At 35.5% G+C, this 71,799-nt stretch overlaps 1 protein-coding gene across 1 annotated transcript; it reads right to left on the bottom strand.

Moving 5' to 3' along the window:
• Positions 1–27,746: 27,746 nt before the first annotated feature.
• Positions 27,747–41,920, bottom strand: LOC145692110 (odorant receptor coreceptor-like). Its single transcript, XM_081767404.1, has 5 exons — positions 41,797–41,920; positions 38,507–39,047; positions 33,821–33,920; positions 28,867–28,968; positions 27,747–27,890 (listed from the first exon to the last, which is right to left on the bottom strand). Exons 1-5 carry the CDS (start codon positions 41,918–41,920, stop codon positions 27,747–27,749), a joined length of 1,011 nt encoding a protein of 336 aa, XP_081623530.1.
• Between the last annotated feature and the right edge of the window lie 29,879 nt (positions 41,921–71,799).

The raw sequence follows: 71,799 nt of genomic DNA, 5'->3' as shown, positions 1-71,799 counted from the left end.
GCCTGACGCGAGGCGATAATCTCCGAGGGACTCTAAATATTTTTGAAAAACTAACAATTTTTCTTTTCCCCGTTTTTCGTAAGTGGAAAGACGTAATAAAATGTAACTAACCACAATAATAATATTCTGCACCCGAAAATGCGAATCGGAAGAATTTTCAGTGTTGCAATCCATAGAAATTACAGTGTGACCAGAATTTGAATTACTCAAAAATCTAGGTAAAGGCACCGACTAGAAAAATGAACTCACCGGTAATTGATGACTTATCATGCTGTATATGTTCCTTGTTTATTACGTTTTAAATAATGTTTCTATTTATTTTATAATGACTTATTTATATTGTAATAATTCATGTAAGGTTTATAAAATAAACCGAATGAAGAAGTTGGTCAAGTGCTATATATGGAGTATTGGACTGTGAGATTCAGAAACTTGGACATTAAGGAAGTTAGAAAATGAAAATGAAATTTTTGAGTTTTACGTCCCACGATTAAGCCGGCTAGGCTAAAGGAGACGGTGATGATGAGTAATGATGAAATGGTGGAATGAAGAAAGTGGGAGGAAACGGGTGAATCCCGAGAAAACCCACGCACACGGTGCTTGTCCACCACTAAGTTAACTTGGCGGGAGCAGGGTTTGAACGCTCTACACTGAGCCACCGCGGCCCCCTTAAGGAAGTTAGAGAAGAAATATTTAGAGAACTTCAAAATGTGATTTTGGAGGAAGATGGGGAAGATAAAGTGGACAAAGAGAATACCAAATTAAGATGTTTTAAACATAGATAGGAGAGAAGAGGAGAACACAATTGGTTGATGATTTGAAGAATAGAAAGAAATATTGGGAGTTAAAAGAGGAAGCTGAAGAGCAAGGGCGCCAATTTCTCTGTAAATTTGGGGGGCCCATTCAGATGCAGAAAGCATATATGAGGTTTTTAAGACAAATTGCATTCAAATTATGCCAAATATTGTAAATTTACCAAAAACAATGAGGGGGCCCACATGAGCTTTTGGGAGGCTCGAGCCCCCTCGGACTCCCGGATCGGCGACCTTGCTGTAGAGCAATAAACATTTCCGGGCCCAATCCTTACAAAAAATTCATTAGTCCCAGGACTTGTCAAAAGGAAGAATACTTTAATAATAATAATAATAATAATAATAATAATAATAATAATAATAATAATAATAATAATAATAATAATAATAATAATAATAATAATAATAATAATAGGACCATGTATTAGACGCAGACTTATGGTTTAATATGAAATTTAAACTACACGTATTTCCACCGGGAATCGAATTTAGGTCTCCTTCACCATTTAACCTTTATCTTCAGCACCATCTTGGGAAACATGATGTAAAATCTAATGTGGAAGGCAGACCACTACACTTACCCAGTTAATGCAAGAGAGCTAGATACTCAATGATTACGCTTGGTCTCTTAAACACTTATCGATTTTAGGTCCACCACTATTACCAGTGGCGTATTTACGATTTTGTTTCGGGGGTTGCTAACTTTCGGGGGGGGGGCTTTGCCTGAAAATGTGAAAATTCTGTAAGATATTTCATATACTTTACTATAGTAAGCAAGATTTTTGGGGGGATTAAGCCCGGAAGCCCTCCCCCCTAAATACGCCACTGACTATTAGATACTCATGTCTCTTAAACAGTCACCTCATAAATAACAATTTCATCCATATATTGATCTTAAAAACTTTTTTAACTAAATAATTTAAAATTCATAAGATTAAGATGACCGTTTATCTTGTTTGCGGCAACTAGAAAAGAAATCCATCAACTTCTCTAGCATCGGGACACTTACCAAACTTCGTGTACATTATTATAAAAACCTCACTTTTTTATGTACATTATCTTATTTAAATATTCCACAAATCCACTTGATTTACTCATAGTTTATACACAAAACTACAATTAAGTAGATTATCATTGCTGAAGCTTTGTAAACAGCGACCATAGATTGGTGAGATTGTAGACAGCCAGCAGTCATCCTGTAGTAAAATAATGGTAGTTGACAATTGCTCAACGAGACAATAAAATTATATACGAAATGTAGAAACCTTGAAAGAAACTTCGTGTCGATAAAAGAATCATTAATCATCATCATCATCATCATCATCATAGGTATTCTGCCTTTATTGGCAGGTCACTTGCCGCAGCTGAGAAGCTTCCATGTTCCACGGTCCTCCGCTAATCTCTTCGTCTTTGCGTATGATCTTTCCGTTTTAATATCATCCATCAATTGTAGTCTCCTTCGTCCCCTCCCTCTCTTTCCAGCCACCATACCTTCTAGGACGTCCCTCATGATACACTCTCTTCTTAGGCAATGTCCCACCCAGATTCTCTTCCTCTTCCTAATAATATCTAAAAGTGTTTTTTTCTCATCCACCATTTCTAACACTCTCATTCGTTTTCCGCTCGAACCAACTAATTCTTTCCATTCTTCTCCACACCCACATTTCGAAGGCTTCCAGTCGATTTTCATCACCTTTACGTAATGTCCAGGTTTCCGCCCCATACAGTACAACACTCCACACGAAGCATTTTATGAGTCTTTTCCTCAACTCTTTATTCAAGGTCCCACAAAACAGACTTTTCTTCCTCCTAAAGGCTTCTTTCGCCATTCCTATCCTTGCTTTTATTTCACGTACGCACTTCATGTCCTTACTAAGAATACTACCCAGGTATCGAAAACTATTCACTTGTTCTATTTTCTCCTCTCCTACTTTTATATTTGACACAGACTCCTTCGTTCCAATCAACATGGTTTTTGTCTTTCTAACATTTATTTTCATCCCATATTCTTCAAAGCCCTTTCTCATTTTTTCTAACACCGGGAAAACACCACTCTATTTTACCTAGTTTGCTGGCAACAAAAAAAAAGCCTACCTTTAAATTTAAATATCCCTTTTCACAAAGATTAGGCAAAATGGAAAAAATCAAGATTTATGGCGAATAAGCACAGCTACTTTTTATTATTCTTATGATAGTATTCAGTGTATTATTTTTCTATTTGGAGTTTATGCATGTTTACATTTTATTTCTCGAATTGAATTGCAAATTTTTCTTTATATTTAAAATTGAAACAGAGAGGACTCTTTGTTAAATTTGAAGTTCAAGTGAACAAGAAACAAGTTCGAATCATCCAAGTAGAGTATGCCGTTAAAAAAAATAAATTTTAAATTCCTAAAATGAAACAAACAAAACTAGTGTACATAACTAAAAATAGTAGCAGTATATTATTTGCGTAGTCCAGCAATTCCACAAACAAACGACATTTACTGGAAAATAAGTTGTCACACAAATTCCACCTATAGAAGAAATTGTTTTCATGGCGTCACTTACAAAGAAGTTAGTAATTTTGGCTTGCTTTGCTTAGATTGTTTTTTTTATAACAAAATCTTTAATTTCACATTGCGAAAAAAATTGAATTAATAACATTTTGTTGACGTTCAAGAAATTAGTGATGGGTCGAGGCAGTTCATTTGGTGGAGCTAGCTCATTCGCTCCGGCACCGATACGGGAGTCGTTCAAAGGTGCTAGTTCCTTTTTGCACGGTTGGAAGTTGTCGTTCAAAAAGGAGCCTGTTGTTTTTTGAATGGTTGGGTGTCGTCGTTCAAAGGTGCCAGTTCTTTGTTAACTGGTGTTGTGTCATTCAAAAGGTAACGACTACGTTCACTGAGTTCCCATGGTTCCTAACAGATGGAGCACGTCTGTTTTGTAGCCTTTTCGCAGCCAGAGTCCCTCTGTCGAAAAAGACTGATACTAACGACCAGCGAATCGTCACGTAACGCAGATCTGTCTTCAGATTATGAAGAACAAAAGTATTATACCTATCTACGTAGAGTTGCCATATTTCAAAAATGAAAATCCGGGGCGCTAATAAATTACGAGAATCTTTGAAATGCTTAAAATGAAAAGAAGTGTTATACACTAATTTAAGAAATTTATTGCTTAATAAACTCACGAATGAGAGAGAAAAACAAACTACTGTTGTGTATAGCTCGTGTCCTCGTGTCTCTGCAGTATTAGCAGACGACGCCTTGCGAGGAAAAAACCGACCCACCCGTACGCTTACTTTCAAAGATAAACATGCCCGGTGCCCGCGTAAAAGAGGATGTATTGTAACCATGTATGCATTCTTACTGGCTTCTGGCTATATCGGTGTCGGTAGGCGTGTGCGGTAGTTTGGTGCATTCTTATTGGCTGTTTCGGAGAGGAGTCGTCGTTACTTTGAACTGCTGGAATTGTGTACGGTGCTCTCATTACTCAACTGCTGGTGTCGTCTGCGGAGCTGTCGTTACTTTGAACGGACAGTTCCAAATATATGAACTAGTTCCATACTAGTTCACATGAAGGTGTCGTTCAAAAGAGTCAGTTCGTTCATGAACGACCCATCACTACAAGAAATCTTAAATTTTCAATAATTTCGGAAACTTTAGATGAGTTTGGTTCACACTTTTTCTTTTTACTTCATCGCTTACCTTCCCTATCATTGTCAGGTGATTTGTGGTTTTGTTCACTCTTACCTACATGTGTCTCTGGATATGACTGAAAACAAATTAAAGCAACATTCTTGTATTTGCAATCTGTCCAATACAAAGATTCTTGTAGTACAATTACTTCGAATTATGCAAACAGGAGGTTTGAGAATTCGATTTATCTACGATTTTTACAATTGAAGCCGTGACTTCCATAACCACACAAGTCCAGCTAAAGAGATATTGAGAAAATCAATAAAAACTGCATATTTCTTGGAAATGTGAATTTGCAAATAATTTTTTTTTCATAGTTACACTTTGCTTAACAACAAATGTCACTAAGTATTAAAATACAAATGTCACTCAGCATTTCCAAAACTGGTGACTGCGCTTTGTTTATATGTAACTCTTCTTGTTAGAGCTGCAACTGCTGAGCGATCATTCTCTAAGTTAAAATTAATCAAGACATATCTCAGAAACAGTATTGCCTAAGAATGCCTTTGGGATGTAGCCATGCTGAGTATTGAGCGAAAAAGAGCTCATGAATTGGACATATTTGATCTGATAAAAGAACTTGCAGAAGCAAAAGTGAGAAAGAAACATTTTTGATTTTGTATACAATTTGTCGATTAACACACGAACTACCAAAGGGGACATTTTGACCCCTCACCATCGTTCATCATCCTTTAATTTGAACTTTAATTAAAATATGCAAAACATATGGCACCACTTTTCTTCTCTCTAACCAGTGTGATTATATCCTAAATACAATATTTCAATTATTTTTGGTTTTCTTTAAAAATGGTGATTTACCTAGAGCTACCACGGGGGTCATTTTGACACCTACCTATTTACTTAGAAAATGGATGTGAAATCTTTGACTTTTACGTCCCACGGTTATGCCGGCTCGGCTAAAGGAGAATGTGGTGATGAGAAATGAATGGAATGGTGCAATGAACAAAGTGGGAGGAAAGGGGTGAACCTCGAGAAATCCGAAGCAGACTGTGTTTGTCCACCACAAATTTCACTTCCTATTTATTTTAACCTGGATAAAAAAATGGCTTTTTTGATTCTTGTTTATAATTTTTGTCATGGTGTATTATTGATGCACCCGAAACAATTGTGGACAACCGTTGATTTGTGTTGGTTATTTTGAAGAACGTGTTTCACTGTTTGCGAATGATGGAGACTTCAGGTAGTAAACGACATGTAGCAGTAGAGTTTCTAGCACAGTTACAGGATATTGACGATAGTGCTTCTGCTGATGACAGTGAGAGCTGGGTTGAAAAGAATGATGTTACACACCTTGAAAAATTAGATTTTTCCAGTAGTTATGACAAAGAAGTCAAATATACTGATTCTGATTCTAGTAATAATGATCAAGTGAAGAATCTGAGCAAGGGCACTCTACTGAAATTACTGGTAGGTCTAGCGAACTCCAGATCAGACTGTGTTGACGATAGTGGATGTAAACAACAAGACATGCGGAAGATTACAAAGGCATAATATAGTTCGTATCAAACCAGAACCCACATCACTCATTACGCGTGATATGGATGATGCTTGTGCAAGTGCATTTAGACTGATTGTAACCAATACTCTACTGTAAAGTATAAAGACGTTAAGGCCAGTCGAGTTTTAGATGATCCTAACTGGTCAGTTTCTCTCGATGAGTTTGATGCAATTATTGTCTTGCTGCATTTCAGTGGAGCAATGAGGATGAAGAGCGTTAAGTGTAAAGTGTCTCTTGTCTGGAAAGCTAGGGTTGCAGCTTCTTTCGGAATGTTATGATCAGAAACAGGTTTGAAGAAATAATGAGATTTATAAGATTTATCTCAAATCTAGGAGGAGCAAAAGACGAAAAACTAACAGGTTTTGCTTATTTTCTGATATTTGGTGTCAGTTGATTGAAAATTCTTGAAGGTGCTACAATCCCCATACTTATTGCGCTATTGGTGAGCAGTTCTTTCCAATGAAATATCGTGGTGTATTTATTCAGTTCATGTGTAGCAAGCCGGATAAATATGGCGATAAATTTTGGATGCCTCTTGAAGTGAAGAACAAATATATAGTAAGTAGTTTTCCATATCAACGAAAATATGAAAAGAGAGCGACGAACATCCTCTTGCTGAACATGTCGTTTTACATCTTTTGAAACTCAGGATTGTATGTAACTTGAAACAACATTTTTACGTCTCTACATCTTGCAAAGGAACTAAAAAAAAAATACGGAATAAATTTCCGAAGCAACAAGAGAATAGTTCCAGCTTCCGTACGTTTCTATAATAAAGATTTGTATACCACAGACTACTTAAAACCGTGGACGATATCACACTCACCACATATCAATGTAAGAAAAAGAAAAGAGTATTATTATTGAGCACCCTTCACAATAACGTACAGGTAATGAATGTTTACGAAAATAAGTGAACTTAAAGTTTTGTTTTACAATCAGCAGGAAATTGGTGTAGACATTATAGACCAGATGGATAGTAAATAGTAAATTCTGTGAAGGCTGTTAGAAGAAAATGGCCGGTATAGCTCTTTTATAACATACTTGGTTTGGCCGCGATAAACTCTCATATCTTATACAAGTGTATTACTAATAGGCATATTAGTAAGCAGGAAATTGGAGAGTTCTGTCTTTTCAAGTTGATAAAGGAACATTCTGAGAAAGTGAGATGAAAGCGTGTTTCGAAAAGTTTGCCAGCAGTATCAAACAACATCTCCCGGAAAAAGTAAGAAGTGCCAAATCGGAACATGTAGCGGAATCAGTGCATTGAAATTTATATCTATATGCCTCAATATAATACTATTACTAAAATTTTGATTTACTCTTGAAGCTTATACTCGCTTATATGCTCACAGCTTATATTTTTCAAAATACATGCGAAACCTATTGGTATAATGTTCCTGATTTTATCTTTAAAAAGATGTCAATTGCACATTTATTGAGATAATGAAAAAGAAAAGAGAGAAAAGTCTTTTTGGGCGGGGAAGACCATGGTTTGATACCTGGTTAAAGCTAGTGTGGATTCTAAAGCTCATTAATTTTTATATCAAGTTACATCAAGCATTGGTTGTATAGGGAACGTTAAATTTCAACCTAGAAAACCTCTAAAGCACAAGGAGTATAAGTGACCCCTTTGGTAGTTCTTGCATAATTAATTTCCTGGTAGTTCCAGTGTTAAAAAAAAAACTGAAAATAGAAACATGCTTATAAGCAATTTCACAAGGTTTATTATTTATTTTATAATTATGTAAAATCGTAACATACTGTATTTATTTGAAATCCTTTTGGTAACATTGTCTGATACATTATTGTTTATTTACACTACCACTGCAAGAAAAAGTCCGAATTTTACATGAGTATATTTTTAATGAACAAAACACTCTGTCCAGTTTACTTTGAAAAGACGTACCACAACGATATAAAAAGAAAAACGATCAATATCCTCCCACTGATAATTTTGGGTTTATGGCCGTTCTGCGCGTACACATAAGTTACATATGGTCATGCACTAGACCTATTCCATGGGTGAGGGGGCGCCACTAGAGATTTTGCGTAGGGGCGCCGAAGACCATTGTTACGCCACTGATACTACTTTCGAATTTGTGTGCTTTAGCAAAAACATATATTTGAAGGTCTTGAAAACATTTAATTACTTCCCTCTGGAAATCATCTTAGAATGATCAATTATATTCTTGCATTTAATTGAACTACCCAACTGAACTCTCAGGTTATCAGGAAATTTTGGTAAACAGCATTTTTTGTTCCTATATTATGACATTTTAATTGATTAAGTTAATGTATTTATTTCCTTTGGTTTGTTCCAAGCTTAAGGTATAAGTTAAAAGAAATGAAGAACAACAATGAAGAAACTAAGTTAACCTGTATGGATAAAAATAAGTAAATGGTATAAAATGTCATGATTCAATCAGTACGGAAGTGTATACCTATTTTGGGCCACCCTGTACCTAGGTATATGCAAGAGAGCTGACTTCAGTTGAAACGACTTTCATTGCATATTTCTACATAGAAACACGTGTAAGATGTTGAAATGCGTTCCTGGTGGCATAGTCTTGAAATTTGAAGGTGTTACAGTGGTTTAGATTCCACCTCAAACTGTAGTTCAGTGTACTATATAGCATCGTCACTTCAAGGGGACGTAAACCCCAACCTAACCAAATCAACCGACTTTGAAAGCAGCTGCATTCAGATGTGAATGTTACTTCTTATTTCCTGAGACGAAGGATACATATTGAATTATAGTACATGCTGAAATAAATTTTAGATATAATTGAAGACCTGAAGTAAATTTCGATTGAAGTGCCATTTTCTGAAGTTTCGAGTTATAACCGGAATGATGGTCTATGGGATAAGCCAGTTTAAGTATATTCGAATCTAAGCGACAAACCTGCGCGTAGTGGTCCAGATCATTGCCAATAGAATGCGAGACGTGTATGTGCACGGCATAAATTCTCGAGGAAAAACATCATTATCTCAAAACTGTTCAAATCGCACTTCGATCCGAATTTACTTCAGGTCTTCAATTATGTTTTTTTCCTTATAACTAGTTTATATTTTTATTATTAAAAGATATTCAATTTTTATTTTATATTTACAGATTTGCAAAACAAATTAACATTCTTTTCGGACCAATGGTGTTCATGCAATTTGGGATCAGTATCCTCACATTTTGCACTCTAGCATTCCAGGCAACGACGGTAAGTTAATGAAATTGTATAGAAGACATTTTTGGATTCCAAGATTCGATCTACTGATGATAAAAGTGACTTTTGCAAAGTTGTCTGAAAATACTCTCTTCTTGAGACAAGAAAAAAAAAGTGAAAATGTGGCCAAGTCGAAACCTTAGCTTAAGAACTTTTTTTCTGATATACTTTTTATCTAGTAAAGTTGTAAAATTGGTGTTTTTATGTTAGTGTTTACTGCTATTTATCTTTTTGAATTTGAATTTTCCTCTATTACATAAATCAAAAACTACTACACAAATAAGTTGAATGTCGTGTACTTTATTAACTCTGCCTACAGAATATTACAATTTATTTCAAATCTATAAGTGAAACGAAACCTTAAACACGATATTTATTATTCAGTGATACAAACTATGAACGTTACATTATCACAAACATCAACATTTTGAAGACTTCTACAACAACAATAATATCGTAACCAATACGGATGATTCAATGCACATCTAAAGTACGTATAATGACATAGCACCAAATACTGTTGTCATTATACGACGTTTTTCGATTAAGTAGCAAATATGAAACTCCGGCGGCAACTGTGAGAATGATGACTGTTTTTGATACTGACGATACTTGTAAAATGGCGACGTTTTCATTACAAGAACAGCTTCTAATCATTCGCTTTCTCCATTTGTGTGGTGTGACAGTGCCAGTTGTATGAGACATGTGATAATTGTGTCATGGATGTGTCTAATGTGCGTTCGTGTTTGCGACATTTCAAAGATGGCAGAACGTAATATGACAACGAACCAAGACAATCTCGGCCTCGGACAAACCGATATGACGACAATGTGAACAGATCCCACGGAAAAGGCAACTTTGGAGGGAATGTATTCTACACGAATTCGACAATTCTCCGAAACAACTTTTCTCACTTGTTCGATCATGTCGTCAGACCGGCTTGTGTGAGGTAGAGATTGTTTTGGTTTGCTGTCACACGACGTTCCGCCTTCTTTGAACTGTCACACCTACGAACACAGATTAAACACATCCATCACATCACCATTACATGTCTCACTCAACCGGCGATGAATTTCAAGCGGTCACAGTACGCAAATAGAGAAAACGACGAATATGGTATAAGTATCGAAAACAGTCATCACTCTCACGGCTGCAGCTAGATTTCTGTGTGCCGTACGTTTTTGCATCTCTCTCACACATTGACCAACAAGTCTACGGCGGCAGACTATTAAATATTTTTGAAAAACTAATAATTTTCCTTTTGCCAATTTTTCGTAAGTGGAAAGAGGTAATAAAATGTAACTTACTACAATAATAGATAATGTTATTCTACACCCGAAAATACGAATCGGAAGAATTTTCAGTGTTGCCATCCATAGAAATTACAGTGTGACCAGAATTTGAATTACTCAAAAATCTAGGTAAAGGCAGCGACTAGAAAAATGAACTCAACGGTAATTGATGACTTATCATGCTGTCTACCTTTCTTGTTTACTACTTTTTAAATAACATTTCTATTTATTTTATAAAACTTACATAAATTATTACAAAATAAATAAGTTATTACAAAATAAGTAGAAACATTTTTAAAAAGTAGTAAACAAGAAAGGTAGACAGCATGATAAGTCATCAATTACCGTTGAGTTCATTTTTCTAGTCGCTGCCTTTATCTAGATTTTTGAGTAATTCAAATTCTGGTCACAATGTAATTTCTATGGATTGCAACACTGAAAATTCTTCCGATTCGCATTTTCGGGTGTAGAATAACATTATCTATTATTGTAGTAAGTTACATTTTATTACCTCTTTCCACTTACGAAAAACGGGCAAAAGAAAAATTATTAGTTTTTCAAAAATATTTATTAGTCTACCCCCTTAATTTAAAACAGCAGCACGTTTCTATCTGTTACCAGTCCTGAGGGAAAAAAATGCAGGTGTTATAAGTCGAATCCATCTTTTAGTACCAAGAGGTTGAAAATTTTCCGTTGTTTTGAAAGGTTTTAGACAGAATAACTAGTTAGATAAGTATTGCATCCAACCACATAAACGACTTTTAAAAGACGTAAAGATCATAATTCCATTTAGAACAATTTGATATGTCAAACAGTTCTAGGTAGACATTGTTTATGCAAATCAAATCTATTTGTACGAACTGAATTAATTTTATAGCGAAACGATACGCTAGAGGGGACATTATGTGAAAGTATCGCAATGTAACTGAAAAAAAAGAAAAGTAATCTAATAAAATAATTATAATAATACATTACATAGTAAAGTTGAAAATGCTTTCTCACACTTAATTTTTATTTCAGATTCGAGGTTACGGGTTGAAAATAATGAATCTAATAGAATATCTCGTGGTAGCATCTGTTCAGTTACTCACTTTTTCGATTTTTGGAAATCGCCTGATAACAGAGGTAAGGCATATTCTTTTGAGAGGTTTCAATGTCATTCTTAGTTAATATGAATCTAAGATAATGTTATGGAATACTCACTATTAAGTTTGCATTTAATCATTGCCAATGTTGATGTTCCATCGCAGTAAAACAAATAAGCTTTGTCCGCGGTAGTGAAACCATGGTAGATTTCCAATATATGAACTCAACACTGAAATAGTAGGAAGTTATAAATCTGTAACTTCCAGATGCTGTAGAAGGATCCTGTTCTTCAGAAGCAGAAATTAATATTTATTATATTTATAATGATATAATAATGATAATTATTATTATTAATTATTCTGCCTTTTAGCAAGTCCTGGGACTAATGTGATTTTATTTTCTTCAACTTTAGGTTTAGGCCTGGAAATGTTTCTTCCGCTATTGTTTCTCGATCTTCTGCTTCCTCTTTTAACTCCTAATATTTTCTTCCACTTTTCAAATCATCGGTTCTGTTCTTCTTCCTATTCCTCGATTTCCTTCCATCTTTCCTTCTATGGCCGTATGAGGACAATACATTCGCAAGACGTGTCCACACCAACTGGCCTTCTTACCAAAGATGCAAGTTAAATGTGTCCTTTTATCTCCTATCCGTTTTAAAACACCTTCTTTTATTACTCTCTATGTCCATTTTATCTTCTCCATCTTTCTCCAACACCACATTTTAAAGCCCTCTCAATATTTCTTCTCTAACTTACGTTATGATCAAATCGTTGTAAAACCTTGCAATGTTGCATATTAACTAGCAACTAAATGTAACATATTCCATATATATTGATATCACGAGTTATATTATAGTTACCACACTCGCTGCATAAAAAATGTTCTTGACGCTTCGTGTCTATATCTGTGGACAGTGTTCAAATTGAGAGGGGGATGAGGGTAATCCCCTTTGGATGTATGCTAGAACCAGGGGCGTCATTTCAGACAACAGTAGCATGGGAATGTATGACAGTTGTAGCCAGAGGCGTCATTTATTTGAGCAAGAGGGAGCAATTTCCCCGAAGAATTTGAGGAATACATATACTTTAATCGATTGTCAAATAGAAAACGTGAGTTTTTTTTGTCAGTGGTGCTCTTTCCCCCCCTCAAGCAAAGTCTGAAATGATGCCCCTGGTTCTAGCATACATCCAGTGTTACCAAAGGGGATTTGACTCACATCCCCTTTGTAATTCTCACATTGTCCACAGATACGGACAATTAGTGTCAATAACATTGTTTAGGCTACTCAACGACTGTGGTAACCATAATATAACTCGTGATATCAATATATTTTGTTGCTAGTTAACATGCAACATTGAAAGGTTCTACAACTGATTTGAACATTTCCATTGTTTTATGCATTATAAACTTGAGGTGAATTAATATTTTACTTGTAGTTACAAATGACTACTTTATTGGGTAAAGTAAAACACAAAAATGACTCGAGCGGGAATGGAACCCGGGGCACTTTGCACGTGAAATGTAGATGCTCCTCACTTGCCACACAGTCACTTGATAACTTAACGTGTCGTATCATGTATGTGGCGAGTCGGATACTTTAAGATTCCTTTTCGCCGCTATTTCTTTCTATTGCTCTCTCACAGTTAATATTAACACTTTAAATGTCCACTATTTCGTCGAAAAAGATGATCCCGAAGTACGTTTACCACAGAGTGCTTTACGTTGTAAGATAATGTTATGTTAATGCTAAGTAGAGGCTTCTGACGGAATTTACATTAATGTGACTTATGCCGCGACAGAGTGTTGGTTAATTTATGTCTAATTAATTTCACTTTACAGCTATGCTTTTATTCACGATGCCAGAAATTGCTTTCTACGTTGTCTATAAGAATTACCTTTTTATAATAACTAATAAGTTTTGGTGGCTTATAAAGCATTAAATTTAAAATGCTCATTTTCAGAGTGTCTCGATGGTCGATGACGCTTACGCCAAAGAATGGCAGAAGACAACTACAAAAGTGAAATCTACGTTGAAGCTCATATTCCTAAATAGCAGAAAGCCTCTGAGTATGACTGGCTTGGGACTCTACACTTTATCACTGGAGACATTTTCATCGGTAGGTACCACATGTACCCAAGGTACTTTTTCAATGTAGTCATAATGACAAACCTGTTTCTGGACAGTTCTTCGGAATATCCATAAAGCATTCAACTTTTATGTATATGATCCTATCTTTGTTTTCTAGATTTGACAACATGCTTACTAGAGGCAAAGACAAATTGCAAAAGATTATATCCGATCATCAGCTCCCTTTATTGAAACGAATTCGGAAGATTCTCCCGTCTTTAAAAGATTTTGTTGTTGAAGAATTTCTAAATATGACTCAAAGGAATTCACCTAAAGGAAATTTTTAATGTGGCATTTGACCATACAATATTTGAAATCTAAGAGAACTTCTTAAAGGGGTAATGAACATTATTTGAAATATCTCGATTGTTTGTGACCTCAGTCAGAAATCTTTTCAAACAATTCCGAAATACTACCACTATTAATTCTCGTAGGATGCAATAAACAAGCTTTCAAATTGGAAGTTGAAGTTGTTTAAATAAATATTTTATCCGATAACAAGAGCGACATCAGTGGTAGAGCATTCATCTCTGGTGCGTGCAGTCCTTGGTTCGATCCCAGTTGCGCCAAGTGAGCTTTGTGGTGGACAAACAACGTGTTCTCGGGGTTCTCCCGTTTCCTTCCACTTTCTTCATTCTACAATTTCCTTCATTTCTCATCATCACAGTCTCCTTTAGCCTAGCCAACATAACCGAAGGACGTAAAACTTATAGATTTCCTTTTATTTCAACAAGAGTGACAGTAATATTTTAAAAATCTCCGATATATTGTGTCCGTTTATAAATACTTTTCCCAGTGTGTTAAATTATGTGCTGAAGCAGTAATAATTGGTGCTCCAACATCAACATGTAAGAGCACATTTTCTTGCGTTAAATGAAGAAAGATGGTTTGAAGGAAGTGAAACCAAATTAATGAGTCTTATAAGTGTTTCATAAACTATTACATATAGAGATCTATCAATGAGCATGGCTTCTATTGTTTCTTATGCTATATTATAAGCTCAAAAAGAAATGATTGTTTTCGAATTTTTTGTAGTAGCATCTTAGGTAAGTATTTTAATCTGCTTAAATTTTAAATAAAATAACCTAATCTTACATTCACAAAACAAGAAATAACCTAATCTTACATTAGGTATTCATTCACAAGACAAGTAATAGAAATTCTCAACTGTGCTAAGCATTTACGCATTTTGTTCTGAAGTGGTGTATGACTTCATACATTTTAAAATGTTCATTGGTGTGATAGTTTTACGTTGTGATCAATCGAAATCCCTACTTTCCCAGATATTCAAATACAGTAATACAGGGTTAAACAGCAGTGCAAATTAGAAATAATGTTTCTTAACTATCTTCTATTTCTGAAAAATTAGGAAACGGCTATACCAAAATCATCTTATTTCATCCTTCCCCTTTTCTCCTTTAACGGAACGGAAAAAAGTAAAACAAACACATTATTTTGAACAAAACTTGGCGATATCGGATAGTGCATCAAATTTCATATCTTCTTTCCATTTTCAAGAAACAAACTTGTTGGTTTTTTGCAGTGAACGATCAAGCAGACAGTGCGCTGATTGGCCACACACACACACTTACAAAACACACACTTAACAGTTCTGCTTGCTGATAGGGTTGCAGGTGTTCTCTTTACTGGAAATTTGCTGTTGCTGTGTCAGCCGCAGACTCTTCGAACGTTTTTGCTGCCAACTCTGATTTGCCTCTGAATTAGGAAAATTGATCGCTGAACTCCACATTCGTTCTATGAAGAATGAAGGATGATTCGAGATAAGAAAGGGATGGATAAAATATTAAAATTTTGCTATAACTGTTAGTCGTTTTGTCCACTGGTAGACACTAGAATAAGTATTACTTCCATGTATCTTACATTTTAATAACATTTCTTTTTTAATACCTGTCAGACATATAAATTTATAAATGTACAAGCGAATTGACGAGTTGAATTTTAAGATTCCTAAGTTTAAGTTTCAGTATTGATAACTTAGTAGCAATTAAAACTTCCCAAAATTTTGGAAATAGTACCAAATGGTACAATATTACCAAATCTATCCTAAGTACATTTTAATTGTTAAATTTATTTTTAAAAAAGTCAAGAGATAATGTTGAAAGACATTGTTTCCAAGAAACTAATATAATGTAGACTATATAAATTTTGTTTTCCAGATCACAACAGCATCTTTCTCGTATTTCATGGTTTTAATGCAACTGAGATAAACTTCAAGAAGTATGCACATGCAGTATAAACAAATAGGAAGGTTGAGATGATGGAAGGAGTCATCACAGAAGGAAATTTAAAGAAGAGAGGAATAAATGAGGCGCCTATAGTATCAAAATCCGCCACATCCATTTCGCGTAGTTTTTCTAGTAATCTCGCAAAAAGTGCACTGAAGCTCCATATACATGCGTACAAAGTCCCATATTTGAACTAGTTCTTTAGTATGAAATATTAAGCTTTTAAACAAAATTCTGTTTCCATGGCATTCCATTAGATCAAACATATAACAAGCAGGGGCGGATCCAGGACCGACTTCTGAAGGGGGCGGTGGGTTGCCATACTGTACTTAGAGATACCTTTAAGAGCTTTTATTTATATATATAAAATAAGAAAGTTTCCTCATCTGAGGGGGGGGGGGCGATCGGAATCCGCCACTGATAACAAGCGATATATACCTCAATTTCGATTTAAAAAATGGTTTTGGTGGCTTTTGATACTAAGCGCCTCAAATCGAGTTTCAATTTCTGTAATCCTGCTTGTTAACAAATTTAAATTCAGTCGCAATATTTCTTTTAAAGATAAATTTTGGTAATCCTTTTTTTTTAAATAAACAAAATCTCGGTAAAGGAATATTTATTATTAATATGTGTGTTATAGTTTCTGCAATATATCATTACTTTTATCACATACATTATAAAGGTAGAATCTAGGCTTGTATGCTTCAGAAAATTTACAAGTGTATAAATTAAAGGCAGGATGTGATAGATTGTTAGAAGTGACTTAGTCTTATTGGTTGAATATAAATAAGGAGCTGTAGCTTTTATAATGTACCTGGTAAAGATATGAACTCTCCATCTTATATGTTAATAAACTAGAGAGTTAAGGCATTCCGTAAAATCCATGCGACTTGGAATTTAGCATTAAATTAAATAAGAATGTAAAATATACAAATGAACGTAAAACCAAAATCATATATATACATCCACCGGGGACAAATTTGGGTTACTGCATAATAATAATTAATTTGTATACAGTAATTTTATTGTTCATGTCGTACTTTACTATAAATAGCAGAAATACTCAAATTTATTTATGTGTAGAGATCAATTAGCATATAAATATTTATGGTGTAGATTTTATGTCGTTTTTATTTTATTACTTTCACATTCTTAGTATCATACAGTTTAGCACTTTGTTTTTGTTTTTACTTTCCTTTGAAGTAAATAATATTGTAATTATCATGAATAGTTGTATAATAAGGACAATCGCTCTCAGAGCACTTACAGAATCAAATATATCCATGCGATCGTTGTTATTTTTGTCTAAAAAATCTTTACGTCTTTACAATTATACCCCTTCCAGACTCCCAAGGGTTGGAACAGGATTAAATTAGTATTTGCACGCCAAAACCTAAATATTTTGTTTTAAAAAACCATGTACATACAATTAAACACAATTCTCTTTAGAATTAACAACTGATTTTTTTCTTTCATGCCTAATGTATTACTTCAATGTAATAAAGTAGCTAGTGAAGAGTTAAAGATGTATGTGTTATTTTAATACTGTTTTACATTTACTGTATTTTAACTACAACACTTAAATATCGCTGTAACATGATGAAACATTTCATGTCCATGAAGATACTTAGTATGATTTCATGTCTTTAAGACAATGAATTTAGCACCATAAAGTAAGACACTGCCACAGTCAGCACCTGAAAGCAAATAGAATATATGTATATTTTGTACAATGTTGCCTTGAATAAATAAACATTATCCTACACACGCATTCTTTATTGTAGTTTCCTATAAAGCTTTTTAAATGGCTACTCGAACTAAACATTAAGCCATAAACAAGTTAATGTAACTTGAGTCTCTTTCCCTTCTAGATCAAAATAATTCTCTCTCTAATACAAAATCAAACCACTTGTCATAACAGCCGTTTCTGTGGGCCTGATCTGCTCCAACGCCATCTGCTAGCGACCCTCTGAACTACGTCCAACGTAACGACGAACAAGTGGGCAGCGAGCAGCGTCGCCCAGTCTCTAACAGGCGTATCAGTAGCTTTAAGAGGCCCCATCACGGCGAAATTAAAATACCGCTAATTTTACAGTAATTATATGATATCTTCAAATAGATAAAAGGTAATCAAAATGTGGAACAAGATCGCCCTAGACAATATTATTTTACATGAAATATAATTTCATCACGACTCACTTATTTGCTTTCGATTTCTAGCCATAGAGAAAATTGGCATTTATTTTCGCGTTTCTAAATGACTGCAAACGGAAGGCTACTAGGAGACTCGTGATAACAGTACCTCATGCAAAATAAAATTGTCTAGGGGCGATCTTGTTCCACATTTTGATTATCTTTTACCTATTTGAAGATATCAGATAATTACTGTAAAATTACCGTTATTTTAATTTCGCAGTGATAAGGCCCCTTAATGCGTTTCTGAAGAACTGGTAGACCTGATCTATATTTCTACACTACCAAGGGTCATCGATGATCTTAATCAACTGCATCAGTGCAGCTATAAATTCCATTACATCGGTCACGCTTTTGAAGATTTCTGCCCTGTTAAGCGAAAAGGCCTTATCTCCATTTCACATACTTTCGAGAAAATAAGCAAAACGTGGTTTGGCTTAAGCTGTACGTTCAAATTTGTTGTATTTCAGTAAAACTTTATTAAATATATTTGCACGATCTAAAATTTGTGTGGTAATACGGTTAAATATTTTTGCTTATGAATTGCCACTTAAGGTCTTTTTTTTTTGTGCTTACTTTCAGTTACAGTTTTGAACATAAGATAAACACTCATGACGTCATTACCTCCTACCTATTGGTCAAACCACGTCAATTCCACTTTAGATAGATGCAGAATTGTACTACGAACATTCCCATACAAATATCTCGATTTTTCGAAAAATGTGGAATTAAGGTCTTTCCGCTTTGTTAGGACGGCAGATTTGACTCGAGCTGGATCATCGTCTCGATGATTCCCGCGTAACAGATGGCGCGTACATCACATGTTTGTAATTCCAATCAATATCTCCAAAATCCTTTTAAGTTTATGTAACTGATACGGAAGTTTGAGCAGAATAGCACTTTTGGTGTTAAAGCTATAATCTTTTTAAATCAGGGACTGTTATTGTCAGTGGCGTATTTACGATTTTGTTTTAGGGGGGGGGATGTGCTAACTTTATTCCTAGAAATGTGAAAATTCTGCTAGATATTTCATTTATTTTAAAATTTCGGGGTGGTGGTGGCTTAATCCCGGAAGCCCCTCTTAAATACGCCACTGAAGAGCGGCTTTTATAATAGTTTCAGATTTTCTAGAATAACTTTCGTGTCATCAGTTTACCCTGTGTTCAAATCGGAAGTTCTGGAAATTAACTTCGGTTTAAACGTTGATCGTCATAGGGCAAAAACAGTGAAAAGATGGCGAGAGGCGCTCTTTTCAGATCAATTAAGCCTCCTTATTTTCCCACTAAAACCGGAAGTTCTAGAAATTTGCTATTACTTCCGGTTTCAATATCGACTTCCATAGACCAAAAATGGTAATGGAAAGTGAGAAATGCCTTTATTGACGTGAATTCGTCCTATAAATATATTTTGCACCAACCTTGATCTCATTTTTTTTCAAAAGTCGGAAGTGGCTGGAATTGTATATTTCTGGTTTCAATGTTGACTACCATAGTGAAAATATGAAATATATACCAACAAGCAGTGTCTTGATATGGATTTACTATCTTAAAATATTATTTCATTTCGGATTTTATTCTTTTATTGTAAATGCAAATAATAGACTCCTGTTTTAATATTAATTTCTACACCGGTAGAGCAAAAACAGTACCTATTGAATTTGCATAGTTTTGAAGTACCGTTGTTGTATACTGACAAGGGACCATTCTTTTTTTGACAATTCTATTTCTGAAAATGATTGCTATCATCGGTTGCAGCACCCAAAGTAACTGAGAAAAACAGGCTTTTAGCGGCAGACCGTAAACATTGCCGGAGATAAAGGGGTCCAAAGTTCGAATACAAGACACAGGAATTGCATATAAACATCATGTAATTTTGAAACGAGTGGAGGAATTGAGATCAAATTTGAGGTGTGAGTATTGAGTGTGAAGCTCTTTGGAATAGGTATATTACGCATCATGTCAGTCATCTTAAAAGTCGCCATATTGGAGTTATCGAAAATAAAGAAACGGGAAGGAAATCATGTGGCATATCAATTTAGGCTAGCTTGTTCCCAGAAATTGAAATATGAAGTTAGATTTTACCAACCCTTATGTGTTGAGTAATTGCTGATTCTGGAAATTTTGAACAGTCAAAATTAATGGTAGTGCCTATGCCCAAGGGCGCCCATGTTGTGGTTTCCAAGGGGGTATAAGCGACGTTTCAAAAATAGTTTTAAATTTTGCTGTAACTAATGTAAAAGTTCTCTTGGATTTTCAATATTCTGAAGTACAATTTCCTCTTATGGGGGTAGCCAGCGCCCCACCTTGCCCCCCCCTCACTGGCGCCCTTGTCTATGCTATTTCAGTCGATTCAATGTAAACCAAGAATAAGATCACAATAGTGCTTGAGAACTGTTCTACATTTATTACAGTTGATAAGAAACTATTATGTTGTTAAGGCAATATGGAAAGGTGCATGGAAGCAACCGACATAAAACCTTAAGGTGTCAAAAGTTCAGAAGTAAGTAGGACTAATCTTGGATTGACAACAGATCTTATGTGGGTTTAGTTGCGTCTGTTGTGTAGCTTAAGAATGATTGTGTGGTTAATAGAAAAGTGGGAACAACAGTGACCACTAACTTCATATTTAAATTTCTTGGAACAAACTAGCCTAAATTGATATGCCACATGATTTCCTTCCCGTTTCTTTATTTTCGATAACTCCAATATGGCGACTTTTAAGATGACATGATGCGCAATATACCTATTTCAAAGAGCTTCACACTCGATACTCACACCTCAAATTTGATCTCAATTCCTCCAGTCGTTTCAAAATTACATGATGTTTATATGCACTTTCTGTCTTGTATTCGAACTTTGGACCTCTTTATCTGTGGCCCTGTTTACGGTCTGCCGCTATATGCTTTTTCTTTTTTTTTTTTTTTGGAGTTTCTTTGGGTGCTGCATTCGATGATAGCAAGCATTTTCAGAAATAGAATTGTCCAAAAAGGAATGGTCCCTTGTGAGAAACGCAACTCTGTCGTTTACGTATTTTCCCTATAGTTGTTACACCGATGACAGGCAACTTTCTATTATTATTTAGTAATAATGTAGTATGGATTTTCATAATCATAAAATTATATAACCTTTTTTTCTATAATAGCTTCGAAAATACTGTAACTATTATTTAATAAAGCATTTAAAGAAGTTAACATCTAATGTCATGTGTACGTAAACTCAAAACTAGAGCTAACTTAGATCTTTTTTCTGGGGGGGGGGGGGGGCAAGCACTAACACGTTTATTTGGACCTCCTAGAAGAAGTTGGTTTCTAATTTTAGGCCCCCTCTTTCCATCTTTCTCTTACTGTTTATGGGCTCCCGGAGGTTCCCTATGCCCTCCCGCACTGCAAGGTCTGGAGGGGCATTAGTTATCCCTCTGGGCCCATTCCATATATGACAAATTAATTAAGGGGACAATATTGACAAATCTCAAAGCCATACGAATAAATGTTATTTCTATGGCCCCGAACAGTAGACATATATTTTACTGAAATTGGCCCACAACTCATTTTTGTTTTATTTACCTTTTATGTGCTGTTTTGTTTATGTAATGTAGTGAACACCTTCGATGCTTCATTTATAATTTCATGTTCGTATCGTATATGGAGTAAGAAAATTTTGTCTTAAAATGAGCCCCCCTTGAACGGTGGGAAGCTTCCCTGGGGAGCAGTTGGCCCCCTGTCCCGCACAAGTTACGGCCCTGCTGAAAACCTTTTCTTATTCATAACAATTAAACCGGTTTTCGTATAAAATTATATTCATACGATTAAAGGTTAAACAACATGTGAGATAAATGGTGATACGGTGGGTATCAAACATTGACGTAAGAGGGAAAAAAGTAGAATTGTAAGTGATTTTCACCATTTGGAAAAAAATGAAATGAAATCTTTAAGTTTTACGTCCAACGATTATGCCGGTTAGGCTAAAGGAAACGGTGATGATGAAAGATGAGTGAAATGGTGGAATTGAGAAAGTGGGAGGAAACGGGAGAATTCCGAGAAAAACCACGAGCACGGTGTTTCTCCACCACAAAGTCCACACGGCGCGAGCTGGAATCGAACCAGGGACCCTAAGCACCGGAGGTGAACGTTCTACTACTGAGCCAACGCGCCCCCTGCATTTTCACCACTTGGGTAGCATTGCTAGTGAAGACATAATACGCGTATGTAAACGTGAAATGCGTACCACTGTTGCTTGAATCAACGTAACGTTTCTTTAAACAGAACAGTACAACAGATATTCCATCCAAACACTGTTTTACATATTTGTCAAACGTATTTCGTTCAATGTTCTTCAAAAAAGCATAAATTTATTAATTCCCCCCTCCCCCCAAAAAGTGATGTAAAATTATATAAATCTATAACCCTGCTGGTTTCAATATTGATATTGATATTCAGAAACCAAAATGCTAATGAATAGTGGCAAACGGTTTGAGAAGCTTGTCTTACGAATACAATTACAGTAACCCCCCCCCCCCTTAACACGAACTCGCTTAAGCCGAACACTCGGTTAACATGAACAAAATTTCGAACCTGGCAGCGATGTAGTTTATCTTAAAGGAAGTTTTATCGGTTAGCACAAATTACAAATTCATTTTTAGTCCTTTGCGTCATTAGAAGTCTACATTTAACACATATGATAATATCAAGATTTCTTTAGTTTTTTTCTCCATCTCAGTTTTGTTCAGGTTCTACTCCAGATCAGTTTTTAGAACTCAGTATTTAGGCAGAAGAAAATTCCCTATTAAATAAGAGAAACAAGAACACTCTGGAGTTAGTTTTGAGGAGTTTGTTGGTACAGGTGATGACGTTCCCGTGTGTTCTCCAGTGGAGTCTGGTGTACGAGTAGTTGTGTCTGGGGTGCTAGAAACGTCATCAGAATACAGTGAGGAAGATAATATCATTCTGCCTACCCGTCAGGAAGTGTTACACGCCTTGGGACACTTTAGAACGTTTTACTGCAACATCCGAAGTGATCGCGAGTTTTGCGAAAGCCAAGAGTACAGTTGTCCATGAAGTTACCAGACATTTTCGTTCCCGTCTGAGAAAGCGCAATATACAGGAATTTTTACTAGAAAATTATCTCTGAGTACATTTTTTGAAGTACAGTATTATTGTAATGTATTTTTCCCAAGTGGATTTGCTGTGTTGTTGCAAACTGATGCTATAAAGAGGATTGATGTATGTAGCAAGATAAACGTTCTAATCTTCCAAGATTAGAGAATACAGGTAAGGTAGTGTTTTCTATGAGACATGCATAATATTCTGTAGTGCATATGTATGGTCTGTTTACTAATATACCGTGGTGCTTACGTATGAAGAAAAACACTATATTCCAAAAATATAATTTGGATCGTTCGGTTAACACGATTTTTTTTTAACACGAACTCTCGATTTACCGGTCCCTTGAGATTCGAGTTAACGTGGGTTTACTGTATATCGTTGCATTGAAAGAAACAGTTGTAAGAATCTACAACTTTTTGTTTAAGCTTTGGATCCTCAAACAACATAACCCTGAAGAGGTAGGAAAAATGGTTTTTGTGTTACATGCAAGGAAAGATTCCACAACCATCTTTTCAAATTTCAAGATCGTTACCATAATATTAAAAGAGTTAAAGTGACATTGAGCGATCCTGTACTTGATTCAACGTCCCAATGATCCACGTTTATTCGCCTATAAAAACTACAAGTGATAGATTTAACGAATGCTCGCTTCCAATACAGTAACAACTGTAAGGATATTTTTTTTTAAATAATGTTTTCAAAGTAAATTTAAACACCTTTTACAATTACACGTTTAAATATTTTATTCAGTTAAAATAGAAATCGGAAGATATAGCGAGAAATTTTATTTTGAAGTAGATTCAACGTATCGAGGGTATATCCCACCAGCATCCTTACTTTTCAATTGGAACTTTGGATCTTCCTCGAACAAAATTGGTATAGTAATAAATAGTATTTATATGGATTGAACATTTCATGAGATGTTCTTTCTTCACGCTTGTTATTGAAACTAAACATGCTAGAAATTTGCAAATTTTGGTTTTAGTTTTGGATCTTTATTGAGGAAAAACCTGAGAGGTAACAATAAACTGTGATTTAATATTTTATATATATATATAGGGGAACGTGGGGCATAACGGGGTAGGGGGGCATAACGGGGTATCGGTATTTTTCGAACTGTAATTTACTGTAATCTAGCGATAAGTATCTAAACAAGTTTCTCAAGGACGAAGGGCTGTCACGCTTTAGTAGCGTTCTTATCAGTCGAAAAGGAACAGTGCTATGTGTCAGTTCTTTGTTTTCGTGCTGTGGCATATAACCATTGGGATTTTTCTTTTGTCAAGATAAGGCAAGTTATTTATTGCACACTTTTAAACTATTGATATGTTGAAAGAATATTTCTTCTGTGTTTGTTGTGTATTTTTGAGTTTTACGGATTGTAGGTTATAACAGAGATACTCGTTAATTTAACACTACAGCTCATCTGGGGCAAAACGGGGTGGGGCAAAACGGTATTGTAACCACCCCATTTTGCCCCATTACCCCATTATGCCCCGTAAGAGTATGGATTGTGTAGCTCACTACCAAGCTTGAAACATTTCTTGTTAATACTGGGATTGCATAAGGTCTTGTTTGCTGTCATCACACATATAAAAGGAAATGAACGATGGAAACTTGGGAGGAAGAAAAGATGAAGGAGGCCATCGAGAGTGTAATACGTGGTGAAATGGGATATTATAAAGTTCCCCGACAGTTCAACGTTTCCCAGACTATGCTGGAGCGGCTTTGTAACAAGGAACGAGAAAACCTTGGATCTTTCCAGAAACAAGTGGGATATTTCAAGCCTGTGTTTACCTATGAACAGGAGTACGAGTTAGTAGATTATTTAGTGAAAATGGAAAGGCGACTTTTTGGTCTAACTGGCAATGAACTGAAAGAATTAGCGTTTTAATTGGCAGAAAGAAACAAAATTCAACAATTCCCTTTCAATAAAGAAGAAAAAAGGTTGGAATTGACTGGTTAAGAGGATTTATTAAGCGTCACCCTGAAATAACACTTCTTAAACCAGAATCTACATTAGGCGCTCGCGCGATGGGGTTATCTATCTTTTATTTCCTCGTCTGAATTTATATATAAGGTTCGAATACGCAGTTTTGTTTAAGTTTTTCATACTCAACTTCAAAATCTGTTTATGTTGATTTGATGTCAGGAAATATTAAGATTTAACTGACAATAATTCGATGTAATCTGCATAAACTTTGTAGTACAATTCCTAATGATCACATTTTTTTCTTTTTCTTAATAGTGCCTAATTCAGAATTACCTTATGCTTTTTGAAGTAATTATTAGCATTTTTTTTAAAAAAAAAGAGTACTCATCTTTTGTTATATGTGATTATTGAGTCTAATAAATATTTCATAAAATTCAAGTTGTATTGTATAATAGTAATCATATATTGTTGTTTTATAATGATAAGTCTATATTAGAGCTGGATATTATAGATGTAATACTGTACGGGGCAGTATGGGGTAGGGGCATAATGGGGTTGACTGAAATCCAATGTTCCATTATGCCCCACGTAGGGGGCATAATGGGGATAAGAGCCATTTTTGGAATAAGCTAAGGAAAAAGGTCCAAAACAATATTTTTGAAAGGATTTGCTGGTTGAAATATTACAAGAAATGTTCAATGTGTCTACCACAAATAAATTACTGCAATTGAGATATTGGCTACCAATTTAGAAAAGCAAATATCTTAGCTTCCCCATTATGCCCCACGTTCCCCTATATATATATATATATATATATATATATATATATATATATATATATATATATATATATATATATATATATATATATATATATATTCAGTTTTCAAGATGCAACTTTCATTTCACCCATTCTCCATCTATTGATACACGAACTGATTAATTTATGACTTCTGGCTACATTAGATGTATACTTACATTCCCAAATGTTTCCACGTTCACGTTAAAGAATCCTAACGCTGTTAATTTGGGCAGCATCTTGCAGCGAACAAGAATTATGTTCACCGTTGATTTGAAACTATCAGGGCAGTTATACCAAGGAATTGTTTCAATAGATGCAGGCAAAAGATCTGACTGAAATAGAAACCATATAAATGAAACGTAATCTTTGGCAGCAAAGAGATTTTCAACAATATTAACATAACAGGTTATTATGTTCCTACTTATTTGTATATACGGTATATATAAAACTATACTTTGTTTTCAGTTCCATTTTACTGCACAGCAGCAACGAGATTGGTTTATTTGAAATTTAAAATAATAAAGGTTTAATTTTAGTCTTCCCAAGAAAGATGTGAACTATAAATTTAGTTACGAGAAGGGTGGGAAGTGAAACGGAAATGGATTGAAATATAATTTTTACCTTTACAATTTAAGACTCAAATATTCATTCACTAGTCGGATCTAGTAACTCAGGGCTTTTACGCATATTGTAAGTCATCTTTTGACAAGAATGCAATAACTACAAGGAAAATACAGTAGCTGTATTTTGAAAGTAGATTTTTCAAGGATATATTTACGGATCCTCGATTTATACTAGAATACGGAACGCAAGAGTAGTTTGCTCCTCCTGGCCTTACTTTGGATTTGGGTTTCAATGTGTTAATGCCCAATTATAATTTGTTTGATGTGGGACATGGATAATATGTAAATGCTACTGAAAAATTTCAAACGTCGTGTGTTATCGTACAGAAATTAGATTACATTGAATAAAACTTAATATTATTATTTACAAATATATATATGCGGTGCTTTCAGAGTGAAATAATTTAGATTAACTCTTACGTGGAAATTTATTTTATGTCTATAACAGCAATCATTAAATAGTTAAATAGTTATAGTTATATTAAATAGCTATATTATATTATATTAGTTATATTATATTATATTCTTAAACGTCAGTTTTCGTCTAATTTAGTCCAGAGTGTAAATGTTATATGTTATCCTTTCAAAGCTCATTTCATTATCATCAAGACACATCACAAAGTCCTCTTTAGATTCAATCAAACATTAAGAAAGATCATTCCTTCATAATCCATGATTCTTCCTTTTAATCTTTTAGTACACCTGCTTGCGAGAAAGTAATAATTTAAATTTAAACTTACCAGAAAGGGTAGGGAAAATCAGCGTAACAAAGTGAGATGTTCTATACGCCAACCGATAAAGCACTTTATAACTCACTTAGAAACACTCTTAATTTCACCCCATTCGATTTCATTCTTAAGTTATATGAAAGCTTCTACTTTGTCTTATTTTTTATAATTCTTCTAAAACATCAGTTACCATTTTGGTAATTGTTGTTTTGTGTTACTTTCGATAGTGAAATTAGAAGAAAACAATGTAAAAGATTTACGGGAAGAACGTTTTAGGATTGGTCAGAGAAAATTAGAAGATTCCAATGACTGAATTAGATTAAAGTAGATTTTGAGTTTAGAGTCCTTTTCAGGGGCGAAGCTACATAAGACGTGAACCTATACGTTAACGAACGACGTGAGATTCTTCGGGAATTGAACCTGGGTCTCCTATCTCAAAGGCACGTACACTACCCACGTAGCAACGAGCGAACTCTCCATCGACTGAAACATAGTCAATACTGACTGAAGACTGAAAATCGCTGATATACTGATTGAAGGGTCGGGAATAAATGATGTTCTATTTAATACATGGTATTTGTCAGATTTCATCATGACGCACAAAAAGTGAGGTCACTGTAGAAAGCTTAAGTCGTCAAGGAAAAGCTCTATGTTGAAATCTGTAGTACCGGATTACAACCTGTTAGAAGATGAATCCAAGCGTGGAAAGTCGAATGATTCGCGCAAGAGCTCTGAAGAGAAAAGCATAAAAATTATTTCTTGATCTTCTTTGTATCCTTTGTGATGAGTGGAAAACAAAGAAATATATCATGAAGCAATTTTCTATTGGTATCCGTAAAACGAAGTAAAAAAAATACTTATATAGCTAAAATGCTACCAAAATGTCTTGAGTCGTGGCAAAAATGTGAACTAAAGCTTACACCCGCTACACACCTACGCGTTGAGCCAATAAGGGTTCAGCTGTTGCTAAGCGAGAGAGCCTTAGCGAAAGGGAGTGGAATTCCTTCAGCCAATAACAGCGCTTGGAAGGGAAGACTAGATGTCAAGTCAATGCGGTATATCCATAGAATGCAAAACATAAATTTATTTAGAACTACATATGATTTGATTTACACATGAAACAATGACGCATTCTTCGAATACGGTACCTAGGTACATGATCCAGTAGTTGTGTAGCTAAAAACGATTTACTTTGGGAGAAATATGAAAAATAATGCACATAAGAAGCTTCAATATAATTTAGGATTTGAATAAAATGGGGTGAAGTTGAAAATAATTCTAATTAGATAATAATGTCATCTATTGAATGACATCTTAGAATGATTCATTCCGTTGTCCTAATTATCCTGACCCTTCCTGGTTAGTTAATGATTCTAACTTCCAATATCACGTTTGTCTCTTCTGGTTAGTTCTGAAATCTGAGTTAAACTCCAAATAATAATTTAACAAAAAATATAAATAAGTTCGTCTGTAATTAAGAAAACAATACTATATCACACTCTTACCTCGTCACAGATCTTCTGTCCATAATAACAAACGATAAAAAGTTCTGGTATTAAGAAGGTCATAAACGCTACGAAGAATGTAACGGCTGATTTATCATCATACTAGAAGATATAACAAGTATAAAATAGAATAATAAAAGCAAGTAAGAAAGCTTATACTATGAAGGCCATAAACACAATGAAAAATATAAAAACTTATTTATCATCATACTAGAAGGTATGAAGAATAAAACTACAGATTAACAAACTATAAGAAATCTATATTAAGAAGGCTATAAAAGCTACATAAAAGATACAAGAAATACAACAGTTGACTATAATAAAAATAACATAATAACAAATAATAAAAGATTCTGGGGTTAAGGTCATCAATGAAGAGATTAATTACTACCGTATGAGAAGGTATAAAGAAGAGAAGAAACTTCTTGTAGCATTGTAGACAAAGGAACACTTCCTTCTTCCCTGTACAGTATGTAACCACTATTTAGTCAAAGGAAGGGGAAATTGTGTAAGAATTTCAAATGGAGATTTTATAGTTTGACAAAATATTTAAAGAGTAGGTCCATGTAATTAAAGCTTACTCTCTAAGACAGTACTATTATTATTCAGGAGTTTATATCGAGTTTATTTGCTCAGATACAACTATGTGCGCCAAGCCAAGACCAAGGTTCCACCATTGAAATTTGAAAGAGCATCACTTACGTTGTTCCAAGCAATTTGAAGGATGCAGAGTTAGGCATCGTGAAGTCACATTAATCATACATAGCTTGCGTTTGAAAGCCATCAGACCAGCAATAACACCTCACCATCTATCCTCACGTCATCGAAGAAACATTAAAGACCAGAGCAGTCAAACAGATATAGTGCTTTGATTGATCCCAATTCAATTATCCCAGTTCTATCTTCCACCCACTCTAGTCTGTTTCTTCATTTTGTTCGTGTTGAGTCATGTTTATCAACTCCTAAGTATAACTGATAAATGTACTTCATTTTAGTTGCATGAGAAAGATGTGTAAGCTATTCATCCCATCTCATCCCCTCATTTTAGGATCTATCCGTGAACTGTATCTGTTGATATCTTCTCTCTCTAATGTATTTCATCTAGTCTTACATAAAAGGTTTATACGAGCAAATATTATTTGTGCAACATCAAGTGACGGATTGGCGTAGGAGTAAGTGGTTACTGCATTCGATTTCCATCCAGTATGCCTGGGTTCGAATCATGGCAGATCGAAATTTTTATCGTCCTTCAATTTCAATACTGTTCATATTCAGTGTGATAATCAAGATGTCCTGTGGTAAAAGAAAGACATACGAGAATGGCGTGAACTTGGAATAGGTGAATGAATGGAGATAAAAATGTAGAAACTTATTTCCTTCAATTGTTCTTGATTAGATGTTTTCAGTTCATTCAACCATTTTCTAACTCATGTATAGTCAGTGTTTTGTCATTTTTCTCTCAAGCTGTATGTAATGAAATATTACATTAAACACACAACGAGTTATAATGTGATTGATATATGGCGTTCATTGGACAACGAGCTTCAAACAATAGGGATTAATCTTAGAATGGATAAATGGTTCAAGCATCATCAGCTGTACAGCATAAGGATCTGATTTAGGGAAGGGTGCAGAACATTTCGTCAACAAGAAGTGTTACTAGTAGTAAGTTGGTTTGGAAGTCATATAATTCACTGCGGGATTTTTTATATCTTGGGTAGTTATTCATACCTTGTTTGTCGCTGATGTATATGTCCCAAACCGCGTTGTAGGCACTCATGGAAATAAACATGTTAGTCACGGCTGTGCAAACAAATATATATTAATCAAGGAATAGAACTTCTTGTCAATCATTTGAAGAATACCATTATTAGTGGACAGTTCGCGTGATGGTAGGAAGTTAGTACACAAAGGCTACATGTACGTGTTTTAGTAACAGTGCAGCTATAAGAGCTACTAGCGGTGAGGTTTTAAGTGTGAAAGGAGTAGCACAAAGAACTGACTCCGTTGTTTGAATGAATACACAAAAGCACACGCCGAATACTGAGGCCATCAAAGTGGAGATTTTATATGCTGAGTTAGAAAACATGGTCTTGCAGAAGACCACATGGCAAATCATCAGGTCATGTATTGAAGCTGAAGATGTAGCAATGACTTCACGTTTGCTGAGACGAAGTTTTGAAAAAGGATCATGCAAAGAAAGAGTCAGGAAACATACAAGTAACCAATACTTGCCTTCAAATCTCGCAGAATTGGAAACTCCAGAAAGATATCGACTTATAAATTGAGGGAAATAGTTTCTACTGTGATTCTGGTTGTTGAAGCGAACACCAAGTAATTATTCTTGATACAGATGCAGACGTTGAAATGCTGCGAAATTCGCTACGGTGTTTAGATACGACTTTCAAGATTACACCGCAACACTTTTACCAACTATACAGATTCCACCATGAAATGGCCTGTTATTCATACGCTCTGTATCTTGATGCCCAACAAAACAGAATAAAGCTACAAAGAACTATTATCCAAGGTACTTTATGCCTATTCTTTGATTTTGACTTCTAATTTCAATACATTGTAATAATTAGAAAGAGTCAAAATAAAAAAGAGATTGTTAATAGTAAGAATTTCAAAATGTTAATATGTGAAATTTAAATTATTCATGCATAAACTTATAATATAAAAATATGTATAATGTAATAGATATATATTTAAATTCATACATATATACATAATTTAGAACATAATTTTCATGTATGTTGTATTATTCACCCTATAATTGGCAAGCATTGATAGCATTACTTTTAACATATTTATTTTGCTTGTATGGTTAAACCATGTCTTCCTGATCATAATTTTGTAATTATTAAAGTATTTTTGTACTTTGGTTACAAAATACAGTATGTTTATTTCAAAGCAACATTGCCATAAAATAGGTCTTATGTGTAGCTACTGAACAGCATTGGCCTATTACGATCAAATATCATTCGTTGAAAAAATAAAAAAAGAACTTTCGCGGAACGTAGGAGATAAAGCTTCTACAATACGAAATTGACTGTCCCCTGTTGATGAAGATTAGAAACATCTAAGGAAGCGACCCGTAAATCATGTATATGAATATTGTATGAAAGCAATAATGCCAATTAAATTATCGCTGAAGATATAATTCGTGCGAATAACGCGATAGAATGAGATGTTGCTTGAGAGCAACAGTGTCAAATAAAGGTTTAACAAGCTATATCTTATGCTTCATTCTCTTCCAGTAATATGCGTCAGAATGGTAGCCCAGCAAAAGTCATCCGACACGAAATAGGCAATAATTAAAGCAATCGAACTATATTCCCTGAAGCTCGGATCAGAAATTGCTTTTTCCAATTAGCCCAGTGTGTTTACAGTTCCATTCAGAGGGTTCGGTTACATCAACAATATGCAGATTATACCAATTTGGCCTTAAAATGGTGCATGATCCCTGCTCTGGCATTTGTTCCTATAAGAAATGTTACTGAAACATCTGAAAAATTGTCGGTTATATCGTCTCGGAATTTTCAATCTGTCATGGTATATTTCAAGGACACCTACATAGGTAGAGTAATTCAACGAAACCAGAGGAATGCTTCTAGGTTAGTGCATTTTAAAATTTTTCGATGATATAACCTGCTACCGATGGCATGACAGTGAACCAGATGTGAATGAGTACCCAATCAAAACATTGTTTTCCCGTACCGAATTGTTCAGCGTTGAATTGTCCTATACTTAAGTTGGGTTGCATGTGTCCAGATATTTGACACTAGCGGCAAAAATATTGGATAGAAATGAATCTTATTATGGCAGTTAGTTGCCTATGTACTTCTTATGTAGCTTACTATAAAAGGTCCATAAAACAGAACTTAGAACCTCAGTTTGATGACCTTGAGGATGGATGTGTATTCTGGTTAATCTCAGAATTAAGAAAATTATTATTATCATCATCATCATCATCATAGGTATTCTGCCTTCATTGGCAGGTCACTTGTCGCAGCTGAGAAGCTTCCATGCTCCACGGTCCTCCGCAAACCTTTTCGTCTTCACATATGATCTTTCTGTTTTTATATCATCCATTAATTGTAGTCTCCTTCGCCCCCTCCCTCTCTTTCCCGCCACCATACCCTCTAGGACGTCCCTCATGATACAATCTCTTCTTAGGCAATGTCCCAACCAGTTTCTCTTCCTCTTCCTAATAATATCCAAAAGTGTTCTTTTCTCACCCACCATTTCTAACACCCTCTCATTCGTTTTCCGCTCGACCCAACTAATTTTTTCCATTCTTCTCCACACTCACATTTCGAAGGCTTCCAGTCGATTTTCGTCATCTTTACGTAATGTCTACGTTTCCGCCCCCATATGTTCTCTTTTTGCTGCCAGCAATCTAGGGAAAATAGAGTGGTGGTTTCCCGTTGCCTTCCACTCCACAGTATCCCAACCGTTAAAGTCACTCTGACCACGCCTGGGACTAATGTCCAAGTTGCCGTACCAATCACTATGATTTCCGCCAGCGTGGCTACTGGAGAACTGCTGCCTTCAAATTATTATTATTAAGAATTATATGTATATTTATGTGTTAAATATAATTTCATATACGTTTCTATAGATGTAAATGATCTGGAGTCAAGACATAATAAAAGTTTTACTTATACTTTTTGGTGAAAATACTCTCTTCTTCATTTACTCCTTTATGCATTAACACATGTTTCGATATAGATCAGAAACTATTTTGCATTAGAAACTAATGACAAATAAATATAGAAAGGAATTCTGGAAGGAAATGGACCGTTTCCTACATGTGACATACCGGCAACTCAGAATACTTCAATCATAATGTTGACTGCTGGATTAGACATTGCATATTTGCGTTACAAAGTATTCTTGGTTTCGGAAACCATTTTAATCTAACTAGTTTTAACTTTAATTAGCTTACCTTTGCAGCTCCATATGCAATTAGGCAAAGCACAAATTCATCGACTAGCAGAATAATAAATGCTACCGGAGAGAACGTTTTCTCTATATCTGCCAAAAGCCTAAAAAAGAGACACGAATTTTATAAATACTAAACGTAATTAATAACATGAATCTATGAATATAATCAACTTAAATTAAAATTATGAAAAACTTATAAAAATAAAGGGAACTTTAACTGTTAAAAGTATGTTGTAATGAAATGCTGTAAGTTGTGTATACTATTTTTTTTGTATAAATCTAGTCACTTCTGGTAATTTCTCTTTTAAAAATCAAAATCAATTTTATAGAGTAAAGTTAATGAGATTTTGTGAGAGAATTAGGTAAAACTATCCTGTTATGGCTAAAAGGAAAACTTCTAGAAAGGAAAGGAGAGTAAGAATTATGACTTAACTATTCCTTCGGCCTCGATAGTTTATTATTAAAAGCCAATACTTAATCTAATAATTAAGGTAAGTGCATTACAAAATGATTCTAACTGTAATTGTATTGTGTGGAATACAGTTAAGTCTTTTCCTTCCGGGTCCGAGAGCGTTGCACAATACATATTATTAGAAAGTGCTGTAGGATATGTCTGAGATACTAACCTCGTTGGCGCCAGAAATACATAACATTAGAAGTAGAATCTGTAAAATATTTTTTAAACTAAAATTAAAAAAAAAGTGAGTTCATAAAATTAAAACTCTTTCCCTTCCGGTAGTAGTAGTTAATCCGCACAATGTACACTCATGTACAAAATTATTGTCGCATATCTATAATTATGTTGTTGTAGGAATATAATTTGATAACGAATTCGCCTGGTATTTCTTATGATGTTAGTATGTTAGTATGTGTATAATAAGCAAAGACATGTATGTGGCAAATTTCATGTCAAAAGAGCAGTAAATAAGAAGAATGAAACGAAAATAGACTTTTCCTGTCCATTTAGCAACATGTTGTTTTACTCATTCTAATTTTCGTATTTATAATTTTCCCATGAAATTTACCACAAATATACATTTACCAATTATACACATAGTATCAGTATTAAAAGTACCCTGCAAAATCAAATTATATTTTTACAAGAAGACAGTTATAGATAGGCTATGCGACAATCATTTTGGACATGAGTATACAACAGCGGAACGACATAATATTTTTGATTCTCATCAAGTATTAATAATTAATTATTATATTACTACTATTACTACAGTGAAACAGAGATCCTTCTTCAAAATGACATTAGTTTAAACAGAATACAATCGGCCGAGAATTGGCAAATATTTCTGAAAGTATGAAAACGTCCAACACAGCTACGATCACAAACCAATATTTACCTTCAGTTCTAGTACCTCTACTGACCCTAACTTGTCTTGTCTTAAATGGCCTACCATATCATTTGCCGAGCTAAGTCGTGGCTATATGGATCATGTACTCGTGGGAGATTCGGTTTCTATCCTCGCAGCCCATTTGTTTGAATCTCATGTTAAGGCGTAGGTCTAGTCTCATATAACCTTCCAACTGAAAAGGACAGCAAACTCTAATCCAGCCAAACCTCATCATTTGCTGATTGATTAACTACCTCACGCTCAGCCATGAGCAGAAAAATATATTCTGTATTTGTAACCAGTTCCTATGGAAATGTTTAAAGTTATTAACATGGAAAGGTCGAATATATGTGCAAACATTATAACAAAACAAATGTTGGGTTGGAAGATTTTCTTTTCATGGTAACGAACAGTAAATGTTGCAACCTTTCAAATTGTTCAATGAATTGCTACAAAAAAGCTGGATTCGGCTGGTCATATTTCATAAATTTGTTGTAAGGTTCGACAAATGCTTATATATATATACACTATGTGATCATATGTATCCGGACACCTGGCTGAAAATGACGTACAAGTTCGTGGAACCCTCCGTCGGCACTGTTGGAATTCAATATGATATTGGCCCAACCTTAGCCTTGATGACAGCTTTCACTCTCAAACTTCTCTCGCAGGCATACTCCCAAAGGTGTTCTATAGGATTCAAGTCAGGATTCTGTGCAGGCCAGTTCATTACAGGGATGTTATGGTCTTGTAACCACTCTGTCACAGGCAGTGCAGTATGAACAGGTGCTCGATCGTGTTGAAAGATGCAATCGCCATCCCCGAATTGCTCTTCAACAGTGAGAAGCAAGAAAGTGCTTAAAACGTCAACCTAATAAGAGAAACTTTTGTTTCTGGGAGTGTCCGGATACTTTTGATCACATAGTGTATATATACATAACATATATAGTGTGAAGGTTAAATGGTTAAAGTAGAAATTGATTGAAATAAGTCTAGATAAGATGGTAGTATGGAGTCGAGCGGTTCATCTGCTAAGTCATCGGTGTCTGTTAATGGACACATAAGAACCAAAGTTGTGCTGTCATTGATAAATGGCTCATTAAAAGATAGTTACTTTTGAGTAAATTTTTAGTTTGATCTTAATTTAAATTCACAAGTAAGGGTTGAATGGAAAATAATCCAGGTTACTCATTTACATTGTGATTCAAATGACGATCCGATTATTGTACAGAAAGGCAGTAATGGCAATATCATTCCTGGAAGATGCAGAGTGGCAATTGAGTCTCAAAACATTGGGCAATGAGACTTTTTCATCACTATTAAAGCGAAGGAATGTTAAACGTATGAACATATAGCACAGGTTTTACAGACAAGTCCACAAACCATCATGCTACACCTCTATCATAAAGTGGGAAACATATTGATTTGTTCTCACATGAGTTTAAGAGTGGCGAACTGATGTATATTTTTATTTGTCCTTCCTATCTCTGCAGAGAGAACAATTTCTTAATTATCCTCTAACAAGTGGCGGTAAGTAAACAAAGTTTCACAAGTACAGATGTCAGATGTCATAATTATGAATGCCTCTTAAAAGTATTCCATTGTGCAATTTTGGTGAATTCTATGGATTGGTTGGTCTCGAGTTCAATGTTTTCTTCAACACCAAAGCAATGTGTGACCTGGACCTATAGCTTAATGTGGGATGCAAACTACATGAGCTCCCACCTAGAATGGAATAATCTCCAGTACATAATAATCTCATTCTTTATCAACTCTCATCAGCTTCACGAGCTCTTCTCCACCAAAAGAATACCAGAATATAATCTCGGATAACTCTGACCAAATCAAACTACTGATACTTGCTGGGAAAATGAATGAATAGTTTGTTGTAGGAAAGCTAATTATACATAAATTTTCGAATGCACTTTTTTCATACTCTTATCAATATTTGTAAATGTCGGAAGGAAACTTCAACAATGTCGCAGTTACAATTAATTTATTGATGGACGTTTAAAATTCCAATTGCCATACATACATTTATTATAGCTTAGGTTAGCTTATGTTAACTTATCTTGAAAATGAGGTTAACTACATTCTCTAAGCACCATAACTTATACTAAACGGCGCGGCGTGACAAACATCTTGGCATTTGAAGGCGGTGCTCCAAGTTCCCTTTAAATGCTGCTAGCAAATGAGAGTCCAACGGTATTGCCACGTTTATTTTGTACATATCCACGTCCACGTCTAACCCTTGCCAGCTGATCGCACTGTATTTCCTCTGCTTAGTCATAACCACACCTCTTTACCACTTGGCAACGTCGCGTCAGAGCTTGCGTTTTATTCGTTGAGCTGAATGGCCAAGATGTTTGTCACAGGCTTTAGTATAGTTTACTTAAGTTTAATGAGTTTATCTTCAGTCACAGTTAGTTTAAGTTAGCTTTGTTTTCTTAGCTTTGCTTAGATAACATTAGGTTAGGGAAACTTAGTTAATCTTAGCATCTTTTAGTTTAGCTTCACTTAAATTAAGCTACTTAATATTGGCTTAGGTTATTTAGTTCGTCATAGGTTAGTTAAACTTACCTTAAATTGCCTTACATTACTTGAATTTAGATTTGGTTGCCTTCCTTGATGTTAGTGTAACAAAGTTCAGGGCACGTTAACTCAGACACACTAAGGTTAAACTTAAGCAACATTTAGCCACCTTAAGGAAATTTAGGTTGAATTTAACATAACCTTACTTCATCTTAGCAAACTAAGTTAATCGTAACTAAGTAATACTGTCAGGTGAAGAAAACATAAACGTATTTAGAGTTAGAATTTCATCAGAGAACTCCAATTTATATTGGGTACAATGAGGAGGCTGAGTCATGTAGAACAAAGAAATACCAATAATGGTGGAGAGAGAGAATTGAAAAGCTGAAGACAACAGATAAAAGGAAGAGAAGCCGATAATGATGGAGAGAGATTTGAAAAGCTGAAGACAACAGATAAAAGGAAGAGAAGAAGACCCAATATGAGATAGAAAGACAGAATACAAGATGATTTGAGGAAGAGAGGATGGAGAATAGAGAATACCCAGGACAGAGGACGATTGAAGAAGAGAATTAAAGTTGGGAACGTGAACCTTATACAAACATGGAAAAAGCTGGAGATAAAGAAGTAGTAGTAGTAGTAGAGCATTTCACGTCTCTCTAAAATATTTTCAACAGCCCCAAATTATATTTCTTTTTACTGGATACAGTCTTGCCTGACTACACTCTAAGGTACCTTTCTAACAATCGTGATAGTTCTTTCCAAAACTTCAAATATATACCAGAAATATTGAAACTTCAAATATATACCTTTGAACAGACTGATGAGTTAGAATCCATTGCTCAAGCATTTCCATTATTTCTGGAGGAATAGGTTCATTTGTTTTCTTGCGATTTTCAACATTAAACTTCATTGAATCCCACTGGGAAGACGAAACAATCGCGCTCACGTCTCTATCTACATCACCAGAATCGGTAAGTTCAAGATCTCCCATATTCTCAGTAAGAGATGATTGCTTATCCCCAATAACTTTAGAAATTGTATTCCCTAAAATATCAGACATTCTCTGCAAATGTCGTATTTCTTCCAGTGCTCTTATCAGCACAGAGGAATACACAGCGTCAACCGGAAAGTTTAGCATTGCCAAATGTACCAAACTATACATCTGCATGCCAAATACAATCCAATAACGCGTTGGCGTATTAACTTCAAACGGGTACCAACTATCAAATATTAATGTAATTTCCGGTACTTCTTCTGTCTCTGTTTCGTTGGCAACTTTTTCGTCACTATCACCAGCAGCTTTTTGATCAGAAGTTTCTTCGACATTATACATTTTACCACTAACTGCTACAATTGCAAAGACAGTAAGAATAATTAACATATTCACAGATTTTTTATGTGTTTCAGTCATCACTATCTTCCACGATTTTCTACAATCTTCGTTGTACACATCTTGCAATGTTTTTCTATGAAATATATTCCACAAATTCTTTTCCTTGAAGGCTACTACTGCAACCCGAAAAGCCACTTGCCAGATGTACAGAAAAACTGCGAAATTGAAGATCATTTTAGCAAAATTTTGAGGCGTTACTATCAAACGAATTGTAACAGTGGTCGCGTGGTAGGCCTGCATCGAGAACGAGAATATTGTAATGATCACAAAGACAAATTTGGGTATCTTTGTGTTAGGGTCTCGCAAATACGGAACCCAATGGCCGGAGTAGCGGATAAGGTTCGTAACATATTTGCTAGAGTCTTCAAAGCTATCACCAAATGGTTCCATGATATTATTATACTTTGATATGTGTCACTATCCTTTCCAGGTAGGTTAATTTTGTACGTGCTGTTTCTTGACAAGATAGAAGATATTATATTGTCTTGATAATCGCTTGAATGAAGGAAAATGTAAGTATTCGTCAAACGTGTTGAAGTAATTCGATCCGGCTATTCTTAAATCTATGGAAGATAAAGGAGAAAGGTAGCAAAGCCCAGAAAATATACACACTAGTTCACCGAATCCACTAGTAAGCGTGATTCGTACCTCAGTATTCTAAAAATTATTTAATAAGAAGACTTTTGGAAACCTTCTGCATACTTTATGTATTATACAAGACATTATCTGCTAATTGGTTGTAATTATAGGTGAGTTTACTTTAAGGCTTTTCATTTTGCTTGAAATCTGTATTCTGGTTAATGGAAAATTATAATTCTGTTTTCGATTTTACGTAATAGAAACCTTGCAATTATTGAAATGTTTCGCATATTAAATTGGTTATAGTGGGAAAATGTGTCAATATTATTGTTTCTTCGACAAAACTGTAATAATGAAGCTTTAAATTATCTGTCATCACTTAATGTGTTACATATCTGAAGAGATCCTTACACGCAATCTGTGATTGCTATTAACAGAGGTTTGACGTTCTCTTGTATGCTGATTGTTCGCAAGGTTCTTTTACGTGAGCATGGGTTCCGGGTTAGATGGTTAATGGGGAAAAAATGAAATATTTAGGTTTTGCGTCCCACTCTTATGTCGGTTAGGCTAAAGGAGACGGGAATGATGAAAGATGAGTGAAGTTGTGGAATGGAGAAAGTGGGAGGAAACGGGAGAACCCCGAGAAAACCCATGAGCACGGTGTTTGTCTACCACAAAGTCCACACGGCGCGAGCTGGGATCGAACCAGTGACCCCAAGCAGTGGAGGTGAACGCTCTACCACTCGCCACGGCGCCCCCAATGGTTAATGGGAGTACATACAATTATTTTTACGCAGAATAGTATGGTGGGTCAGTGGTAGATGTGCTTACCTCTGATGCGTGGGGTCTCTTATCCGATTCCCTGCCAAGTAATTTTGTGGTGGACAACATCGTGTCCCGTTTCCTCCCACTTTCTTATTCCACCAAGTATTCTATAATCATTCAATTGCCTTCATCATCGTCTACTTTAGTCTAAAAGGGACGTTAAACGTAGGACGTTAAACCGAAAGAATTCCCTTTTCATCCACCAATGGGAGGGAATTCGAGAGGACTTGCATCAAGTTAGCTGAAACTACTCTAGCAATTCAGAAATTGGCTTCGTATATTATTCTTCATTTATATACTCCTTTTCTTCGTTGGCTCTTGATCCAAAGATTTCTTAAAGAACTTGCGGGACTATGGACGTACACAGCATTTCTTTCGCGGGGCAGGGAGATCTAAATTCTATATTAGGATAAATTGTATTAACAGTTTTAAAATCTCCCCTAAAATCAGAGTAAATTTACTGGAAAATAGGAATTTTGGTGGTGCGAATCACCAGGGTCCAAGCCTTGAGTACGTCTCTGATGGGAAGGAACGTTTTAGTATGTGTTTTGTTGTCAAATAACCATGCAAAGTTCCAAGCAAAATATCTAGGTCCTAGGAAGAGTGGGTAAGCAAAGTTTGTGGGTCCTGACCTTCTCTGCCCCACAAGTTCGATGCCCATGGATTTAAACTTTATCTGTCCACTGTACATTAATACTGACAAACATCCTAAAAATATATGATAGGCTAAGAAAGCAGTGTCTGGTAGAGCTATAAAAAACCTACCCGTGTTATGTAACTTGAAAACTACTGTACTTGAAAACTGGATTTATATATATATATATATATATATATATATATATATATATATATATATATATATATATATATATATATGTGTGTGTGTGTGTGTGTGTGTGTGTGTATGTGTATGTATACAGTCTGTTACAAAATAACTGCACTACCTAAGAAAAATCGATACATTCTGCGAGTTGTTACATATATTATGAAAGATATTAATTAAAATGTTTTCGAATTATTTCTCATACATCGTTTGGTGTTTTATCTACTCCATATATCGAGACAAAAGATTCAAATATAATATATTACATAATAATACGATACAAATAGCCATTATTATATCAAAAAAGTTGGAACATGTTTGTTTTCATGCACTTTGTATGAACGCATGTTAACATCTCATTAATGAACAAGAAATGGATGCTAGTTTTTGAACAGTACTGTTAAGTGTATGAAAGCCATAACTGTGTATATACCCCATTCAGTACTTTTTGCGTTTCCCATGTGCTGCCAACCTACTTGGCATGCTGTGTACGAGAGACTGGCACAAAGATACGTCTAACTCATGGAACCAAGCTTGAACCACAGCTTCAATAAGCTCCTTCCTTGTCTGAAAGCACTTCCCTGACAGCTTGTGGGGCATGATATTCCATAAATTTTCAATAGAATTCATGTCTGTAGAGTTTAGTGGCCAGCATAACCTTTGGATATACATGTCTGAAAGCCACTTCTTAACCACAGCAGCTCTGTGACACGACGCATTATCATCTTTAAAACCCGTAAGTACTATGGACCGTCTCTCAGACCGCTGCGACTTTTCGTATCATTATATTTTCCACAGTCTCACTACTATAAGGCCTGCTATACACCATAAGATAGATCCTAGGAAATCCCTTGCGATTTGTCCTAGAGTCAAAATCTCAACTTGTATGGCATCAGATCGCATGTCATTTCCTGTGTTCTGAACGATCCTATGAGATTTCTCTTGTTTAGAGCATGCTCTATTTCGGAAAGAAAATTCGTAAGATTTCGATTTAAGCGACATCAGGTGAGAGAAAGTGAAACTAAAACAAGTGAAAACAGAACTGATGAGCTATCTTCTGATCGTGCAGGTTTACTTTAGATGTACCACTCGAAATAATTGTTGAAAAATTATAATTTGTCACTGTTTCCTAAATGATTTGCGTTGACCGACATGAACATATCTCACATAGCATATATAAAATTCAATGGGACCATCGAAAGCAATTGTTGATAAACTACAATTCTTATACGATTTGTGTACAAAAGTGGGGTCCGGATGTATAGTATAAAAACTATAGTGCAAAATACGCATACCAAGTAGTGCTAGGTGGCCTCTGGAAAGTACGAAAGTGCGAAATTTGAATGGCACTTATCATGGTATCGTGGTAGTAGCGCTCCACTTGTAAAGATAAATTATAGCTTCTGTAAATTATGCAGAAATACACTGGTGGTGGAAAATAGTAGAATCGGTCATCTTTCATATGCACCCACTTAGGTAAATGTTTCGCAGAAGGGGTCCAGAAGTAGGCGAAACATACAAAATTTACAGGAGAAATGGAAGATGCAAGTACTTAGACCTAACACAACTTAACCAAATTTAACCTAATGAAATTAACTAACTTAAACTAACCTAATATTAATAGAAGTAAGCGAAATTCTATAACTTTTTGAAAATTGTGCTGGACTCATATACTAATATAATCTAACGTAATCTGAACCAACCTAAACTAAACTAATGTGAATACAAACTACCGAAATTGTAACATTTCTTAGAAAATTTTGCTGGACCGTTTCTGCTAAACATTGTCTCTCACCTATTTTATCCGTCGTTAAAACATTTATAATGATTTTATACTAGTAACCCTACAGTTGAAAACATAAAATACAGGTGCATTACTTTGTATTTAATTATGTTGCTTGCAGAAATTTGTTCCTTATAAACATGTCTTTTCAGGCAAAGTATTAAATTTTACTCGTAAATCTCCTAAAATGTGGTGTGCCAAAAGTATACCAGCACCCTTCTGATTTTTATGCTTTTTTCTCTTTTTAGAGGTATCCAATTTAACAATATAGCGCCTGATATTAATATCAGTGGGATGTGCAGTGTGGTTAGCATAGTAATTCTTCAACTTTGTACTTTTATTAAACAGAACTATTTCACAGTGTTGATAAACGTATTCGGTCAGACAGGAAAACTCTTCACGTGTATGGCACTAAAAGGGTAGGATTTCCTATAAGATATGTCATAACATTTTTCCGAAGATAAATCCTAAGATATTTCCTAGGATTGATCTCGTAGTGTATAGCACGCCTAAGTGGATCTTTTCGTCTACCTTCCTGTCTAGCTAATGGTTACGTATTGTGAAGTTCGGTTTATAATTGATCCCCTGTGCGCGGCGCTGGAGGGGTCGCGCGGTCTCACAGACGTCTATAGTAGTTACGTGAGTATTTTGCTGTTCAGTTGTCTTTCGTTATGTACTGATTATTACCAGTTTTGTGTCTTACCGTGTGGCACGTCTTGCACCACACATCAAATAATGAACCAGAGACTGGTAAACCTGAAAGAATCATATTTTATAACATGAGTAAAGGCGGAGTGGATACTCTAGACAAGAAAAACATACAGATTACACATCAAGTCGTCAAACAAGACGATAGCCATTGACAATTTTGTTTATGCTGGTGGATGTTGTGTGTGGTGTCAATGCGTATGTGTTGCATTAAGTCTACGCTAAGTCCGCTGTGATGACAAGACTTGATTTCATGAAACCGTTGGCAAAAGGACTTGTTAGACCTCACATAGAACGTAGATTGTTCATCGGACATCTGCCAAGAGAGCTGAGTTTTTCAATCAAGAGTATACTATATTTTGAAAGTGAGTTTCCCACCATCGCGCACAAGGTGTTGAAGAGGAAAGCATAGTCTTCTGTCCACTGAGTTGTAAGCGGAAAGCAAAGATATTCGTGTCAGCGGTGTGCCGGTACCGATTTCCTTGCAGTGCAGAAAGAAATATATAAGTGCCTACCCGAAGAAAGTACATGCTGTCAGAAAAGTTAGTGCGGTACTTTCTTTACCGCAAAACGTATTTTCTTTATTTCGCCATCATATAAAAACTAAAAATAAGTATTATTCATTACCTTGTCACTACAAAAAATGTAACAGTACAACTATAACAGTACCTTCTTGTAAGTCTTAAAAAGCTAAAATTCCATGTTTTTTCTCCGTTTTTACTGTATTTTTATTCTCAGTGCATCTATGAGAACAATCTATTTTAAATTAGTGTTATACTGACTACATAGAAACGGTAAAAAAATTGAATATTTCAACAATTACAATTTTAGATTAACAATGAAAGCATTGTTGGAAATTTTGACTATGTTCTCTTTCTCATTGTTTTAACAATATAAAGCTTTTTTTAGATCGTGAAATTACTATGTTTTATTTTTCTATAAGCAACTAAGATATGTAGGATAGCATTTTAAAAAATATGCAATAAAACTACTATTCAGAAAATATGAAACAACAATGCGGTCTGACATGGAAACAACAGTTCCATAGTAGTTACGTGTTTATTTTCGTCCATAGTACTTAAGGGTTAAATATGACGTAATCTAAGTTTTTGGCTTAAAAACTTAAGGATAGAAGTTTAAGGTTTAAAATGTCCGTGTAATACTGTGCATTAGCTGACCTGTTGCAAATTTCTAGTCTTCCGACTCCTTTCGGCGTAAAACAGTCCACACCATTACTCTCTTACCAAACTTCTCTGTCGGTCGGTGGTATACAGTCACTATTAAGTTCTTCCCCACTTCTCATTTATAGTTGGACGCTACTGTCATTCCCAAGCTTCCTAAACTTTTTTTCATTCGAGAAAATCACATGTTCCCATTCTTCAACACCCCATGCTTCGTATATGCTAAGAAAGTGTTTCCTGGCTCTTAACGTGATTTGCGTTACGTATCGGCTTCGTTCTAGGTGTTTTCCCCCGAAATCCTTCTTCCTTTTGCCGTCTAACAATTGTCGAGTAGCTTATACTAGGGTCATTCCATGTCAAATCACCTAATTTTAAAACATGACCGTGCTTCAATGTCTCAGATTCTCTTCAATTTTTTTTGAAACATAAATACCATTGAAATTATGCTAAACTAATTTTCCGATGTTTTTTTGGATGAGAAATGGGCCGGGGAGAAATTTTTGAAAAATGTGAATTTGGCACCAATTTCACTTTCTGACAGTCAGCATCATGAAACTAAAATTACCATAATTTCCTTATTTTTGAAGTTATTTGGCTCATCGAGGTGTCAAATGAAAGTTTAATTTTTGCTCTTTCAACAGATCCTAAGAGACCTTGCTGAAGATTCCACTGTCAAACATTAATGGTCATACAAAGCAAATTTTAGTTTTTTTTTTTCGAATTGTGCCATTGCTCAAAAGTTACAACTATGAAACTTTTGAAACTTTTTTGTACATTCATCTTAACACATTCATGGTATGGTTAAAAATTAAAGTATTTTTAAATTTTTGTAATTATAATTTTTTATGTACGGAAATATACAGTTTTAAGTTTTGCTACAAATTATGTCATTGTTCATAAGTTACAACTATGAAAGTTTTGAAAGATTTTTTTAATGGAATCATCTTAGCACATACATGATATGGTTAAAAAATAACAAGGGTGCTTTTGATATTTTTGTAATTATTATTTTTTTTTGCCATTTTACATGTACGAAAATATACAGTGTTAGGTTTTGTTATAAATTGTGTCATTGCTCATAACTTACACCTGTGACACTTTTGAAGTTTCTTTCTGTAGAATGATTTTATCACATACGGTACATGATATGGGTAAAAGCTAAAAAGGGTGCTTTTGGTATTTTTGCAATTATTATTATTATTATTATTATTATTATTATTATTATTATTATTATTATTATTATTGTTTGTGTTTTAAATGTACAGAAATATACAGTTTTACTATTGTTAACAGATTATGCCTCTCCTCTGAAGTAGTGATGGCCAATTCCGGAATTCAGATTTTAAAAAAAATGAAACCAAAAGTGAGATAAGAAACTCCCCGAGGACGCATCGATTAAAGTACTACAAGAAACGTAACAAATAAAGACAAACATAAATGAGATGTAATGCGTTTCAAAGCGGAGCATTATAATTCTTATTATATAACAAAACTATATGGGACTTTGAGTAACGTAAAAGTGTAAATATTTCAGAATATTTAAGAGTTACAGGTTGCACAAATATATAAACCAACATACGTAGATATTTTTATTCTTATTATAAGCGTGTCTCTCTCTCTCTCTCTCTTTTTTTTTTTTTTTGTTTAATTGCTGAACGCTTTGAAGGTTGTTGGATGAACGCTCTCAAACATGCTACATTTTACGCCATTGTTACGGTCAGGGGCGTCATTTCAGACTTCGCTTTGGGGGGGAGGGCAAGAGCACTTCTGACATAACATTTTCACGTTTTGTACTAGTATATTAGTAGACAATCGATTAAAGTGTATGTATTCCTCAAACCTTTGCGGGGGGGGGGGGCAATTGCCCCCTCCTGCCCCCTAAATGACATCCCTGGTTACGTTCGGAGGGCGGAAAGGTGATTTTTTTTTTTTAAAAAAAACCTGTTCCTCTAAAGTATGATAACCAAACTTGAATATCTTTTTTTCTATCCGGAACAGAATCATGTCGGCTAAGTTCGAACCAAATGCGAAATACTTGCTGATTAGTAATCATATAACAATTATTACGAATACATTCTTCCACAATAAAAGCACGATGCTCACCACGCCACGCCAGCGCGATTACTGAAAATGGCACGTACAATATACCGCTATCCATCGATACACTCTCCGCCCCCGTATCCGAACCATAACTCAGCAGCATCCTCTCCAAATACAGGAGGTCTTTTTGTAGTACCTTGTATATAGCTTTCGGTTTCAATAGAGAAAAAAGATCACAGGTGGAATCTGTTGTTCGAATGCTAAGTCGGTATAAAAAAGGCTTCATTTTTCACTATTAAAGCCGGAAATAGCAGATTTTCATCATTATTAGTTTTAAAAGAGATATAAAGTAGAGACCAGCACGGGCAGAATTTTTCGGCCGGAGCCCAATCCAGCCCGAATGTACCTAGGCCCGGCCCAGCCTGGGCCTGAAATTTTTGGAGATTTTCGGCCCGAGCCCGACCCGGCACGGTCCATTAAGTTTTTAAAAAAAACTTGGCCCAAGCCCGGCTCGGGCGTGATAAATTTTAAGCTTTAGCCCGACCCCGGCCCGATAATTTTTTAAAAAAAATTAGCTCGAGCCCCAATCTTTCTCAAAATTTAGTATTAAACTTTACCTAACCCTCAGAAACATTTTCTAAACTCTGGTTCACAATCTGACGCTTACCTCCCGAATGGTACCATTGCCTCCTAGAACTTTGCCTGTCATCGAGAGAACAAAAACTCCATTCCCTGTAACAAAAATCTAACTTAATTGATTTTTAGCATAAAATGAAGATGGCAATATTGTTCAGCGACAGGCAAAACTTTCCCACCCTTTCTTGTCATATTATGGGTTCAGTGAAGGACAAGATCAGAGCTCAATTTACCTGCCTGCAATTCTCTATAGTGAAAGTAGAGCCGCTAAGCAATACAAACTGTAAATAGCTATTGCATTCTTTGTAACATTTTTCACGGGCACACTTCTTCAACGTTTGGCTTTATTCCAGTTATCGTTTAACGAAAGTCAATAATTATTAAAGAATTGCAATTAATCGGCCAGAACCCGGCCAGACCTGAAGAGAAATCAGTGTCGGCCCGCCCAAGCCCGGCCCAACCTAAAGAAATAACAGAGTCGGCCCGCCTAAGCCCGGCCCATGCAGGTCTCTAATATAAAGGTATTGTTGTAATGTTATAGAAACAAAGTAAATTTAAAAAAAAAGTTTTAGAAAGTTCTCACAAATACGCCATTTTAAATAATATATCAAATTTTACAATTTTTCATACCTTCCGAGTTTGAAATATTAAATTGCAGTAATCGTCACTATGATCTTTATGTCTATTGGAAATTATATATACGTAATTCAATGTAATACTTATCTAAAAGCTAGCTCATTCTTGGCTAAGCGGTTAGCGTACTCGACTTTGGAGGGTAACCCTGGCTCAATTCCCGGCGGAGCTCATGTGGTTCGGATTCCTCATTAATAAGTACGTTCCGTCTTATATAGTCTTGCTGAAAAAAGGGACGTTAAATTCAAAATCAACTCAACATTATCTAAACACTTTTTGTAAATAAAGTACTTTTGGAAAAGTCAAATATTTTAATTTCGTGTAACTTTCTTCCTACTTGTTGGAAATTTGTTATATGATGACCTCGACACTAAAGTACTATCGCTGTACATTGCGTCATTGCGTCCATGTTACTTGCGTCATTACTGTTGCAGAACCATTCAAAATTAAGTTCTTTCTCGATGTTTCATCTTTAGTTTGCAGCACTGCATAAGGAGTGTGGTATTGTAAGTTTCCGTTACGTAGTATTATTTTTTTTTCTTAAAAAAAACTACAACTTAAAACGACTATACTAAGTAAAATTTCGTGTGGGCTTAAGTCTGGAAGCCACCCCTTAAATACGCCACTGCAAGGACATATCAAGATAAATGTTTATAGCCTATATATATATATATATATATATATATATATATATATATATATATATATATATATATATATATATATATATATATATATAATCAAACTTGATAACTCTTGAAATACTTAACAGATCTCGATTAAATTTTCAAAGTAGATTATGTTCGGGCCTGGGATGATTTTTATCATTTTATTTTGACGGTGCAACTTAGGGGAAAGGGTGGGATATATATATAAACTTAGTGACTGTCGTGGTGTCACTTCATTACTCTTGAACCACCCGACCCATCTCAATCAAATTTTCTCACATAGATGAAGTTTGGTCCTGGGATGGTTTTTGTCATATCATTTTACGGTATCACTTAGGGTAGGGGAAGGGGAGGCGTAGATATATTAAAATAAATAAACCTTAACTCTTGAACTACCCGACCGATCTTGATAAAATTTTCAGCATAGATAGGGTTCGAGCATTTGATGATTTTGATTATTTTACTTTGGCGGTGCAACTTAGAAGAGGGGGAGGAGGAATATATATACCGGGTGCGTCATTTATAATGTCAAACCTTGATGACGGAGAAACCAAAAGGGAGAGAGAAGCGAAACTTTGCATGAAGCAACTATACAAAGGGGCACATTGGTAAACGTATTATTTGACATCACCGGATGAACAGTGTTGCCATCCCAATATAAAGTTATGATTTTTTAAATGGAACGACCTAAATTGTATTTCGTAATTTAATTTAACACTAAAAAGGAAGACGAAAGATATGCCACCCGCAGGTCAGTGTTGCAAACTTCTCGAGAAATAACGTTAAATATGTGTCACATTTAAACGCCTTTTGCACACACAGGGAGTGAGGTACACACTAGTTTTGCACAATAATTTAAATATTGGCCAGAACGGTTTAAATTGACACCAAGTTTAGATGGGTCCGTTAAACAGTGTTGACATAACAGAAAAGACAAAAGTCGAGTTTGGATATGGCGCAATAACTCGAAAAAGGCCATAAGTACATTACGGTTTAAAATTTATAGGACAATTTGATATGTTATAAGAAGCATTCTCACGTTTATTTGAAGTCGATAAGTCAAGTACTTACCGAGATATTCGGAATTTTATAAAAGCTGAGAATTTTGCGCTGTAGAAGTTGGTAACGCTGTCTCAAATTCCCACTTTTTCCCTCAACGTTGAGGAATTCGTAAAGAAGTGGTTGAAATAAAATATAAACATTAATAAGCACACATACGATGAAAAACTTTTTTTCAGTACTTGAAATGACTGATTAAGCGTAATTTACTGGATATGAAAAAAACGTAAGGAAGTAACAGGACTTCATATGACAAGATAATACAAAGACGTAGAAGACATGTAGGTATCTAGTAGCTACTTTCGCACTATGAAAATATTTATCCTCTTATAAGTTTGGGACACCAAAATCAAAACAATCCAATACCCACTGTGTACATTACCAGCATGTTACCAATTCCTGTTAACAGATACATGGAAAAAGTATTCAGCATGTCAGGAGTCACGCATTATTAAAAAAAACAACTACAAAAGAATATTTCACTTCAAAATGAGAGGGTAGGAAAGTGAATACCTTGAAAAACAGTACATGTACTCATAAAAGAACACGTCTGGTAACCCTACATATCAGTATGTGCAAATCTTTCAAACATATGATACATACCTTCGTAGCTTAATCTAGATTTGTCACAGTAAAGCAGCTTGACCTGTCGTATCGTTTAGTGGTGCGAGTATTGGATTGTTTTGATTTTGGTGTCCCAAACATATAAGAGGATAAATATTTTCATAGTGCGAAAGTAGCTACTAGGTACCTACATGTCTTCTACGTCTTTGTATTATCTTGTCATATGAAGTCCTGTTACTTCCTTACGTTTTTTTCATATCCAGTAAATTACGCTTAATCAGTCATTTCAAGTACTGAAAAAAAGTTTTTCAACGTATGTGTGTTTATTAATGTTTATATTTTATTTCAACCACTTCTTTACGAATTCCTCAACGTTGAGGGAAAAAGTGGGAATTTGAGACAGCGTTACCAACTTCTACAGCGCAAAATTCTCAGCTTTTATAAAATTCCGAATATCTCGGTAAGTACTTGACTTATCGACTTCAAATAAACGTGAGAATGCTTCTTATAACATATCAAATTGTCCTATAAATTTTAAACCGTAATGTACTTATGGCCTTTTTCGAGTTATTGCGCCATATCCAAACTCGACTTTTGTCTTTTCTGTTATGTCAACACTGTTTAACGGACCCATCTAAACTTGGTGTCAATTTAAACCGTTCTGGCCAATATTTAAATTATTGTGCAAAACTAGTGTGTACCTCACTCCCTGTGTGTGCAAAAGGCGTTTAAATGTGACACATATTTAACGTTATTTCTCGAGAAGTTTGCAACACTGACCTGCGGGTGGCATATCTTTCGTCTTCCTTTTTAGTGTTAAATTAAATTATGAAATACAATTTAGGTCGTTCCATTTAAAAATCATAACTTTATATTGGGATGGCAACACTGTTCATCCGGTGATGTCAAATAATACGTTTACCAATGTGCCCCTTTGTATAGTTGCTTCGTGCAAAGTTTCGCTTCTCTCTCCCTTTTGGTTTCTCCGTCATCAAGGTTTGACATTATAAATGACGCACCCGGTATATAATAAAAATGAAAGTAGCTGCCTTTCTGACTTCATCTCTCTTCAACCACCCGACTGGTCTCGTTGATATTTTCATCATAGATGAGGTTCAGATCTGTGATGATTTAATCATATCACTTTATTGGTGCAACTTAGGGGAGAAAGGAAGGAGAGGAACATTTATAAATGATCGAATATGACCGATATTATTGTCTAATCTATAATATTCGAAGTCACTCGATGTACAGTCACATTTTTGATGCCGATTAAATCAAAATTCAGCACCGCAACTTGGGGGAAAGGGAGAAAGGAGACATATAAAAATGATCGACAATGACCAATATTAGTGTCGATTACATGGTTTTCGGGATCGCTGATATGAACGGTGACACTTCCGATGCCTTGCCAGTCAACATGGAGGAGGGGAGGGAAATATATAAAAAAAGTGATCGAAAATGACCGATTTTAATGTCGAAGCAATAGTTTTCTGGGTCGCTGAGATGAATAGCGATCTTTCCGATGCGACTTAAATCGATGCCACTAAAAACAAAAACATCGTATTTCAAGGGTACCAAACACATCAGATATGGAATTGTGGACTTAAATATTAATTTTAACACAGCAAAGCGGGTAATCGATGCTAATATATATACAGGGTGTTTCAAAACAACACCGACAACGTTTGGGAGATGATTCCTCACACGAAGATAAGACAAAAAGTATAGACCATCCTGGGTGGAAAAATGCTTCCTTTTGGAGTTATAGGCTGCCGAAAACATAAAATAATGAACTTTAAAGATCCATAGCTTCAAAGTTATGGAACCTACCGTAGTCGGGTCAAGACTTCACTTAGGAAGTAGTGAGAATGAAATGAAATCTTTAAGGTTAACGTCCCACGGTTATGCCGGTTAGGCTAAAGGAGACGGTGAGTGAAATGGTGGAATGAAGAAAGTGGGAGGAAACGGGAGAACCCCGAGAAAACCCACAAGCACGGTGTTTGTCCACCACGAAGTCCACACGGCGCGAGCTGGGATCGAACCAGGGACCCCAAGCACTGGAGAGGAACGCTCTGCCACTGAGTTACCGCGCCCCCCACTTAGGAACTAGTCTTTGACCTATCCAAAAATACATGTTTCAAAATTCTGCGGTACTTCAGCAACCTTTTCTAGAGAAGCAACTGGAGAGTACTTCAAATTATATGACCGTAGCCAAACTACCTCTATAAACATTGTTCCGTGAGTACCTTAGAATTCTGAATGTGAGTACATGTATTTTTGGATAGAGCAAATATTAGTTTCTAAGTGAAGTCTTGACCCGACTACGGTAGATCCCATACTTTTGGAGCTATGGACCTTTAAAGTTCATTTTTTCATGTTTTCTGCAGCCTATAACTCCGAAAGAAAGTATGCAGTACATATATTATGCAGGCCGACATCTCATTTTCGTTTCCCTTTTTGTTTTTGGAATATGGTGAAACATTCGCCCACCCACAGAGGAAAAAATCACAGGGCAATATGTCAGGAGTCAAACATAAATTAGTTTGGTCATTCAAATGGGCCACGACGTTCCACCTAGCGCTCTACAAAATATTTGCCAAAACAAGCACGGGCAGGACGTGTGAAGTGAGGCTTGGAATCATTTTAAGTAAAGAGTAGATCGTTGTAATTATCCTACGTGGATACAATACCGTCAATATAATCTTCAAACATAGTATTCATTGTGTCCCGAATGAGATATGGAACCACAACTTTCGTTGAAGTTATGTCCACCACACTGTGACCGGGCGATGTTGGCGTTTTTTTAAAAACGCCTTTGGATTCTTTCCTGCCTAATAATAATAATAAAATAATAATAATAATAATAATTGTGCAGGTTAACAAACTCTGCAGCATGAAACACGACTTCATCTGACCATGGAATATTACCTCGCAATCCTCTTCCGATGATCCTGAAATGACAAAAATGAGATATCATGGATTAAATTCTACGATTGTCCGGAACAAAATGGTTTTGTTTCATGAAAATGGGTTAGATATTTTAAAAGTTATAAACAATTTTCAATAAGGAGCTATTTTCCACCCATCCTGTATATTTGGCTTGTATGTTTAAGTCTTTCCTTTTGAAAAAGTGACTTACACCATTGTAATTTTAACGTGTCCATATGGGAACAAAAGATACTTGATAAAGATTTCTGCTGTCGACTGTATCGCTCATATGAGCTTTTCACACATTAATTATACCTGCTTCAATTAATATACAACAGTTATATGAGTAAGCACATTAGTACTCAGTAAATTTGATTTCAATGTCTTCTTCAGAAGCATTCAAATAGTTAATCGCTAATTCGAGAAAGCCAAAGTCTTTGAGACATCGCCAATTATACATAAATTAGTTTTCATTAGGACGCTTCCCCATTATTAAAATAGAGATCTAATATCTAATTACAGCAATCAACTTCCTCAGATCCATAAGGATGTTTATATAATTAATTTCCTCAATAGATGAGAACAATATATTGAGTTGCTTTTGATATCCCTTTATAAATTAGGGATAGTGATGTATATATAAGAAGTTCATTAAGAGTGTATATCGACAGAATGCAACACAGAAGTTTTGGAAATATTACTACAAGTATACGAAGTATACGTACACAATCATCCATTTAGATAAAGTTAATATGGACACATTTCGCTCTAACCAAAACTCAAGACAGAAAAAGGTTACACATTTCTTATATGTGTATGATATAAATCTCTAAGAAGAGTTAGAATCACCAAGCATTGTCTAATCATCTTCGCAGATATTTGTAAGCTATTGTTCTATGAAGAAGTGAATTGTTTTTCGCATAGAAGTAAAGAAACTAGGTGATAGACGAAAGTATTAAGTAGTACTTTTTGACTTCTGTCTAAAAGAAACAAAGAATGAATGTAGTTAAGTTATAACTCTATATAGATACATTGTGTCTAGTATACGTGCATTGAACTTTAGTCAGTCACCAAATGTAAAGAAACTCAGAATATTTCAAGTTGGAACTTTGCATGGAAGTGTTTCCATCATATTTCTAGGTAAAAAGGTTTATATACTGTATTTCCAGTTACTACAAATAAACAAAGCATTTTATTTCTACCATTTACACTCAAAGACGTATATTATTCAGTGTGGACATAATCAGATTCTGAAAATTAAATTTTTAGATAGCAAAATTTTAACCTGCACAGTCTTTCAAGCTATAACTACATATGGTTGCATTTAAGTCAACGTTCTGGACAGACAGTAATTTGCTGGTTTATGTTACAAAGTTACTACCAAAAGCAATAGTACATTTATCAATTATCGGCTTACGATATTACTCAATATTGCGTGTTATGTATTTGGCTAAACTATACATGTAAACCATATTTAGCTTTCCAGAACTAAGGAAGCATTAAAATTTATGAATCAAGGACCTACATGTATGCATATGCTCTAACAAGAATACAAAACACTAAGTTATAATTGGGTGTAAAATATAAATTTTTAAATAGAACTAGGACCACTAAATATTGGAGTACCGTTCTATTAAACGAGGAAAGAGCACAAGCATTTGAAAGCAATTAATACTCTATTATTAAATATATTCATCTCAAAATTTAATAGTCGACATTAAAACGTAGACGTAATACAACACCTATCGACCTACAGGCGCGTATGAATCTAAATTTCGTACAGACATACTGTATTTTGCTAGAAAAGCTTTACAGTTCTAACTTGGAATATATCAATGTTCAAAAGTAAAGGTAATTTGGAAGATTTGGTTGTAACATTTTAAACATTAATGCAGAAAATGAAACTGAAAGAATGGAGAAATAGTCAGATGACATCATCTGGAGTAATCCCTTTTACGAGTGTTGCCAAACCATTGATATTCATGATGTTGATATCCGCCCATTGGTATCCGGAGCTGACGTTAAGAAAGAAGAGTATTTGGTATTGGATACGTGCAGTATATGCAACAGTTGCAATAAGCATACCAATATACCATGTTGTTCTTGCTACTATTGATATATTCTTAAATATTAAAGAATTTATGAATATTATATTTGTCACCATGACACTTCTCTATGTTGTACAAGGAGTATTTCGTGTGTTTTTCGTAATTTTTAAAAAGAAAATCATCACAAAGTTAGTTGGTATGTGTAGTCAAATGCCTGCGATGTGTCAAGACTTCGAAGACTCAATGACAACAGCGTGTAGAAATACTGGAGCCAAATCACTGAAGTTGTTTCTAATCATGTACATTTACATCCAAATGATAGCATTTGCTTACATTGGTTTACCATTCATTAATGCAGCTCGACTAACAAATACCACAATGGAAGAAAATTCACCATTAAAGAGAGGTATTGCAGCTCCTCGACCATTAATTGTTACTTGCTGGTTTCCTTACGATGTATTTCAAACCCCAGTATATGAGACAGAAGTGTTGTTGCAAGCGATTGGAACGTTATGGACTGTCGGGATGGTAACTACATGTGACACACTGTTTTGTACTTTTGTGATTTATGTTATAGAAGTGATCGAACATTTGGGTAGAATGAGTATCCATATCACTGACGAAAGTACAAGAAACGCATTACATAATTGTGAAACGTTTCAAAAAAGTGGATCAACTATCAACCTTTCTGTGAGTCATAAAGACAACAAGGGAACATTCTGCGAGAACAAAGGAGATACCGTTGCAGTTAAGATTAATCCAAATATAGAGAAGTCAAATTTAATCAAATGGAGACAACCGTATTTGACATCTAAGAAGAAGTTGCTGGAGGTATGGGTACAACAACATCAACATATACTTAAGTAAGTACATCTGTATTTATATTTGCATTTTGTTTGTTTGTTTGACGTTGGAATTTGCATTCCAGAACCGGTAGTATATGGGAGTAGGTGTACACTTTTGTTCACGAAAACCCAGAATCCTTTTCGGAGATTAAGATCAAACAAGTATACCCTATGCCTAGAGCTATCAAAATTCCCACAGATCTGTACAGAGGAAATTGCATTTTCTCTCAGTTCTTTATATAGCTACTAGCTGGAATAATTCCTATAAATTCCTAACTGCATGCTTATTTGCATTTATTTCAATCTAATTTTACACCCATCCAAGTGTCACTGATTATTCTAGAGAGTTCAAACCTGAAAATCTTATAAGTATTTGTTTTGGAACTAAAATTAAACAAACAAACAAACAAAAAATACAATATATGTAATAAAAACAAATTTTAACATCAAAGCATTAAATTTGAAATTTACATGTGTAAAATATATTATACTTTTAATTATTTCATCATATCTTCATGTTTGGAAAATAAATAAAAAACATTTGAGACCGAGTTTCGAACCCTCGATCTTCACCTTATGTGCAAGACAGTCCAATCGAATGAGAACCGCTGCGGCCTGCCATAAAAAAAAATTCGGACCGATGGCGGATAACGCGCGGTACCGTTACTAAAGTACAAAAATGACGCAATTTGACCGCTATGGCGGTAATAAGGAGGTATCCGCCGTTTCTCCTCGCCTGAACCTCTAGTGCCACCCTTAAACAGGCATGTGCCGGAATGAACCCGCCACATGGGCTTTTCGCTGCCGCCTTTAATCATCTACTCTCAATTTTGCCAACAACGTATTGCACTATATGTTAATTTATTTGTATGTTAATTTAACCCCAAAGATAAGGCCTTCTGAGCATATTATATTATCACTCCTGATCCTGAAAATATTATTGAGCCACATAAATAAACCAAAATAATTCACTCACTATCGCACAATATGTCGTTTATTCAAATTTTTAGATCTTTAACGTGGGACAACTTAAGACGTTATAACTTACTTTTTTTTTTTTTTTTACATTATTGCTAACAGTAAAGTATATCTCTTCTTCTTTGATTGTCATTACTATGACAACGAGCAATCCGTCGTTATGATTACAAAACATTTCATTACATACATTAAAAAGTATATGAAAACATTAATTCAAAATAAAAAGTATAATTTTATGTCTTCTTCTATTGAGATAGCTTAGTGCATATAAAAAATAAAGTATACCAAAATTTCAAGCTTAAAATTACAAGAAATGATACAACATATCGTTGTATAATGGCGCTCTGAACATGCGGACTTTTCTTTTATTTGGCTATCAATTAAAAGAAAAATAATCCTGGTCCGTTAACTTTTACATATTAGTTATTCACATTTTCAGACGCCCCTCGTATATATATATATATATATAAAACTTATATTTCATATCATAATTCTTATACATCATATTTGTTTTTATATCAATATTATATTTATTTTAATTTCATAATTAACTATATTCTTATATATCATAACGTCGGTAGGGCATATCAGAAATCTAGTTTATAGATTATTCAAAATTCGTTCTAGGCCATTAAAAGTTAGTTAACAAAATCTAAGTTATATATTTGGGCGTGATGAAGAAGGGTTTGACAAATATGTATTTTATGAGTTATTCCAGTTATACTTTGGTTTGATATCTAAAACATTATACCGTTTATTCTTTTAACTCTCAATTTGCTGCCAATTCGCTATGTAATGTTTTAAACCAAGAAGCAATCATAACACAAATATATACAAAAGAAATACAAATCGAAGACAAAAACATTGATAATATCGAAAACAAGACATAACATCAGGACATAGGTACATTAACATGAATAAAAAATTGTTATATTAAATAAGAAATTTAAAGATTTAATATCATCAATTAAAATATGACATAATGCGTTATATATCTCTACAACTCTTAGTTTTCCCCTTTTGAAACTGAATACCATCTGTTATAAATCATTTACATTAACTCTCGTTATAATCTCAGATGGAACAAAAGCCTTAACTAATTCCATCCATCGACTCCTAGTATAGTTTGAAGGACGCCAAAGTTTAATTTCATCAATATTACGTAATCATAATATTTTCCCCTGTTTTTACATCCATTAGCTCGAAACTTTAGGTGTAATTTGTTTTATACACAAGTAAGGTCCGGCAAATAGATCACAAAACTTATAAATTCTTTTCAATGATGCATCACTTTGTGGGTGAAGTTTTACAAAAAACTAAATCGTTAGACTAGATCCGTGATACGGAAACATTTTTGGGAGGGAGTCAAAGAAGAAAGAAAATAGTTTGGGCGGTCCAATATAATTTACTAAAAACAACAGCAGTAGCCAGTCTCTTCATTCGTCATGTTAACAATCATGTCGTGGGTTGAATATAACTTTCAGGGAAGCTGCATTTACCCTGTGTTCCGTACTTTCAGCATCATTGGTGTAGGATATATTGCAGTGGAGGATCCAGGGGGCCGATCGGGGCGATCCCCCCCTCCACAAGAGTAAACTTTCTTATTTTATATAGCCTACATATATAAATAAAACCCATCCCAGAGTTCGGAGTTCTTAAAAGTAGCTCTAAGTAGCAGTATTACAATCCACCGCCCCCCTAGAAGTTCGTCCTGGATCCGCCCCTGCTATACTGAACCAAAAATCAGCAAGTATCAGTTTCATGTTAATAAGTGCCATGGTTCATATACAACAACAATTTTTAGGCTTACAAGCATATTCAGTTTACGGAGCAACTGCGCGAATTCGACAATATTAGTGACGGCAACGACTGGTAAAGCCTGGGTTCTACACGGAATATAGATCTGCTTTTTCTCCCGTGTGATGGCTCGGAAGAAATTGGTATGATTCCTGGAGCTGCCTTCCGAGCGCAAACTTAAGAGTCCTCATACCGGCGAAATTAAAATACCGCTAATTTTACAGTAATTATGTGATATCTTCAAATAGATAAAAGATAATCGAAATGTGGAACAGGGGCGCTCTAGACAATATGATTTTACCTGAGATACCGTTATCACGACTCACTTATCTGCTTTCGATTTCGAGCCATTTTGAAAATCAGCATTTATTTTCGCGTTTCTAAACGGCTGAAAACGGAAAGCCACTAGGTGACTTGTGAGAACGGTACCTCACGCAAAATAATATTGTCTAGGGCGCTCTTGTTTCACATTTCAATTATCTTTTATCTATTTGAAGATATCACATAATTATTGTAAAATTAGCGGTATTTTAATTTCGAAGGGATGAGGACTCTTAAGAAACAGTGAAACAGCAGAAGGGGACCAACAACGTTGCCAAACCTATAGGACATGGCGAACGAGCGAAAAAATTAAACAGTACTTAAAGAACTATAACATGAACATTAACAGTTATTCGAGTTAAACAGTAATGATAATAACACCACAAGTATAAAAGAATAACACTAACAACAAAACGAAACTTAGCAGCAATCCAACAACACGGCAACTCAGGATATGTTATCCGTAAAGCGCGAGACACGATACTGGCAAAATATAATGGATGAGACTTGACAACAGGGACACACCCTCGCGTTCTATTAAGAGGGGTGGGATGAAATTGGTTAATCTAGAATATTCACGACTCCTCGCGATTACTTTAGTGTTTAACACTCAAGCATACGTGCCTATTTTTTGCCGTTATAACACTCGGGGATTCCCTCACTCTGAAAATAACTTCCCATAGATTTCTACATTAAAGGTATTTTATTTAGAAATTTTTTACTACACTATAACTTACGTATCTATTTGTTAGAAACATCAAGAAAGTTTCGTAATTGTTTTTGTGTGAGCGGCAAAAGAATGTTTTGCAAATATGTGGAATTTGCAAGAAAATAAGCGAAAATTTTTAAAACGTATGCACACGCGGTGACGGGGATTGCCCGCACTTTAAAAATATATTCTTCTTCTAACCTCTAATACTGTTTTCCAAAAGCTGTATTTATTCTTATTTGAAACTACGTATGTAAAAGAAAATTATACTAAATGAAAACATTTGAAACATTTCAATGTACATATTTATAAGTTCTTCCACATCGCCACACATGGAACCCGCATCACCTTCACGATTTGACATAGGAAATTATAGTTGTGGTGGTTCAGTTATTTTCACCTTCAACTTCATCTTTTGTTGAGTTAAACAGCTCTAAAACCCTTCTTCATACTCCATTCTGATCACAGATATATAACTAACACGAGTATAGTATGATCATAAAATAGAAACTCATGCACACGCGGTGAAGGCTTTTCCCCCGCTAAACTTTGTCTTTCCACAACGAAAGTTCACAGAAAACTGAGCATGTCATTTACACACAGAAGGAAACAAATGAGGAAAATACAAGGCGCTTCAGCTACGAGTATAAAGCTATTGTAAAGCAATCATATATTTTTCCTCCAAAGGCAGGGAATTCCCGCTAGTGTGTGTGCTTAAGTGTTAACGCAAAGCAAAGTCCAAAAATCTGACGTACTTTTATAGCAATTAATACATCTCATTAAGTAGATTAAAATTAGTGAGCATAAAAGCCTCACGTGTTGTTTTAATATAATTAAAGAAACAAATTATTTTGCAGACCTAAAAATTTGTTCTGTACGTAGACCGTCTATTAAAACCAGACTGATATTGAAGTATATCCTCTTAAAAATCTTTATTATGATACTTGCAAGATGACATACGTAGTATGGTTGATGAGCACAGAATTATGATAAGTGCTTAAACTTATATTCAACCAAAACATTGTCCAAGGGTAAGAATTAATTACATCAGTTGATATATCACATCGAGTTGAACAAAATGATTTAAGTTTTGATGGAGAGTTTCCGAGAAAATCGATAAAAAACGAACTTCTGTGAAGCTGAAAGGGTAAAAGTTGTTCGTTGCCGCCAATATTACATTTTTGATTTATCTGTGCATGTGGCAAAGTTGAGAAGTAATTTCCTTGTTTAGAAGTGACGTCAGCCTCATGGCAGGGTTTCCATAAATAGTGCTTTTATTTGAGATGCCTTCCATTAGGAGTTCTTCAAGAAAAAAAAAAAAAAACTGAACCATATCAAATTTAATGAAAGTAGTCGTGTATATACTTTAAGTTGTGTTGCTCTGAATAAATATGTTTAGAAACAAATGCACTGACAATGCGTCACCGGCATATATGTTTGCCGTATGGCCGGACAGACTTTCTTTTGCTCTTGCGACATCACGGTGAATATTTTATTTCGGTACACAGAAGTGTGCTGAATTTCATTGCAGACGGATAAACAAACCACATTCTGTGCAGTTGACTTTAATTACACGGGTTTGAAATATTGATGATGTTAGTTAACAGATAGAAAGAAAATGAAATGAAATCTTTGAGTTTTACGTCCCACGATTATGCCGGTTAGGCTAAAGATGATGTTGAGTAGTTGTTAATTCGAGTAGTTGTTCAATTACCTCATGATGTTGAAACAAATGAAATGAAATCTTTCAATTTTACGTCCCACGATTGTGCTTTGAAGGCTAAAGAAGACGATGATGTTTTAGCATCCACAGACGGAAAATTTTATGGTGACGATCCCATGCCGTAAACGTCGCCAACACCTAATATCCCACTAGCCGATAAATGTCGATCGTCACTATAGTGATGCGTCGAAGGACTGCCACTAGTGTGCCACTGGCGGCAAGGTTACGTCGAATCGAAAGAGATATCTAGCGTCGGGGTATTAAAGTTACCACCGCGTAGCAGCGAGGATTTCATTTTGGTCCGCGCTTCTTCGATTCGACGCGGAGAATCACGAAGGGACCAACACGAACTATCGCCAGTCATATGCATACGGTTATTATTATATGTTATTTTTCCTGACGAATTGTTCTTAAAAGTGAGCTACGGGGGTCCAGAGTAACCCCTGCCTCTACATCATGAAGTGAAAAATCTTGAGATGAGTGCGTATAATTGTATGAATTTAGATGACAACTGTAACCCATAATTTGAAAGTGAATATGGAAGAATCATGAAATAAAGTAAATAGACGCGCGTCATTTTGTTATAAAATTAAATGGCGAAAGAATTTTTATCTAATCTCAAATGGTTATCATCGAATATACACGGTTACAGGAGCACTGTGATTATATAAATTAAAAATACCTCACTATTTATGTCTCTACAAGCGACATTTTATCCATCGCCTCCGTGGCCAAGTCGGAAAAGCACGCGGCTAGTAATCCAAAAATTAGTAGTTCACGTCCACTCCGGGGCACATTTTTTAAACATTTTAAAAAGTTTTTAAAGACTCTCCTTAATGTAACAAATTATGCATATATGCGATTTAACATATTTTGGGGGAGTAATTTTGTTGTTCATTGACGGTTCGTCGCGTCTCTGACGCTGGTGGTATAATTTTCAAAACGGAAGTGTGGCCACCGTGGATCGTCGCTGCGGGGACGCCGATTTTTGGCGAGACATCTCTAGTTGCCCATTGGTGGTCCACCAACGCTTAAGGCATGGGGGAGACAGAACTTCTCCCTCAAAAGAAGAAGAATACAGTACATAACCAATTTGTTGAAATCTTATATAGGATTAAAGGGAGCTTATGAGAAGTAAGCTTATTAACGTAACTATACAATACTTGCGATAATTTACAAGAAAAGTCGTATTATCGGGGATCACAAATGGAATATATTGTATATTAGCAGAATAAATATTTGATATCTCTATATTTAAAAAGGGTGGGGTGGAGTTCTTTGTCTACGGCACTTGTCTAGAGTTTGAGTTTCACGAAGAAATGAAATGTCGACTGAAAGCAGGGAATTTGTGTTATCATTCACTACAAAATCTTCTGTCGTCGCGAATTCTGTCGAGGAATTTGAAGTTTAAAATATATAAAACGATAATCATGTCTGTTGTCCTGCATAGTTGCGAAACATGGTCTCTTACTCTGAGGGAAAAGCGTAGATTGAAAGTATTTGAGAACAAGAGAATACTCAGACCCAAGATGAACGGGAATAGGCAGTTGCGGAAAATTGAATGGTGTAGAACCAGAGTGAACCAACTCCACTTTCGGCTGACTTTGAGATATTGGTATTTTCTGATTTTTGAGTTGGCACACTATTTGTGCTGCTGATCACGAAACCAATTACAAACAACGTTCTACACTTTGGTATCGTTGTCAATTTCTTTCCTGCCAGGAACTTCTTCCCTGCCATGAAGTTCTTTTTGGACCAGATTATAATCACAAGGGTTAGGTTCGGATCGTGCGTGGGATGCTACATAATCTTCCACCCAAAGACTGAAGGCTGGTATTTCTCCCCACCCCTCGCGATTTTGCGTTGTCATTTTAGGACGACAACACCGTTTACATCACGATGCTCGCAGATGCACAAACGTTGATCGTCTTACATCTTGGCAGGAAATCCAGTAGAAGTGGTTCTTGGCGGTCTCGAAACATTGTGATCATCAGTTTACCAGTAGATGGTATTGTTCAGAACTTATTCCTCACTGGCAAACTAGTATGATTCTACACTATGTTCTGCAGTTTTGACGTAGGCATTTAATGCAGTTACCAGCAACAATGAGGTTCAGGAAACACTCCTTTTTCCTCGCAATGGTACGAATGGTTCAGTAACAATCATTTGTTTGCCCTTGTAGATATAATTAAGAATGCCATAACATATATTTAATTGAATATTTAACATTCGTTAAACTAAGTCACTCACTTTACGATTTGTGATTTAAATCTCAATGTAAACGGCAGTGTGCATCTAGTACCACTAGCAAGCACAAAAAGGTGCCAGAAAATAAAAAAAGATGCAACGGCTTGGAAGTACGTATCAATTTATTTCCATTCCATCTTTCAAATATAACGATGGTAAATTAGTATTTGACAATTCCTTGCGTTACATGCAATCCATGTTGTTTTTAATTTAGTATCTAATACATATATACAGGGTGAATCGAAAGTCCTTGGACACCCTTATAATTTGAAGCCGGAAGGGAATAAGTGAGAAAGGAGTATGGCAACTGATAATGGGTGAGATGCAACAACTTTAGGGGCTTATGTTGATCATGGCCGCCATCTTGAAAAACACAATCTTGGATTCAAGTCGAATGTTTTAAATGCAAAGGGATCATGATGCATATTAAATAATACTAGCTCTTTGGGCCACGGTGGCTCAGTGGTAGAGCGTTCATCTCTGGTGCATGGGGTTCCTGGTTCGATTCCAGCTCGCGCCAAGTGTACTTTGTGGTGGACAAACACTGCGTGCGTGGATTTCCTTGGGGTTCTCCCGTTTCCTCCCACTTTCTTCATTCCACCGTTTCATTCATTTCTCATCACCGTCTCCTTTAGCCTAACCGTCATACTGTCCGTCCTTTAGACTGTGAGACGTAAAACTCAAACATGTAATTTTTTTCAACACGAGCTGGAGCTCACAAATGCAGGAGATCTTAAATGGGTTACATTGACACTGACAGAATGTCTCCTTGTTGCAGGTGACCTAAAATGAAAAGGAAATGAAATCTTTGAGTTTTACGTCCCACGGTTATGCCGGTTAGGCTAAAGGAGACGGTGATGATGAGAGATGAGTGAAATGGTGGAATGAAGAAAGTGGGAGGAAACGGTAGAACCCCGAGAAAACCCACGAGCACGGTGTTTGTCCACTACAAAGTGACCTAAAATGAGTGTGACAAAGTCACAGAAGGTGGAAATTATCCGTATATCCGGGGAACGCAGCTACTGAGCAACTGTAGATGACTACGACAGACGGTATCCAGCAAGAGAGCCGGTATCGCAAAGCACGGTAGCACACGTGAACACAAAATTCCGGGAGACTGGGTCTGTTGAAGATATGCCACCTAATGGGCGACCAAAGAGTGTCACCACTTAGGAAACGGCAACGGTGGTGATAGCATCGTTTGTGGAAAGTCCTAAACGCAGTAACCGTCGTGTATCATTTGAATGTGTAGTAAGCCAATCCTCCGTGATTCGGATATTGCACACCTATCAGTGGCATCCTTACAAGGTGCACATGCTACATAAACTTAACAGGCAGGGATTATCCTGACCGACGGTTGAAGTTCTGCATGTAGGCTACCGAACAAAAGGAACGCGATCCCTTGTTTTTCAAGGGCATACTGTTCAGCGATGAGGAATACTTCAGTTTGAACGGGGAGGTCAATCGGCATAATTGTCGATACTGGTGTGACACAAATCCTCACTGGGTTGACCCGAATAGAGAATATATTCCAGAAAAGGTCATTGTGTGGTATGGCATAGGGACACCAGCATTATTCGGACATTTTTCCTTACCAACACCTTAATGTAGCAACAGCACCTGATGCTGCTGCAGGATCTTGTGTTTCCTACTACTGAACACAGATGGAAGCTTCCCATCTTATTGTCAGCACGATAAAGCTCCTCCACACTATGGAGTTGATGTGCGTGAATGTTTAGATTCACAACTTGCAGGAAAGTGAATTGGTCGCCGTTGTCCCGCGAAGTGGCTACCCAGATCGCTTGAGGAATGCATTCAGCACGTCTGTGACCAAATTTCATCCGACATTTTCCTTCGTGTGCAGTCACAGTGGTTGCGGCGATTACAGCTGTGCATTGCACGCGATGGACACCACAGAGAACCTGTATTGTAGAATGCAACTGAGAGGTAATTTCCAACTTTGGACCTTCACAATCACAACTCCCGAACCCTCCAGCGTTGAAAAAAAACTCAATTTCTGAGCTCGATCTAGTGTTATTTAAGATAGCACATGTCCACTTTCCATTTTAAAAAATCCGACTTGAATCCGAGATGGTGGCTTTCAAGATGGCGGTCATGATCGACATACACCCCACAAGTTGCAGCCCTCTTCAGTGAAGCCATATCTAGCATCTTGGTGCTAGATCTAGCATAATTCACATTCATTTAGCATCTAGCATCTTGACTTTAGCATCTTGGCCAAATCTAGCATAATTTCATTCTTCCCTCTGATGAACAGAAAAAGAACGAAAATTTAGATAGTTCAAGGACCGTCGGGAATTATTCTTTTTATTTGAAGCGATGGTTGGAACAATGAGACCAGTCAGTATTTCCGTGGTTGTAATTTATTGTTGAATTCAGAGAAATGTTCAAAAATAGCAAAACGTGACTCTACAAAACATATTTACTTACCCATAGTTTTATTAGTCAACTGAAACCTGAATGTTTGGTTATCTGGGATATTTCTGTCCCTTTCAATTTACAACTTGAGATGGGAGGGATATGAACGTCAGGGAACAGCTAGCAATACACTAAAAGAAATGCTTCAGGCCTGTGACGGAAGCGGCATGTTGTGTATATATTTCTTAAAATGTTATCCATTCATGAAAAATAAATTCGACCTTCCTCCCCTATAATGTGACATTTACCATTTTTTTCTTTTTTGATTATCATTCCTGACAGCGTCATATTAGCTCTGTACATGAATACAGTTGAAATTCTTCATTAAAATAATGAAGATAAGTACGGGCGAGTCTTCAAAATTAGTTAGGAAAGATAATTTGAAAATCTGGCATAATTTACAAAAATCTAGCATAATTCAGACCCGTGTTTGGCATCATCGCGAGTCTCGAGTGTGGCAACCCTGGCCCTCTTACAATATCGATTGCCGTACTCAGTTTTCACTTGTTCCCTTCCTGCTTCAAATTATAATGGTGTTCAAGGAAGTTTGACTCACCCTATATATATTTACGTTTGGCTCACCAATTATAAGAATATATTTCGAAAACATAAATTATATATTTAGCGTGATCGAGAAAAATAGTTTCAGAAAATAATATTTTCCAAGAAGAACTTTTTTCCCCTACCAAACATATACTAAAACACATATGCTAGAAGTTTCTTGATGATTTATTCAACTTCGGTTCAGAAATAACTTAGAAAATTGTAAAAAAGGTGGGGAACCGTCAGTTGTTGATCATAAATATATAATTATCTCATTTTGTCCGATTTTTATCATTTTCTGTACCACGCTAGATATATTGTAATTAAAAAATTAAAATTATATTTAGTATACTATAAAAGTAAACTACATAGCTTCCTTACCAAATATGGGTCCACGTATTATAAACGCAAGGAAGTCAGGTGAAACTACTAACAATGGGAGGCTTCCAACCCTGAGAGTCTCTCCTTTCAGTGGTTAGTTGGATATACACTTTATTTTCACACTACAATATTTGGCTGCTATTTAAAAAAAATATTGTTGTTGCGCATGTAAGAAAAAGTTCCAGGTATTAGATAATCGTATTATCTACATTAAAATATTTCACTGAGTAGAAGATATAAATGAATATTTTTGTGTATAAGGACAATGTGCAGAAGATTTCACTAACTTACATTCACTAAAGAAATATAAAGAGAAAACTTCAAACGTCGTACATACATCACATGTAGAAACTGTGCCGCCTTCAAGCAATGCATCAAGTTCTTATTTGTTTCCAAGTTCCAGTTCTTGTAATAAAAATCATACCACTTCAGCGGGAGAACATGAAGACAGCGATAGTGATGCTAAACTCTTAGTTCCAGTGAGTTCGAGAAAGCAGTACACTCCTTTGTCATACGTTTCGTGTGTGTTCTGTACTCCAAATATATTTCAAATTTCCCAAGGAACACCGTGTCCCAAATACTTGAAAATGCCACTAGGTTATTTAGTGATGTTTTTCTTTTACTTATTATAAAGCAGATTACTTATTTCCATTCAGGACGACACTTTCATCAGGTCAACAGTTCCTGTCAAAGAAATTATTACCAATAAAATACAGGCGTATAATTGCTAACTATAGTGCGATATCACAAGAAATTATATCAATATTGTTATTAAACAATGCGTATTTGAGTAAGATCTATATGCTCTCTTCCAAAGAAAACGTTGGCTGATCGTATAGTTGCAGGAAGTAAAATTAGATTAAATAACTACCTCTGGTACCATCAAAAAAAAAAAAAAATTAATAATAATAAATAAATAAATAAATAAATAAATAAATAAAAATAAATAAATAAAAAATAAAAGTAAAAATAAATAAAATAAATAAATAAATAAAAAAGCTAAATTTCTATAGTAGCTATGGAGGGAAATTATCAATAGGCATGGCATGTTGCTTTCTGCAGCAATTCTGAAGCTAGTAAAAGTTCACACTCATTTGTTTGCTAGTTACTGTAAAAATACATTACTGTTTGAATATTTTACTTCAAACAAATTAATATTTTTATCTGTACGTATTTCGGCAGAAACTATTGTAAAATTAACACTGTCCTATCTTTTTTTTTCTTTAAATATTTTTCAACGCCACTTACTGTGTTCTCTGTGTTCTTATTCTTTTCATAAGGTTGAATTTATTAATGAAGTAGACACTGATTCAACATTACGTTCTCCAACCCCGCCCACCACAAAGAAGAAAGTTCAACGTAAGCAGCGCAAAACAGTAAAGCAATCTCCGGACAGCAGGCTACCATTACCAGTTGGAGGGCTGAATTTGGTAAGCAGCTGTTCCCCGTGCAGCAGTGTTGGGAAGTAACGTAACGCAAGTAACGCGTTACTTCTTAAGTAGCGTTTCCTAGTAACGTGTTACATTTTTTCGAAAGTAACTGTAACGGTAACGCGTTACAAATTTTTAAGTAACGTACCTAGTTTGCGTTATTGTTTTCTCGTTACATTTCGGATGAGTAACTACAGTATATGTATTTTTTTTCGGAAACAACTGTTTCTTTCCTGTAAGTGAATTTCTCAGAATGTAACAATGGCGCATGAACAATGCATGTTGCTTTCTGTAGCAATTCTCAAGCTATTCCTCTACACAAGAACTAGAAATTTTTAGATAAAATAAATTAAATAAATTAAATATACTTTGTATTTTATGAACAAACGCTATTCGATAGTTGATGAAACAATTAACGTAGAAGAATACTTTATGACAAAGTTTGTAGCAGCTTAGTTTACAATAGTTTCCATTGGGAATTGTTTCCCAGTAAGACATAGTTGCATACATATTAATGAAAATAGAACCCATTTTCACTTTATATTTTACTTTGCAAAAATATTTAACAAGCTATTAGGAAACACGATAAAGAAAAATATTATCAGTCGAATATTTTCCTACAGTCTCTAAGAATTAAACGTATACACATTTCAGTTGTCAAATATTAAAATGTTAATCAAAAAGCCATCAAATGCCTTACGTGGGTTGCTCTTCAGGTGCTAGCCAAAATGCATTTATAACAGGTGGAGATTTGCTATTGATCTAAAAACTGCAAAGTTTGCTATCAGTTCTTTCTTTTCTTCATCATTAACCACATGCGTGACAAATGTTTGAAATCTAGGAGACTTTGCAGACACCCTGTATAATAACGTATGGCTTTGTTTGGACTGAAGCAACATTAAGAAGTACACTTGTTTTATCTTGATTTAAGAGAATTAACTACTTTGACAGCCACGACTTTAGGCTATCAGAGCCGGAGTGCAAACATATTTAAGAGAGCAAGAAATAAGTCATCCTTGCCTTTGAACCATAAACTCGTGACTAAGAAAACCCAGGTAAAATTCAAGTTAGGCTAGAAGAAACTGTTATAAATCACCTAATTTGTGTTTCTACTGAAAAGCGATACCTCCATTTAAAATAAGATTACTGCAATTTATTAATATATATATGTACGAGGGTTGGAACTTAAATAGTGACAACACTGCTGTGGAGACACTATGTAATGAAATTTACTAGTGGCGCTGAAAGCGCACGTTGTTGATATTCCTACCTAACATCCGAGCAAATAGACTCGCCCGTCCCACGTCACCGGCAGGTGCATAAGCGAGGAAAGCACAGTCACTTGCGAGCGAGCGGTCTAACTTAAAGGTGCCACTATGTTTTCGAAACAGGCCCAAACGAAGTTGGATCGAGATTGAATGTGCCGGAGATCGTGGCTCGTAAGATCTGGCCCGTCTCATCCAGTGTTACGATACGGCGTAAGAAATCCTCGCCTTCGCGCTCATAGCGCTCCAAGTGCGTCTGAGCAGCGTCGTAACGCATCCATTTCTGCATTTTCGTCAACTCATGCGGAACCCATCGTGATGCAATTTTGCGCATGCCCAGGCGTTCCTTCAGGACGCGAAGCACAGTCGTGTGCGCTAATCCGGTTTCGTGGGCGAGCTCACGAATCGTCAGGCGTCGATCACTGTCCACTAACGAGGCAACACCTTGCACTTCTTCAGACCTTGCACTTAGGTGGTCACAGAGCCCCGAAACAGGCTAAGCGACTGAGGTTAGGATTCCCAACAAAGCACCGAAGCAGGCTAGGCCAGAAGGAAGGAAAAGCGAGAAGTTCCGAAGCAAACTAGAGGCTTGGGGTTAGGTTGCTCCTAATGTACCGAAGCAAACAATAGGAGGGGCACCAGTGAAGTGGTAGAGATCCGGTGTAGTGATGGGCCGAATCGAATACAGCGAATTCGATTCATTCGCTTCACTCAAGAATTCGGATACCTCGAGTACTACGGAAAAGAATTCGAATTCTTTTTGTATTCGCTTTTGTTACTTTGTGCTGTACTCGTTCTTTCACAATTTATTTTCGAAAAAAAAAAGTGTTGTTTAATATTCCGTACCACGCTAAATCTCCATCATGAGAATATCACAAATAACAAAGAATTACACAGTTCTCTCTCTCCCATTTCCTTGCCTCCAGCACGAGAAAGCAACATGCTTCCGCTGCTAAAGTTGACTACAATCACAATGCATGCAAGCAAGCTGCAAAGCAGACAGAAGACTCGGATACATCAGTATTCGAATTCACCTGCAGTGTTACCAATTCAGTCATATTTTAGGTTATCTATTTTACCCTACATCTTAATTCAGCTACAAGAAATGATGACATTTATTCTTTTACAGGGTTTCTAGACCTCATTTTTTTCTGAATATAAAATCGAAAGAAACGGTCCCTAACATACAATAGCAAATAATTTTTAACTTTCGCTTTAATTTTTTCTTCCCTTCTTTTTTTTCGTGCAGCTATCGTTGGCAATATTGTTCCCGTTGCGCATGCGCAAGAGTGCGAATTCGGATGATGAATTCGCTTCTTGAATCGAATACATCGAATACACTAGGCGCGGCCGTACTCCATGCAGAAGAAAGAATGCGATAAACAAAACGTTATAAGCGCGCCATAGACGCACGAACTTGCATGACCAACATGTATGAAAGGTTTCTTTCATCATGCATCTTGAAAGAATTTTTTACCCACACACGTACCAATATGCTGTCCAACTTACTGAAAGTAGTTTGAGAAATGTGGAGGACGAGGTAACGTGTG

Source organism: Thermobia domestica, chromosome 8, assembly GCF_964235325.1.
Source record: "Thermobia domestica chromosome 8, izTheDome1.hap1.1, whole genome shotgun sequence".
Lineage (NCBI taxonomy): Eukaryota > Metazoa > Arthropoda > Insecta > Zygentoma > Lepismatidae > Thermobia > Thermobia domestica.
The sequence above is the reverse complement of the archived record's forward strand: the minus strand, read 5'-3'. Positions and strand labels throughout refer to the sequence as shown.

What these genes read in the sequence shown, in the direction of transcription:
- LOC145692110 (XM_081767404.1), bottom strand. Translation starts at nt 41,920, where the DNA reads ATGCCCCACAAGCTGTCAGGGAAGTGCTTTCAGACAAGGAAGGAGCTT. An exon ending in TTGCATATGGAGCTGCAAAG is followed by an intron (nt 28,969 to 33,820) that starts GTAAGCTAATTA and finishes TATATCTTCTAG; the next exon opens with TATGATGATAAATCAGCCGT. An exon ending in GACAGAAGATCTGTGACGAG is followed by an intron (nt 27,891 to 28,866) that starts GTAAGAGTGTGA and finishes CCCTTCAATCAG; the next exon opens with TATATCAGCGATTTTCAGTC.